The sequence below is a fragment of the Sinocyclocheilus grahami genome, unplaced genomic scaffold (genome assembly GCF_001515645.1).
Source record: "Sinocyclocheilus grahami isolate Dianchi unplaced genomic scaffold, SAMN03320097.WGS_v1.1 scaffold79.1, whole genome shotgun sequence".
Taxonomy (NCBI): domain Eukaryota; kingdom Metazoa; phylum Chordata; class Actinopteri; order Cypriniformes; family Cyprinidae; genus Sinocyclocheilus; species Sinocyclocheilus grahami.
Genome location: NW_015505258.1, coordinates 1,542,158 through 1,614,246, shown reverse-complemented (window position 1 = coordinate 1,614,246; position 72,089 = coordinate 1,542,158). Strand labels below are relative to the sequence as shown.

General features: G+C 37.4%; 2 protein-coding genes across 3 annotated transcripts in view; both read left to right on the top strand.

The window, feature by feature from the left end:
* spint2 (serine peptidase inhibitor, Kunitz type, 2) overlaps positions 1–5,523 on the top strand; it is a 7,635-nt gene extending 2,112 nt beyond the window's left edge. Inside the window, exons 3-9 of the mRNA XM_016273573.1 lie at positions 3,102–3,170; positions 3,620–3,661; positions 3,787–3,942; positions 4,020–4,082; positions 4,218–4,388; positions 4,479–4,517; positions 5,046–5,523. Coding sequence (XP_016129059.1) covers positions 3,102–3,170; positions 3,620–3,661; positions 3,787–3,942; positions 4,020–4,082; positions 4,218–4,388; positions 4,479–4,517; positions 5,046–5,218 — 713 coding nt within the window. The 3' untranslated portion in view covers positions 5,219–5,523. The remainder of the gene's footprint in view (positions 1–3,101; positions 3,171–3,619; positions 3,662–3,786; positions 3,943–4,019; positions 4,083–4,217; positions 4,389–4,478; positions 4,518–5,045) is intronic.
* A 19,203-nt stretch (positions 5,524–24,726) lies between these two features.
* On the top strand, positions 24,727–71,359 carry LOC107586265 (uncharacterized). 2 transcript variants are annotated; one of them, XM_016273543.1, is made up of 20 exons: positions 24,727–25,228; positions 38,688–38,765; positions 43,852–44,258; positions 52,215–52,315; positions 59,958–60,024; positions 61,204–61,250; positions 62,718–62,868; positions 63,057–63,188; positions 63,294–63,476; positions 63,613–63,705; positions 63,852–63,938; positions 64,093–64,126; positions 64,222–64,314; positions 64,406–64,504; positions 64,752–64,790; positions 65,015–65,025; positions 65,209–65,451; positions 65,644–67,168; positions 67,261–68,335; positions 68,474–71,359. In XM_016273543.1, exons 2-20 carry the CDS (start codon positions 38,717–38,719, stop codon positions 70,356–70,358), a joined length of 6,321 nt encoding a protein of 2,106 aa, XP_016129029.1. In that variant the 5' UTR covers positions 24,727–25,228; positions 38,688–38,716; the 3' UTR covers positions 70,359–71,359. The 2 variants fall into 2 exon arrangements, with proteins under 2 accessions (XP_016129029.1, XP_016129030.1); XM_016273544.1 differs by lacking the exons at positions 24,727–25,228; positions 38,688–38,765 and adding an exon at positions 40,989–41,193.
* The last annotated feature ends 730 nt before the right edge of the window (positions 71,360–72,089 follow it).

Genomic DNA, 72,089 nt, shown 5'->3' with positions numbered 1-72,089 from the left:
TGAGATATTGACCTACTGATCTGTTTTTATAGCAATAGTTCAAAAGTTTGGGGTTGGTAGGGTTTATTTAATGATTGTGAGGTTTCCTACGCTCACCAAGGCTGCATTTATTTGATTAAAAATACAATTAAAAAAAGCAATATTGTGAAATATTATTACAATGTAAAATACTGGATTTCTATTTGAATATATTTTAAAATTTAATTTATTCCTTTTAATACAAAGCTGAATTTTCAGCATCATTACTCCAGTCTTCAGTGGCACATGATCCTTCAGAAATCATTCTAATTTGCTGCTCAAGAAACGTTTATTATTATCAATGTTGAAAACAGTTGTGCTTATTAATATTTTTGTGCAAACCGTGATTGGTTATTTCCAGGATTCTTTGATGAATAGAAAGTTGATTTGAAATGGGAAACCTTTACTGTTGAACTTTTGATCAATTTAATGTCCTTTCTTTTCTTTTCTTTATTATGTAATAGGTTCATTGACCCTAATCCCAAATGCAATGGTGATGGATATACTTTGAGATATTGACCTACTGATCTGTTTTTATAGCAATAGTTCAAAAGTTTGGGGTTGGTAGGGTTTATTTAATGATTGTGAGGTTTCCTACGCTCACCAAGGCTGCATTTATTTGATTAAAAATACAATAAAAAAAGCAATATTGTGAAATATTATTACAATGTAAAATACTGGATTTCTATTTGAATATATTTTAAAATGTAATTTATTCCTTTTAATACAAAGCTGAATTTTCAGCATCATTACTCCAGTCTTCAGTGGCACATGATCCTTCAGAAATCATTCTAATTTGCTGCTCAAGAAACGTTTATTATTATCAATGTTGAAAACAGTTGTGCTTATTAATATTTTTGTGCAAACCGTGATTGGTTATTTCCAGGATTCTTTGATGAATAGAAAGTTGATTTGAAATGGGAAACCTTTACTGTTGAACTTTTGATCAATTTAATGTCCTTTCTTTTCTTTTAATTAATTTACTTGATATTTACTGATTTGGACCTCCTGCTTTAGAGCTACGCTTTTGTGTCAAGCCCTTTTCATTGTTTGGCCATCACAGCGGAGTCGTCTGTACATGTGAAGTGAGTCTACTGAAGTGCAGTGACAAAAACAGGGCATTAGATGACTGACAAAAGGAATCTTCTGTAAGGTGTGGTATTAAGTTGAGTAATTTTATTAGATTTGTTGCAGCACACAGCTGATGATTTGTATAATATGACTCAAAGGATCGTCATACTTTACTTTCATGATTGGAGCACTATATTTATGCACCACACAGTGTGTCAGCACAGCAGCCTTGTTAGGATGTAGTATGCAAGAAATGTGGCAAAATAAAGGCAAATCAAACATCCTGGATTTGAGGCCAGCTGCCATTTGCATCTTAGTTAATGCTTTCATTGGGCATGCAGAGGAAATGCAGATAAATGTAGTGTACTAAAAGAAAAACATTGTTTTATTGAGGATTTTGGGTTTAAATCTCAAAGCACATGCATACTGGTATTGTGAGGCCCATTGCAATCACTGTAAAAGTCACTTGGAAAGGTTTTTAGAGCATATCAGTCTATGATCTGACATGTCTGTGATGATGAAAACAGAGGTTTAGAGAAAGAGACCAAAATATGAGCTTTGGAAAACCATACAACTTTTATTACAGCCTTTCTCCAGTGAAAGTGGGCACAAATCCAGTACCCACATTGTAGTTCGTGGTTGGCTGTGTGCTCAGTATGGTCAGTGTGTTGGTTCACATCCTGCTATATTTGAATGGTGTCGAGTTGATTTCCACTTAGAGTTCGTTCGTAGTAGAGTTCAGCCAGGTAACTTGACATGCGGCCTGTTTTATTACATTACTCTCAGCAAATTCTCAAAGCTAAGCGTATAGTTGTTTTAATTGTATGGGCTGAAATCAAAACTACTTCAGTCAAAGTCAATTAGGTCTTCTTTTCTACAGCTTGGACAACTTCAGTGAGTTTCAGTGGGTTTATGCTGAATGTCTTAACAAATTGGTTTCAACTTACTCTGGGTTGTTGAATAACCGGTTTGGTGACCTCTATACAGATGGATTACCTGTCCTCGACAAAGGCATGACAAACACATTAGCTGTCACTCTTTTTCTTTTACCTCTTTCCTCTTAAGCATTGCATTTAAACATGTGATAGATTTAGACTGAGAAGGAAAGAGGAAAGGGATTTTCAGTTTTCTTTAAGGAGTCATTGTGCTTTGTTCCTGCTGTATCCGAATGACCCTTTGTGATCCGTGGAATTACCAGTTTTATGAGATGAGATGATGTTTAATTGGAAAAAGATGCCATCTGCTTCCAATAGAAACGCTTCGGCAAAATCCTATCATTGTCATCAGGAAATCATACGAAGGATTTTATTTACAACACTCCGGACTGTTTTGTGTTATGCAACGTAATTGTGTGTGTGCCGGTGTGTTTGTGTGAGGGTGTGTTACAAATTGTGCAACCGTGTCCATGAGACTTGCACTAAAAAATTTTTTTTTTATAGAACATTCCTGTTCATTTTCCTTAGAAAAGAAAAGTTTAGTTTGGTATTTTCTTACTGAATTACTGACCCCAGATTTTGAATGGTAGTGTAAGATAAGTAAAAAAAAATTTTAAAGTCATTAATACTTTTATTGCATTCAACTGATCAAAAGTGACATGACTTCTGAGCTTTCTATTCTTCAAATAATTCCTGAAAAAAAGTATTATCAATTCCACACACACACGAAAACTATTAAGCAGCACAACTATTTTTAACATTGATAACAAGAAATGTTTCTTAGGCACCAAATTAGAATATTAAAATGATTTAAAAGGATCATGTGACACTGAAGACTGGAGTAATGACTGGTGAAAATGTAATATAATATATTAAATAAAGTATATTGTAGTAATATTTCATAATTACTGTTTGTACTGTATTTCTTATCAAATAAATGTAGGCTTGGTTTTAAAACATTTAAAAACAAACACAAGGAGTACCAACTTTGAAATGGTAGTGTATGTCTCTTGTTCAGAAATATATAGTTGTATACACACACAGTTTAGTCATTTAAAGTGTCTCTGCTCTCTTCAGTTGCTGTGCCCGAGGATTCTCATTCCGTCTCTCAGCGCAGCAGAATGTCTCAACCTGAAAACAACATTGGTAATCAAATCTGTCTGTTATCAAGATGTCCCAGTGAGACCGGTTATGGCTCAGCTGAAGAGTGATGCTTAACTGACTGAATATTTTGTAAATAGTAAATCATCAGAGCTCTCAACAATCATGCTCAACTAATAATATTGAATAAAATGATCAAATTGGCACTGCTCAATTCTGATAATTGGTAATAATAAGAAATGTTTCTTGAGCAAATCAGCATATTAGAATGATTTCTGAAGAACCATGTGACGCTGAAAACTGAAGTAAGTATTAAAAGTTTGTCTAGGGGTCCAGGACACGTTTACATGGTCGTCTTGAACTAAGCATACTAAGCTTTTACACCGGAGATTGTATTGACATCTTACACTTAAGTATTTTGTCTTTAGTAGTATCCATTTGACCAGGTTCTTGTGACCGATAACAAACAATATTCTGTATCTCTCTCTCCTCAGATGTTGAACCTCTTCCTGAAATGACATCAGAGGAATTCAAGGGTATTTTAGCATTATTTTTCTACTATTTAAATTAAATAGGTTTAACTGGTTTTACATTGTCCACAACTTTAAGCAGAGTACAGTTATACACTATTGGTTCTAATGGCTTCTTCCCATCGTGTCAGCAAAGTGTCTGGCTCCCGCACAGACCGGACTCTGCAGAGCCTCTATTAGACGCTATTACTACAACGATGGCATTTGTCAACCGTTCACCTTTGGAGGCTGTGGTGGAAACGAGAATAATTATAAAACTGAAGAATCATGCATGACCACCTGCACAGGTACTATTGTGTGACCGTTCATTTCCAGATTGCTATAAATCATTATGTAATGATAACTCTGTGTGCTTGCATCGCAGTGAAGGTCATTCCCAGCAGCACGAAGGACCCTGTCGATCCCAATTCTCCTAAGAGCTTTGAAGGTAAAAGGCTAAGAATCTGTGTCAGATTCTATATCAGCTGTTACGAATTTCTGTATTTCAAACATTGCCAGTAATGGAATAGTGTAATGTTTATACAAAATAACCAAAATTTCTTTATCCTGTAACTTAATACAGAAACCTGTGCTGCGCCATCCGACTCTGGCCCGTGCCGTGCAGCCTTCCAGAAGTTTTACTATGAGCCCAGCACTCAGTCTTGTAAGCGCTTCATCTATGGAGGCTGCCAGGGAAACCTAAACCGCTACAGCAGTGAGGAAGAGTGCATGGCAACTTGCTCCGGGAAAGACGGTAAGAGGACAACAGGAATTCTCCTTCCGGTTTTAAGTATGTGTCTTTGTTTTGCTGGTAGCTTATGTTGTTGTATGTCTTTTTCTATAGGCCGTTTTGATGGACGTACACGTAGCCGCTGGACTCCAGGTAAGGCATTGTTAAATACATATGTTTTTTTACTCATTTTCGACATGAGAATACCCAAGGAAGCTGACATGGTGTTAAAGCACCAAACAAACATCCAACCAGTTATAAAATGGATTTTAAGTTCTTTTAATTTATATACCCACACTTGTTTCCAAAAGTTCAAAAGTTTGGGGTCAGTTAAAATTTGTTAAAGAAATTAGCATAGCAAGAACACATTAAACTGATCAAAAGTGATCGTAAAGATATTTATTTACAAATGATTTTTATTTTAAATAAATGCCGTTCTTTTGAACTTTTTATTCATCAAAGAATCCAGAAAATAAATGCATCATGTTTTGCACAAAAATATTAAGCCGCTCAACTGTTTTCAACACTGATAATAATAATAAGAAATGTTTCTTGAGCAGCTGATTTCCGAAAGATCATGTGACAGTATTACTGTTTTTACTGTATTTTTGATCAAATAAATGCAGCCTTGGTGAGACTTTTATTACAAAATTGAACATGTCTTGTGTCTCTCACTCGCAGCCTTCTTCCTAGTGGCCACCCTGGCCATCATGTCTGCCCTACTTCTGGTAGGTTTGATCCTGATCGCAGTGCGCAGAAACTCCCAAACGAGTCTCTTCATATTGGACGATAAGGAGGAGTTACTGCCTACAGAGGAGCAGGTGTCCTATGAGAAGCTGCCCAAAGAAGTTTAGTGTCTGGTACGAAGATCCATCTCATGACACTCCAACATTGAGCTGAATTAAAACTACTAAGTTACATTAAAGTTCCAAGTTAAGAATAAAGTTTTTGTTTCATTATTGTTTAAATGAGATATTCTACACCATTTTTTAACTGTAAAAGTGGGATATGTTGCACTATGATTTGGTGAGTTGGTTGAAATACTCCTATTACCTTCTTTGTCATCTGTCACTTTTTATGGTTATAATCCTACATAGAGGTAAATCAGCTTTCAGGGATGTATTTATTGTCGCAAGCAACAATAACGTCACTTGTATGTATACATTTATAAATTAGAATTGATTTTTAAAGGCTTATAACACTCATGGCACATTTTTAGTGAGAATGATTCGATGTCATCAACATTGAGCTGAATTAAAACTACTAAGTTACATTAAAGTTCCAAGTTAAGAATAAAGTTTTTGTTTCATTATTGTTTAAATGAGATATTCTACACCATTTTTTAACTGTAAAAGTGGGATATGTTGCACTATGATTTGGTGAGTTGGTTGAAATACTCCTATTACCTTCTTTGTCATCTGTCACTTTTTATGGTTATAATCCTACATAGAGGTAAATCAGCTTTCAGGGATGTATTTATTGTCGCAAGCAACAATAACGTCACTTGTATGTATACATTTATAAATTAGAATTGATTGAATTGATTTTTAAAGGCTTATAACACTCATGGCACATTTTTAGTGAGAATGATTCGATGTCATTAATAAGACGTTAAGTCATTAAATCATTGCTACAATCCATAGCCTTGTTCTTTGATTGTAAGCATATAAAAATGCAGTAGATATGAGAAAATACAATATACCATAACAGAAAATGTTTTATATGAACCTATATTATCCTGTAGTATGGATAGACTTTTGATGACTCTTTGCCCACTAATGAATGTCCTGTAACTGTGACCTATAACTGTTTAATTCATATCAGCCTATACTTTTTTTTTTTTTTTTAAAAAGCATTGTTATTTTGAAATCTTCAAGAATAAAGGAAATTTATTCAGTTCGGTTTCTTTCCAAGTACTGATTTGTTGATGTGTAAGCTTGCCAAGAAGCACTAGGGCAGATCGGTGCTAGTCACACGAGGAAGTTGTCAGTATATTTATTTAGATCCAACATTGCCTGTTGGTTTCAAACACCATCTTTGTCAGAAAGTAGGATCATTTTGGGTTTAACCCTTCAAGCTAAAATTCCAGTGTCATTATAGCTCTTGGGTATCTAAGTGAACACATTTAAACCATTAGAGCAAGAGTTAACTATATAATGAAGGTAGATTATATCCAGACGGTCACGACCAAGGGATTTTTCATGAATGTCAGGGGCAGGTTGTCATGTGTGTTATATGTTGTAATGTATTACATGTTTTTTGCATGTTACCTTTTCCGTCTCATCTGTTTCCTGAATTTTATTTTTTTTAGTTAAAATATTAAATGAATCATTTCTGAAGCATCATACTGAAAATTTGGCTTTGTTATCACAATAAATAATATTTTAAAATGTATTAAAATGGAAAACGGTCATTTTAAATGATATTTCTCATAGATTTGCTGGGCAATAACCGTGTGAATGTTAATGAAATTTAAAACTTTTAAAATATGTTCCTAATCAGAAATGGACTTTCAATAAATCAATTTTTTGAAAGTCTATTTCTGATTAGGTAAATATTTTAGGTACTGTTAGAACAAAAAATAGCCCTTAGTTGTCATTCAAATTCACATCTGAATAGCCACTAGGGGGCGATGGTGGATTTGATGGTGGCACAAGTTTTTACGAATACAAGGAAATGCAAAGTTAGTTCTCTATTATTTTGGTTTTGTTTTAATTAATATCACATGTACCACACTCCAATAATGAAAGTGTGTTTTAGATTCTCAAGTCTTTTACTCTGAATGAAAACTGTAAATAAAGAGTCACAGACATGAGACACTTGTGAGAAAAGGAATAAAACCCCCTTAGTATCTAGTAAAACAAAATATGTTTTAAAAATCCATTTTTAACTAAGAATGTGTTTAAATTACCGTTCTATCATGTTTCTAAACAGTTGTTGCTGTATGGGGTAAGGGCACAGTGAACCCCATTTATAATTTGTTAAGAGCAAGTCTCACACACCGAGCAGCATTTGGAATGTAGGTTCTGTCTTTGTCTCAGTAAGCGTAGAGCTCTGAAATTAGGTCATAAAGACCGAGCGATTAGCTCATTGCCCAGTCATGTAAAATCACCCCCTCCACTCACACAGAACAGGCAAAAAAGGAAGGCAGGAGAGCATTACAAAAAGTTTGCCTAACATGGCCAGCTTACTACAAAGTCTTTGTGTGGAGCATTACAAGTTTACCAGGAACAAACTGACTAGGCACACTGAAACACATTCACAGTGAAAGAAATAACTCAAAAGGTCTTCATGGAGGTGTTTTAGAAAACCTAAGAAAGTGGTAGGAATGAGGGGGTCGTGGCTCACACTTAGATCATGAAAGTGCAGTGTGGGAAACGCAGCATGTTTACAGAGCCCCATCCGTCTACTGCGGGGCTCCAGGATGTTGTAAGGGCCCTTTGTGTTTGAGTGTGTATCTGAGCCTTGGCCTATGTAACCCCTGCATGTTGTCAGTGCCCGTGGTCATCTGGTTTCTATCCTGCGTAAGTGTAATTGTGCTTATTTAGTGTGACACCCCTCCTTTCTCCTCCACTCCCTCCTCACCTATCATCACACCAGCTGCCCGACTAACTGCAGCGATGCTCGGCATTCCATGAATGTGAGAGCGCCAAGCCTCCAAATGCACCCAAACACACAATCATCTTGAGTCAAGTTATTGAGTTTTGAAAAGACATTTCTAAACAGATTGCAAAATCTGTCAAACTTTTGTCCGCAAGGAAATGTTAAAAGGTGGAGGGACGTTTTTATCCTAGAGAGCATCTGATTGTGTAACCAACAGAAGAGCAATACAACAACACATCATGAAGAAGAACACAAACTTCAAAGCTGCTAGTTTGAAAATATATCATCTACTCATCTTTCCCGTCAAACCAGGAGCTTTAAAGTTTGTGTTCTTCTTCATGCTGTGTTGTATTGCTCTTCTGTTGTTCACAAGTCTTCAAGTGATACAAATTCGCAGGTCAAAGTTCACAAAACTTGAACTTTGGAATGCAGCGAAATTCTAATGCCCTCAAGTTTCCATTCTCCCACATTTGCATGTGATTTATTTTCTTAAATTGGATCATGGAACTTCGACCTCTCTATTGCCATCTGTGTTTTAAACATAAAATTACATGTTTTTTTTTATTTTGGCACAAAGTGTATATACTGTATATATAAATAACAAATCTTTTTAGTTGACGTATAAAAGCAGTTATCTGGTTTTCTCACCTGTGGTGAGTTAGTTGTTCGAATGTGTTGTTTACCCTAGTAAAACTCACAAGCCCTTTCACCGCTGCATCAGTTCCTCCACTGCAGCCCTCTGCACCTCTGAGGCCTGTCACCACGTCTCTAGTGCCTGACAACAGACTACACTGAAAAACACCAGAAGACCAACACAAACCACATCTGACTCAAAACAGAGGTAGAGAGAGAATGACACAGGAGAAAGACACTGAGAAGACATGTCATGGATCTGGAAAGACGGGGTTAAGATAAATGACATAGGAGAAGAAGAAAGAGTGCAGTGAGAAAGCCACTGCTGATGATGTCATGGCTTTGGCTCTCTAGAGCGTGGAGAGGGCCGGGCCTGAGTGCAGTGCTGGGGGGTGGGGGCCGTGGATTGGGTCCTGGCGGAAAGGGGGACTGTAATTTGAGTGACCCCCATCTCAAATTGAAAGCAGTTGTGAATTCTCTCGAGGGTAAAGTTTAACAATCCAGACTCAGTTCATGGTTCCCACGACACAGTCCGACCTCCCTCCTCACTCCATCCCGATGTCCATTCTTTCTCTCGTTCCTTTCTAAAGTCACTAGTCTCCGTGCCTATAAATGGGAAGTCTGGTGGCAGTTTCGAGGAACGGTCTGCACTGAAAAAGGCAATAAGGACTCACGGCATCCATGCTTATTAAAAGAAATCTGGAGATTATAAAATGCCTCTGAAATGGAAAATAGTTGAGGCAGATAATTTAAGAGACGGTTGGGTGGCTAGACCGCACCCACCTTGTTTTTCTTCTACTTTATTTATCATTCTATGGTAGTCTTTATATTTCTTAGGAAGACAAACGCCTTTCTATTTCAGCATCTGGGTCAACAATATGGCACTTATTTATTTTTTGTCGCGATTTAATCATTTAACCAAATGTACCTTAAAAATGCAATTCTCATGCAACGATTTAAATGTTTTTGATTTATGAATTTAAATTTATGTTGATATTTCTCAAGGGACATAAAGTCAAATGTCCTGAAATCATAATAATGGAAAAAAAGCCTAATTAAGAGAAGGAAATTAGTCAAGTCAAGTGAGCTTGTCATTCCACCAGATATGGAGACATACAATGGAATAAAATGTTGTGCCTCACAGGACCACGGTGCTACACATGTTAACATGAACAAATGTGGGCATACATACATAAGACATGAAGGTATCTAAACATATAACCTATATAGATCTACACATACATAGCCTATATAAACAGTAAAAAAAACTATATAAACCTACACATAGGTTTGTGCTTAATGCTTTACATAAGTACTTTAGATGAACCTAAATGCTTTACTTAAGTACTTTAGATAAAACTTAGACATACTTGGATTTACATGGTACAAACATAGTGCTGTGGTACATATTAGAATGCAATAGACATTCAGGGCAAAAACACTGCAAACAGGGAGAGTGCAAGATTAAAGAGAAAACATTTTTTTAAGTGTCCATGCAGTGCATATATATATAATTTTTCTAAAGAAACACTGCCAAACAGCGACACCAGCAGGTAAAGTTACAGTGGGAGTCAGTGACTCTCTTGCCTCCCCCGAGCCCATTGAGTTTTAATAGACACCCTGAAGCATGCGGTGGGTTTAGTGGGGGGTAATTGAGAATGAATGGGGAAAAGTCACGTGAGAGATGGCAATGCCTCCATCGCGATATGATTGAATATGACTGGTTATGATGGGCTGTGATTGATTCATGCGATAAATCCCACCTCTTGTGTTTGTGTGCACTCTGTGTTCGCGAATCAGTCTGTCTGAATGAACAATATAATGGCGTTAATGGGAAGGCTAATTAAACAAAGTAAGTAAACAACTCACACACTTAGATATAATCACTTTGTAACGTCAAAGACTTGGAATGGCCTGAAAACATGATCTGTGGGAGTTTTTAGTGATTAATCAGCTTGGTTAAATTTAAAGTATAATCTCCGTGTCTATGACCAGTATTAATGGAACTTTGATGACTGATGATAAAAAAAAAATCAAAAATAGTTCATTATTAAAATAATATCTAAACATAAGTCCACAAATAAAATATATTGTTTAAATTGTTACTGCCTTAAGTTATTATTTTGGAATAAATGTAAAATGCTTAAAAACACTTGATGATATTCATACTTGGCTTTGATAAATAGAATATTGATTACATTGTTAATGTAAAAATATAAAATAGAATTGAATTGTTTTTTTTCTCTTTTTCTGATAAGTAATGTTTATAAATATATAAATCTTTATATAATTATATATCAAAGTCAGAAAATAAATCGATATCAACGATATTGATCAATATCAATGAAATAAGTCTCTTAAAATATCAGATACAGCGCAGTTGCACTATGGGCGTCCCGAGTTCGAACCCCAATTCTTGGACCTTTCCCGATCCACCCCTCTCCCACTTTGCTTCCTTTCATTACACTATTCTAAAGGCAAAACACCAAAAATAAATCTTTAAAAAAATCCCACACACACTTTTTACTTTTGAAAATATATTTAAAAATTGTTTTGAAATTAAAACTCACAAATCATGGTGTGAGTCAAATATGTATAACCTTTTACTTAAAGGTTGCGCCACATGATATTTTGAGAGTCATTAAATTTGAACTTTTCTTAAAAATGGCATAAATGTTTTTCAAAACCATAAGAAATGTGTTTTTAAACTATACTAAACTAGATTTTCTGTAAGGGGTGCAGATGTGGTGGTGTTTTAGCTCCGAGGTTCACAACGCAAGTCTGATAAGAGAAATTAGAGGTCTAATGTCATTTGAGTTTCCCAATCCGTCCACCCGCTTATTATGAATGTTGTTGTTTCAGCAAAGTGCTGGCAAGCTTAAATCATCCAATCAATTACGTTCTTGATTAACCGAGACAGTCTGGGCTACAGCACACCTGACCCATGCAAGAGAAGAGGATTTATTTGGAAAACACTGGCATATCATCTAATCGATGCCTGAAGATTCTCCTTTTGGAAAACGATGATGTTGTTGTAGGTAAAAATATGGCATTCAACCATAATTTCTATAATCTTTTTGGCAGTACAACTGATTGCTGAATGTAAGCCTTGCCCAAGTAAACACAACCGCACACGGAACTGATGGGAGCCTCAGCATTGTCTCAGATGACACATTGCCAGCATAAAACTAACTGTTGGCTAAATGCTTCCAGACTGCAGCTGTAAGGTTTTTTCTCGGTTGTTTCTATTGTTACGATCTCAGTCCAAAATACCAGTTAGGTAAAATGTGTGCGGTAGCCTTTATGACGGCCAAGTATGTGTGTGGCAGACTTTATAAGCAATGAATCGTATTTACGGTTCAATAAGAATTACAGGCTTGTTCCATACAAAAATGAGTGATCTTATGCAGAAGGGAGAGGCTTCGGTTTGATGTCAGACATGAGGAAAGTTGTTTAAGGTCATCAGTTTGAGTCTGAACCTCACTTTCTCTCTCCTTCCCTCTCTACATAAGCACCATTGTGTATTTGCACGATAAAATCAGGAGGAAGGAATGTTTGGGGCTGATTCAAAAATGTAAATAGCATTTTAATTTACAAAGATGTCTTATATGTTGACTTGGAGAAACAAGCTTTGTGTGTCTAGAACATTGATTTGTTGCGTAAGAAACATGTTTAAGACTGATAAGCTGTAAAACCTCGTTATGTGTGAAATATCTTGACAGCTTCACACGCTGTAGCTCTGAAGGGAGTAAATTAATGCTTTGTTATTTAATGGCACTAATTGCGAGTTGTGGTGCGATTTATTTTCCTGCAGTCCTGTGCGTGCTCACCTTTATGCTGGGTGGATTGTTCTGTTTTATTAGTCAGGCTGTGTCCCCAGCTATTTGGATTCAAGCCCTCAGAGACACCGTCTGGGCCTGTAATATCACACAAGGAGCATGATGAAGTGTTTTGGTGTGACTCAATGACACACAGAAGGTCAAAGTCTCTTGGAAGCATTTATCATCTGAACTTTGAAAATTGCACTGCTGCTGATAGTCTCAACTGGAATGTCTTTGGAGTTAAACCCGATCAGCAATCGTTCCCATGTTTGGTGATTGAGGCTCTCTTGGGAAAGAGGTCACGACTGGTATGACCGGACCTCGGTCAGTCTTCAGAAAGAACATATCTATTCATTTTAGGTTAGTGTTTGTGACAGTGTTATGTACTCTTTGTAATATTTATTAATATTTTAATTACACTGTAAAAAATTATTTTCAAAATTGGTAATAAAGCAAAGATAGAGTGCGTTATTGATATTGGTTAATGGTCACATGACATGCAGGTTAAACAAATAAACCATTTAAATTTTTTAGTAAGTGTTTAATTTTGTTTGATGTTGTTTTACAATTATTTATTTTAATTCTACATTTTTTATGATTTATTAGCTTTTCATTAAACTCACAAACACCAGTTTTATTTTTTTTATTTTTTTTTGCAAAACCTTGATATAATGTCATGTTTAATGCACTTCATGCTGTTAATTACAAAAAAATTTAATATATTATTTTACTATTAGTATTTGTATATCAATTACAAGATTGTCCTTTTTAAATCAATGTGATAAACGAGTTAGGTCAAAAGTAATCTAAAAGTAGTCTGATTATATTGCCTAAAATGTGTAATGTAATGGATTACGTTACTAACATTGTTTTAAAATGTAATTTGGAATCAGTAACAGACTACAATTTGTGAGTAATCTACCCAGCTCTGGATGTATTTAACTATTTTATAGTACGTGGGTAGCACAGACTTCAATGAGAAATGCCATTTGACATTGTTTCCGAGATGGCGGTGGATATCATGCTCAGCAATGAGCTAAAAGAAATGTTAAAGAAACATAAAAACTTTCACTTTCCACTCTGCTCAAATTTTAATGTTGAGTGACAGAAAGTGAGAGTACATTTCTGTTATGTTGCATATTTTGAAGTGTTTTCGCTTTCAAGATCTGGATCCAAATGATGATGTACTCTGTAAGAAACTCTTTCCGGTAATATGCCAATATGATCTAAGAAAGAAAACGGTTGCCTGCCAAACAATCAAAACATAGTTCTCATACAGTCAGATATTCTCCCACAGAGTCTTCCTGTACAGTTAAAGTACTTGTTAGAGGATATGACATCATTCAATGAGAATACTTCTCTGAGAATATTTCGGATGTAGAGTCATCTAATTTACAAAGGATCAGGCTTTTTAGTGGGTTGCATATCAGACACCAAAAATAGCTACTTGAGCCAAGTCTGGTAAAGAGTATGCTGTAGAAATGTCTGCTTATGAATGAACGTCTTGAGGGTGGAGATCTGGATTGAACAACACAGAAGATAATTGGCACAGGTCTTGTTGAGCTCTGGGTGGCCATTGACTGTAGGCTTCCCCACAGCTGCCCTTAAAAAAGAAGGTTTTCGGGTGGACAAATAGAAGATGTAAAATATTAGAGCCCACCAAAAATGCCAGTTATATCCTTTTGAACATTGGGCTAAATGTTTTAAAGCAATAGTCCAGGTTCACCTCAAATCAACATTTGTGGTATAATGTAATTTCCACCTCTTATTTATTTAGTTTTTTTAAAAGCAAACATCTGGGTTACAGTAAAAGCATTTACAATGGAAGTTAATGCGGTCAGATCTTTTTTTTAATTTAATTTTTGCCTTTAATTTGAAAGGACAGGAAGCAAAGTAAGAGAGGGATGGGATCAGGAAAGGTCCAAGAGACAGGACTCGAACTCAGGATGCCCAAAGTGCAACAGAGCTGTACGTCGACGAGCTGCCCATGAGGCTATCAGTGCTAACAAATGGGGTCAGATCTGTAAATGTTAAAATACTTACTGTTTCTATATTACAGCCAAAAATGTTAAACAATGTGTGATACCATGTGTGAAAATGTGTACTAACGTTTTCTGTGTAAAGTAATAACCAATTTAACGACTTTGTTGCAATGACAACATAAAGGCTAATACACAAGTTTTAACAATATAATTAAAGGGATAGTTGACCCAAAAATAAAAATTCTGTCATTAATTACTTACCCTCATGTGGTTCCAAACACATAACATCTTCATTCATCTTCGGAACACAAATTAAGATATTTTTGATGAAATCTGAGAGCTTTCTGATCCTCCATAGACAGCAACGCAACTACCACACTCAAACGTAGTAAGGACATCGTTAAAATAGTCCATGTGACATCAGTGGTTCTATCTTAATTTTATGAAGCCACGAGAATAATTTTTGTGCGCAAAGAAAACGAATGACTTTATTCAACAATTTCTTCTCTTCCATGTAAGTCTTTGCCGCACATTCACGAGAGTACCACAACACGTTTCGGTTTTCATCAAAAATATGTTAATTTGTGCTCCGAAGATAAATGAAGGTCTTACGGGTTTGGAACGAGATGAGGGTGAGTAATTAATGACCCAATTTTCATTTTTGGGTGAACCATCCTTTTAATGTAAGTGCTTTTATAAAATTATATGCTTCACATTTTTCTAATGCTTCAAAAATTGGCCCCGTTCACTTCTATTTAAAGCCAAAGTATTTAAGAAAAGGATGTTTAGCATTTGATAGCATGCATGAAACCAGGTGCAGGCCACATGCACAAAATGTTATTCTGTCCAGCAGTGTCCACGCTATTTTTCTCCGGAAGTTATGAGCAATGAAAATGCCTTCGTACTCTTGGATCTCTTGACTATCCCACCTAAATGCTTATCAGTGCTGGCTTCTGTTATTTTTGCCATCTTTCGGTAGTTTGTTGTTACTCCATCTCATGAGAGAGATTCGAATCAGAGGGCAAAAAGTGCGCTTTCATCATGACACTGTTGACGGGCAGAGCTATCGACTGGGCAGCAGCCGTTTGGGACTCGGATTCATGCCTGAGGAATTCAATGACGTTCTTCATTCAACAACTCTGTGAAGTGTTTGAATATCCTTACGGCGGAAAGGACGTTTCGACACCGCTCATCAATCTGACACAAGGTAATCGTTCCGCTGCTGAGTTTGCCATTGAATTCAGAACGCTCGCTGCCCAGAGTGAATGGAATGATGTCGCTTTAAAAGCTATCTTTCACAAAAGTCTCAACGGCGATCTTCAGGCAGAACTTGCATGCAAGTGTGAGGAGTCCTCCTTCTCCGATTTTGTAACACTCGCCATTAGGATTGATAACCTCATGAGACAAGCTCCTAAAAGGAGAAGTGGAAAAGGTGGGCTCTCGCAACCAGTGTGGAAAGCCCTGAGACACACAAGAAAGTTAATATTCCCCATTGTTATCAAGATCTCTCTGATGTATTCAGCAAGGTGAAAGCCACACAACTTCCTCCACATAGACCTGGGGACTGTGCCATCGATCTCCTGCCTAACACACAACCCTCCCAAGAGTAAAGTATATCCACTTTCCAGAAATGAAAGTCAAGCCATGGAAGAGTATGTGGCTGAAGCCTTGAAATCCGGTTTTATCCGACCATTAACCTCCCCAGCAGCTGCAGGATTCTTCGTGGAGAAGAAAGATGGTGGACTAAGACCGTGTATTGATTATAGAGGACTGAATAATATTACTGTTAAGTTTCGCTATCCCCTTTCTTTAGTGCCATCAGCACTAGAACAACTCGGAGAAGCCAAAATCTACACCAAGCTCGATCTTCGAAGTGCATATAATCTCATCAGAATCAAAGAAGGGGATGAATGGAAAACAGCTTTTCTCACCACTAGGGGGCACTATGAATATCAGGCAATGCCGTATGGGCTTGCCAACTCTCCCGCTGTATTCCAATCTTTCATAAATGAAATCTTCAAGGACCTCCTGAATAAATTTGTGGTTGCATACATCGACTATATCCTCGTATTTTCCAAGACAGAACATGAGCACATTTCCCATGTTAGAACAGTCCTTTCTCGGCTCTTAGAGAATGAAATATGTCAAGGCAGAAAAGTGTGAGTTCCATGTTAATCAAACTTCATTCCTGGGTTACCACATCAGCTCACAGGGCGTCAAGATGAACGACCTCAAAGTTCAGGCAGTCACTGAATGGCCCCAACCTAGAACCGTCAAGGATCTGCAGAGATTTCTGGGCTTTGTCAATTTCTACAGGAGGTTTATCCGAAATTATAGTATGGTTGCCTCTCCTCTCACCTCCCTCCTCAAGAATAAACTGGTTTGGACTTCGGAAGCTAACAATGCGTTCAACGCATTGAAGGAACGATTCACAACAGTCCCTATCCTAAAACATCCTGATCCGAACGAACCCTTCATACTAGAGGTGGATGCCTCAGACTGTGGCATAGGTGCTATACTCTATCCGCCAAGCGTCTTAACCCCCGGCAAGCCCGTTGGGCATTATTCTTCACACGCTTCAACTTTACTGTAACTTATCGGCCTGACAGCAAGAATGGAAAAGCAGACACTCTGTTTCCCGACAATATGACCTCTCCACAGAGCATCTCATCACCGGTCCCATTCTACCCAGCTGGATCATCCTAGCCCCAGTCTCCTGGGATATCATGGAAGAACTAAGAGAAGCACAACAACAAGACCCCTCACCCGCAAACACACCCCCAGGAAAGCATTATGTACCTCAAGCTTTAAGACTTCGAATCATGCAATGGGTTCACACTTCTCTCTGCTCCAGTCATCCTGGTATCTCTCGAACTCTCCAACTAGTACAGAACTCTTTCTGTTGGAGTAACACGGCACGAGACATCACCAACTATGTCAAGTCCTGTCAGATCTGTGCGCAGTCAAAAACCCCAAAGGAATTACCATCAGGTCTACTCAAGCCATTACCGATTCCTCAACGACCATGGTCTCATCTATCTATCAACTTCATCACTGACCTCCCACCATCCAATAATAACACCACTATACTGGTAGCAATCAGTTGGATATCAACGTCAGTTTAACTTCAGGCTATCACCCACAAGCCAACGGACAAGTCGAATGACTCAACCAGGAAATGGGAAGGTATCTCCGAAGCTACTGCAGCCGTAAATGGCACAGATGGTCTGAGTTCTTGCCATGGGCGGAATACGCCCAAAACTCTGACTCACTCGGCCATGAAGCCCCAGAACCACCCCCACCACTGGACTTTGATGGAACTCCTGAGGAGAGGTCATGGGTAGCCGCCCGGGACATTCTGGATCCATCACTCATTGAGGAGTTTCATCATGCCAGACCCGACCAACCAGCACCGAGACCACGGGGACGTCCACATCGAGCTCCAGGAGTCACTCCTAGAGGGGGGAGGGGGTTCTGTAACGCCAAGCCAGCAGAGGGAGCCTGTGGCGTGGTGGTAACATGCTGAAAGCAGGCGCTAAATGACTGTTGCCAGTCATTGTGGTTTAATGGCGTCTCAGGCTAATCAACAGCTCCAGGTCAGAGCCAGTGACCAGGCTGCTGAAATTAGAGAAATATGAGCCTGTGTTTTCTAGTCACGCTCCCCCACTTTAGCTCCTCTCCATGCCAGTGGCAATGCGGATAGAGAAGCCGGGCCCAATATCTGTTTTTTATATCTAGGTCATTGGGATGTGTGTGGCTTTGGATGGGAGCACAGCCTAATCTGGCTTTCTCTAGTAAAATGCTTTCAGCTGTGTGAGCTTTTTTGCCCCTTTACGCCTGGATCTTGCACACTAACACACTGGATCATTAGATAGCGACTCCCTGCGCTTTCACCATCCAACCTGATGCTTTTTCCGTCGATGGTGACTGTCTCTTGAATTTAGGTCTGTGTTGTTTTCAATCCAAGAATTCAGAGGAGACAGATGGGAACAGCTTCCTGGCATTTAATCTCTCCATGTTAGAGGCCTGTGAAATATATCTAACAACCCCAAGTAGAGCATCGCTGTTTAGGCCATCGTCAGAGTGGGGGAAGCTATATTATAAAACTACTGTTTGGCATTCAGCCAGTGACTTCTGCTGAAATGCTGAATTCCTTTAGTGCGTCTGCTGTTTATTTGTCAAAGGTTTTTCATGCTTTCTCTCAAAAACACCTTCGGTTTTTAGTTTCCTGTTTTAGAATAGAGTTCCCTGGTGGCCTTAGGGGACCTTTGTCATGGGACCTGGTTGAAACCATTATCCTTTAATATATTATGTAAGGTAAAGTGTATAGGGGATACTGAGGCTATTAGTAATATTTATTTTACTTCAGTGTATATTTTTCTGGCCAAAGTTCTGTAGAAATATTGCTCATGTTGTTCCAAACTTATGACTTCCCTTTTTCTGCGGAATACAAAATATATCTTAAGAAATGTTTTAGGGTTCTTTTTTCTCCGTACCATATGAATCAGTATTCTCCAAACACATACAGAGTCAGACAGATTTGAAACATGAGGGGGAGTAAATGATGACAAAATGTTCATTTTTATGAACTATACCTTGACTACACAACTTATTGAACATTATTTTGCACAAAAAAATACAGGTTATCTAACACATGGATGTGTGACCTTTGGTGACAACATGCCCCTGTAGCTTGGTAGGATGTAACAATGGGAAGCTGCTGATTTAAGAACAATATCATTTTTGAAATAAATAAGCCATCTGCAACAACATATCTGTATTATAGCATATAATTGGTTTTGAGCAAAATGTACGCGGTTAAGCAGAGGTGGAAAGAGTACGAAAATATTCTACTCAAGTAAAAGTACCATTACATTAATGAAATTTTACTTAAGTACAAGTAAAAGTACCAGTCTAAAAAATCTACTCAAGTAAAAGTAAAAAGTAGCTCATTTAAAATGTACTCAGAGTAAAAATTACTTAGTTACATTTTAACAGTGGGAGGGAGGCAAAAATGGGATAGGCCAAGGGTGTCAAACTCAGTTCCTGGAGGGCCACAGCCCTGCACAGTTTAGATATAACCCTAATTAAACACATCTAATCATTTAGGCTTATTTGAAAACTACATGGTATGTGTGTTGGAGCAGGGTTGGAAGTAAACTCTGCAGGGCTGCGGCCCTCCAGAAACTGAGTTTGAGGGAAGCTATATTATAAAACTACTGTTTGGCATTCAGCCAGTGACTTCTGCTGAAATGCTGAATTCCTTTAGTGTGTCTGCTGTTTATTTGTCAAAGGTTTTTCATGCTTTCTCTCAAAAACACCTTCGGTTTTTAGTTTCCTGTTTTAGAATAGAGTTCCCTGGTGGCCTTAGGGGACCTTTGTCATGGGACCTGGTTGAAACCATTATCCTTTAATATATTATGTAAGGTAAAGTGTATAGGGGATACTGAGGCTATTAGTAATATTTATTTTACTTCAGTGTATATTTTTCTGGCCAAAGTTCTGTAGAAATATTGCTCATGTTGTTCCAAACTTATGACTTCCCTTTTTCTGCGGAATACAAAATATATCTTAAGAAATGTTTTAGGGTTCTTTTTTCTCCGTACCATATGAATCAGTATTCTCCAAACACATACAGAGTCAGACAGATTTGAAACATGAGGATGATGACATGATGACAAAATGTTCATTTTTATGAACTATACCTTGACTACACAACTTATTGAACATTATTTTGCACAAAGGTTATCTAGTTATCTAACACATGGATGTGTGACCTTTGGTGACAACATGCCCCTGTAGCTTGGTAGGATGTAACAATGGGAAGCTGCTGATTTAAGAACAATATCATTTTTGAAATAAATAAGCCATCTGCAACAACATATCTGTATTATAGCATATAATTGGTTTTGAGCAAAATGTACGCGGTTAAGCAGAGGTGGAAAGAGTACGAAAATATTCTACTCAAGTAAAAGTACCATTACATTAATGAAATTTTACTTAAGTACAAGTAAAAGTACCAGTCTAAAAAATCTACTCAAGTAAAAGTAAAAAGTAGCTCATTTAAAATGTACTCAGAGTAAAAATTACTTAGTTACATTTTAACAGTGGGAGGGAGGCAAAAATGGGATAGGCCAAGGGTGTCAAACTCAGTTCCTGGAGGGCCACAGCCCTGCACAGTTTAGATATAACCCTAATTAAACACATCTAATCATTTAGGCTTATTTGAAAACTACATGGTATGTGTGTTGGAGCAGGGTTGGAAGTAAACTCTGCAGGGCTGCGGCCCTCCAGAAACTGAGTTTGACACCACTGGGTATAGGCCTATAAATCTCAAACTAGTTGTTTTTAATTAAAGGAATCAGTTATTTAGAATAATAAGACATTTGGGCTGTTACCATGCAAATTAAATCAGTATCAACAAAATTCATCTTTTCGATGCAAAGGAAACGCAGAAGCTTCATCGGAAGTGGCATTTAGATGTATTTACAGACTGTTTAATGCAGGACATGAATGCATTTAACCTGCAGTTACAAATGCAAAAAGAATGTTTTGATATACAAGACATAAAATGTTGAATACTCATTTGATATTATATTATATATGATATGATATATATATGATATTATAATAAAAAAAAAATCAAAAGATACTTTAAATGTGAAATTAAAACGGCCAGTAGGTGTCAGCAAGTCACTGTTAATAAGTGAGTCATTGCGATTGAACCGGATCATTTAAACGGTTGATTCATTCAGGAACGAAACAGCATCATGTTGCTCAGAGACGCAAAACTGTGCTGTGGCTGTGTTTGGAATTATTTTTGTTGTAGAAATAGAGCAAAAACAGGCAAAATGGTGTCTAAAACGCAAGTCTCCTAATTAACTTCTTGTTTATTGAAATGTTGTAAAAAAAAAAAAAATCTACATGTAATCATGCTGATTTTTGGAGGAAAAAATGGCATTCTCTGTGTGATATTGATTTACTATATGAAATGATATAAATATATAATTTTTCTGCCCCTATATCTTGAATTTTGGGATCATTCTAAATGCATTTTAACAGACTGAATCACGCAGTGAAAGAACGCACTCTAAATGCGCGTGCACTAGTCTAATCTACTAGACTTCACGGCACTCTGTAGGAGTGTTTTGTTAGATTTTTGGCAAAATACTGATAATGTCAAATCGCACATCGCTAAAACAACAATTACAATATTATCGCAGACTATATATATCGCACACTCCGCACCACTGTCTTTTTGGCTAATTTGTGTAAAACCTCTTGCTAAACTGTCAAAGCTGAATTTTAACCACCAATGCAACGATGCAAGTATTTACCTTACCTATACATGCTTGCAAAGGGTTGATGTCGAGATTTTATAAGCTGCTAGTTTGGTCTCCCAAGGCAAACACAGCTTACACTGCATAATAGAGCATAAATATGGCCAGGGGTTCACTTCATTTCCTTCGAGTTCAACTTCAGCAGAATATGACGGGGTTTCGTTTTCAGCTGTGTCTGCACCACTAACGCCTGTTTTGTCCGTCTGCATCTTGTGATTTTAGCCCAGTTTGCTCTCCTGCCCATTATTTACTGTAGTAGTTTCAGGGAGCGATATATTTTTTTTTACTCCGTAATTAATGTGTTTTAAAATGTAGTGAAGTACAATACTTCAAACAAAATATACTTAAGTAAAAGTAAAATGAGCCTACAGATTAAAAAAATTACTTTAAGTTCACTTTTAGTATAGTTGCAGTACAAGCTAAAAATGGATGTAAACTAGTTGTGTACTCAAAGTTTACTACTGTTATACTTAAAGTATACTTAAAAGTATACTTTTATATACTAGAAAGTGGGCCAATTTAGTCCCAAGGAGTATTGAAATAGTACATTTACAAGTATACTACTAGTACACTGGTATTTGTGTACTTACAGCATAAAGTATACTTAAAAAAATACTTGAACTTTACTTAAGTATACTTAATAAAATAAACTTGAAGTATAGGCTACTACTTTTTGGTAAGGGATGCCATGTGGTTTTATTGTGTTCGTAATTACAACAATGTTTTTGGAAACCAACATAGACAAACACTGCTAAAGAAAACAATATTTTATGCAATTGGACTTTTGGATTCAAAACCTTATAGTTACTGACACAGCTCTTATGACAATGTAGCCTACTTTTCATCACTATTAGATTACTTGCATATGGATGGAATACACAGTGTCCTGTTTTAGATAATAGACTGGATAGTTGTGAATCTTCCTCAGTAATGGTGTCTCTGCCTATGACTGGGAGTAATTCCACTACATCTCAACAATGACATTCTTCTGTTATTGCACAGCCTGTTTACACCAAGACAATTAAACTACAACTGAAGACAAGAATTCCTAACATTGTGTTAAAAAAAAGCCTCATTCAAACAATGCTCATGGCATTTTTCCTTATCTGTGCAAAATAAACCCATTCCCCATGTGGAAGGTCACACACCTTGAAGCTCTTCACATCCAACAGTTTGTTTGTCTAGAAGTAAAATGTAATCTTGGAATGTCTTGGTTCTCTATCTATTCCTTTCAGTCTTCACTCTTGTAAATATTTTGTGCGCAGTTTACCTTCCTTACAAATTAAATTAGTCAGTTTGCGTTTTTGTGGTTATCTTATCAATTTAACTGAATTAAATTTCATTAATGAGGGCCTTTTCATTATCTAATCATTCCTTTTATTACAGCTGATAACATTGTATAACATGAGTGTCAAAAAAGTTAATTTTAGATTGTTTGAAAAGGATTTCTTAAAAAAAAAAACATGCTTTGGGTATATTGGATAAATGGTTCTAAACAAACTGAAGCCCATTTTTGTTCTCAATAAATTTTTATCTTTACATCTAGTTTCTTCCAAAATATTTGCTTGATTAAAGGGTGAGGTGATCAAACCGTTATGGTGATGATTTAAGACTTTACTTGCGCTGACATGCCTAAGTTTTGCTCATAAATGTAACCTAGCTTGATTATTCAAGCTAAATGCATGGCGTGTTGGAGTCATTTCAGTTTCGAGGAAGTTATTTTGATGACATCTTGCTATACAGGCTTTGTCATTTTATGAGAAACCACACCAATATACTATATAAGGAAGGGACATTTTAACTGAAATTTTGAGCTGTGTTCTCAGGACAAGAGTCACATTTTTAATGGGGCAATTTGTCACATGTGTTTTAAAGGTTGTAAATTCATTCAAAACAATGGTTTGATATATTTGCATTTTACCTTATGTACTTTTGACTGTTTAATACTGCAAGTTGTTTTATTTTTATTAGTGCTTTTATTGTGTACATAATATATGCGTGTGTACTTTGTATGTTTATTATATATATATATATAAATACACACACATGCATGTATATATTTAAGAAAAATATATAAAAACACAAATATTTTTCTTAAATATATACACATGCATGTATATATTTAAGAAAAATATTAGTGTTTTTATATATTAAAAATATTTATATATAATATTATAAAAATATTTTCCAAAATATATACTGTATGTGTGTGTCTTTATAGTACATAATGAATATACACAATACACACACATATATTATATAAACAAAAACTTTTATTTTGGATATGATTAATCGCGATTAATCGTTTCCCGGCCCTAATTTTTATTTAATGTTTTATATGGTTTTTCATGTGACAACTTACCCCAGTGTGAAAAGATGTCTAAAGGTAAGATGAAATTGATGTAGGCTAAAAAATAAAAATAATAATACAACTGTTAAATGGACTACATTTGTATTCCAGGAAAACAATATTTATTTATTTTTATTTAATTTAGATACTTTCGGTATGTCTCTAAATAAACCCATCCTGAGAAATATGCATTGAGTAAAAAGTGTGACAACTAGCCCCGGTCTCCCCTACAGTATTGGGGTCTCTACAACGTAAAGAAAAACAACAAATGCAATCACAACAGATTTGACATCTGAGGATGTTGGCACTGTGCCTTAAAACAACTTCATTACCTCTCCGGCTAATTTAACGCGTTTTAATAGCTCTACAAAGTTGATAAACTACCGCTGTTCACAGAGTCTCCCTCCTAACATAAACGGAGCTCTGCTGATCTCTGCACTCATCCGTCGTAACTGTACTCTTTTGGGGTGACTGATCATATTCCCTGAAGCAAAATGATGAATGAGGACAGCAGCAGTAAAGGAGTTAACGCTGACAGGAAGTTCAAGGAGTCCGTGTCCACGGGGGGCACACGTCAATACTCCTCTCTCTCTCTCTCTCTCTCTCTCTCTCTCTCTCTCTCTCTTACTTTCAAGGCACATGTAGCCTCCAAACTCACTTCACTCTTTCTCCACTAGCGTTTTCTTAACATGTTTAAATGAATGCATTTCCTACTCCGTCTAAATGTAGTGTGAGTGTGGATAACGGAGACTAAGAAACCAAAAGGAAGATGTTCCATTCCTAACGTTGAGTTTTTGACGCTAGCGTTTCTTTCAGCGTTCGCACGCACGGAGCGTCTGTAGTGAGTGACGCGCGACTGTTACTCATATATCGGACAGTAAATGCAGTGAGGATGACAACTGGAAGTGTTGGAAACTGAACACTGGAGAATCCAGCATTGCTTAGTACATTACAATATGGGAAGCCAAGCGTCCAGACGCGCTGTTTAGTCAAAGCAAGCAGGACTACTCACTGATGCGCACGAGCTGGGAAAACTGTTGATCCTTTTCATCAAAAGTGGGATATTAGGATTGGAAACGGAGTACGTACATTGGCTGCGTTACTTTTGATGTCTCCGATCAGCACAGCTGTAAAGGTAGGCTGTGTGTTACCGCTTGTCATACTTTTCAATGTGATTTTCTCAGGATCAGAGATAAGCGAACCATCTTAAAGATAGATTGTACAGCATTAACACTTTACACTAGGCCTATATTTAGCTAGTTTTGAAAATAATATTTCTTAGCGTCTAACAACTGGCATATAAATTGATTAGTTAATTAAGCAAAGAGATTTATATAACACACAGTATAGGCTATTCATATGTGTGCAAGCCAAGACGTGTGTGGGTGTTTGTCATCATCATCATCATGTCTTGAACCTGTAAACTCATTCTTGTTTAGTAGCTACAACAAATCCTCCTTTTGTCTAGTAATATTACTTTAGATTTGTTTACTCCCTCCAGATTAATGTCACACAGTTCCTAATTATGTTTTCATAAAAGATGCAGTATGCTTTTATTTCTCTGTAGCCTGCATGAAAAATGGCTTAAATCAACCTAAGATGGTTGGCTGGTCTTAACCGGTCTCCCAGGCTATAAGGTTGTCTGTTGTCTGGCTTTTAGATGGATTTTTTGCACTCTTATCTAGTTAGAGCAGCAAAACCTACTAAAAACACTTGATTGTGAGACCAAATTGGACAAAACCATCTTAAACCAGCAAAGACCAGCAAACCAGTTTGGGCTGGACTAAGGTGATTTTTCAGCAGGGTTCTACTGTAAACTTTGTTACTGGTTTAGGTTGGTTTAAGCTTGTTTTCCAGCCTGGCATGTGTCCAAAACCCCTCTAAAACCATCAAACCAGACTGGTTAACCACCTTAGGCTGATTTGAGATGTTATAGACTCGTTTCTTAAGATATGTGTATTACCTCAGTCTTAGCTCATAAGCAGCAGTGGAAAACCCTTCAACATGGGATTACTTTGAGCATCAGATCTTTTGTCAGACATTTAAAGTCCAAGCTTTCTCAACTTCTCTACAGCCCCCCTCTTGCTCAACAAACACTATTTTCTTTAGCAGCTGGAATGCTGACTATTCGGGGTGGACAAATAAAACTTCCCAATGAATCCCGTCTGGTCTTAATTTACTCACTCGTTAGTTCAGCCGGGAATACAAACTCATTGAAAAGATGCCAGTCGTTACAAGTGGGAATCTGTATGTTAACCCCAAAATATGTCAGTTTCTCAAAAATAAATTTGGCTTCAATTTGGATCAATGAAATCATGTGATTGATTGGACAAAAATGTATGTAATGCATCCCAGGTATTCTGAATGTCATTATAGTGTTGTTTTGTGAGTTTATGCTGATGTGCTTTATGACCTAAACACACCCCACACAGTTTGTCTGCCATTTTGTCTGTCAGTAGATCAGTGGGGTCATGTTTATTTTCCTTTCAAACACACAAGACACATGCATTCTTGACCGGCTTCAAGGCCTACATTTTCTTTAAAAATGTCAACACACATGGATTTGAGCTCTTTAAACTCTCCACAAATGACACTTCATTGTTCTTCCAGCTTATTATGTTATTTTGAAAATTGCAGCATATCTCAGGGCAAAACAATATCTTAAATGTTGCCCATTTGGGTCTTTAGGGGGGAAAAGGGTATTGTTTGGTCATTTTCATCATATCAAAGAGAAGAATAGGCTTCATGAATGGTCATGGAATCTGAACTGAGAGGCAGGAAGTCAGCCAAACCTTCCCTCTGGATGTTTGGACCTTTGAATGTGAAGGTTAACATGCAAAGCTCTGTTTGCTTTGAAAACCAACATCCCCTTTTCACCATCCACTTATTCACTTGGAAAACTGTCTTGCTAATGCCGGCCTGCTGCTTAGTTTACCATGAATTTAGGAGACAGACCCCCTCCTCCTAAGAGCTCAGAGGGAATACGCCAAATCCCCATTTCCTGCACCCCAGCTACAAGAATTTGGGCTGATGAGCTTCCCAGCTCCATGCTCCATGTCCCTTATGGAGAGATGCGGTACAACCTGCATCTGAGGTGTAAAGCGCAGCTCGAATTCTGTGTATCGTCTTTCATAGTGCCAGTATTTTTGTTGCTTTAATGCTTACTTTTAAGTTCTTTATTGGCATTCATGGTTCCATGATATACCTTTAACATCCATAGAACCTTTACACTGCACTAAAGGTTTTGATAAAGGTTTTTTAAATTATTAAAGGGATAGTTCACCCAAAAATGTCAATTCTGTCATTAATTACTCACCCTTATGTCGTTCCAAACCCATAAGACCTTTGTTCTTCTTCAGAACTCAAATTAAGATATTTTTGATGAAATCTGAGAGCTTTCAGACCCTGCATAGACAGCAACGCACATGTAAGGCCCAAAAAAGGTAGTAAGGACATCATTAAAATAATCCATGTGACAACAGTGGTTCAACCTTAATTTTATGAAGCTACGAGAATGCTTTTTGTGTGCAAAGAAAACAAAAATAGATTTGTTTGCAATTTGTAAATAAAAAAGGTCTGCAACTTGGTGATTCTTGGAAGTTTTGTTGTACAACGTAAACGGCACACACTCACACCCCAAACCTTCTTATTAATAAGTTACTTAGTTACTTTAGTTATTTGATTACTTATTACAAACAAATGTTTTTAAAAATAAACAACTGCTTCTGCAAACTGCAAAATTGGCATATGGTTGTGTCTAATTAACATTAAAGAGCAAAACGTCCAAGTATCACCAATTAATATTTCCCACATACCTTTTTTTACTCATGAATTAAAAACCCATAGGAAAATCTTAAGGGAACCCATGGCAAATATTCCTTCCTGAATTTGACTTCACGGCTGCAGCACTCTATTAGAAAATTAGATTATTTTGAGGTTTCATTTTCATCTCGAATGCAAATGTTCTCAGATATTCCCAGATAAGAGCATCTGCCCAGCAGATGTCGAGGTTTTGATGGAGGTAGTAATGCAAACACAGACAGAATCCCCCCCAACTCCGAACTCCGAAGCCCCCAGAATGAACACAAGAGCAGTCCCTCAGCAGCCAAGAGCCTGAACTTTACACCCATCTCCCTCAAACACCGGCATTTCCGACACTGGTGGAGGAGAAAAGAGCTGGAAGTGGTTCAAAGAGTTGATGGGTTTGGGAGGGGACGAGTTTGTTGACGGTGGAGTTTGCGGACTCTGTCCATCTCAAGGAGTCTTGTGTTTGCAGTGGTGACGGAGCGGGTGCGTTTGGGAGGGTTTCCAAGTGCAGGTGTGTGCACACGCACAGCTGTGAATGCCGTCTTCTGTCTGGTGACTCAAAACCGCACTGTCTCTCTGCCCGACTTGGATGCGTCCTCCATGAGTAATTCGTCCCCACCCTCCTACGCTTCTCTACGACTCTTGATTACCCCAGGTTTTTGTTTGCACCCCTGCTGCGTTCTTTCATCCAGGTCAAAGATCACGACTTTTCTGCGTCATTCCTTCTGTCTACACTATGCCCTGCCTGGATCATTATCCATTTGTCTTTTTTTTTTATCTCTTATCGTTGATCACTAGAAACATTCCTGTTTGTAATATATAACTGTTTAACTTCCAGGCTTGGTACACTATGATTGACATAGCGCTTGCTTTTCCTGGCTACTAAAAGGTCCATTAGCCCCCCTTTTCCCACTGTTGATAAATTGATGGGGCTGCATGCTAGTTTGTCACCTTGAACTTTATGGAGAGACACTTATTATTTTATAGACACCATTTGCAGCACAGCTTTCCTTCTATAATTAGTTGCATACACTAAGACAAAGGGAATTTCCCTGGTGGAGCAAGCAAGAACTCAGGGCTACAGGCCCTTTTTTATATCCCCACTCTTCACTACACCCGATGACACTTTTATTGAGCCTCAGGAACTTGGATGCTTCAGCCCTCTCGGCCAAAACTCTTTCCCCTCACTGTATGTTCTCTGGGGAATGATTGCCTTTCTGTGCGATCATGACATATTTCTGAAAAACCATGAAAATGGGTCTTTTGAAATATGTAAACTGCTTTCTATTGGTCATTGTGAGGTCACTGGCCTTGTTTCGTCGTGTGATTGGCAGGGAAAGCTCTGCTTTCGCTGGCCAGTTGATGATGGCCAAATTTGGATGATCTCACATGGACTGCATTACTGACGCACAGCTGTTTTACTGTGCGCTAATGGGTCATTTTAAAATGTAAGCCAATTTCCCAAAGCTTCAAAATTTGTGCATGAAATGTTGAACATTGAGCTCAGTGGGAACAATCTGAAAAAAAACATTGAAGGGACACATTATAAATCTAATCAGATTTGCTGGTGTATATAAATGATTTTACTTTTTTCTGACTAATTGTAACTAGTTGTACTAGAACATTTTTTTTATTTACTAGTTGTAACTGATTGGCTAAGAGGCAGACATTTTTTCTCCTATTTATGTGTTTTATGTGCAATAATTTTTCTAAACTTGAGCACATTTTAATTTATGGATTAAAAATTAATTTTAAACATTTGTTTTTTTGGTGGTGGGTAGCAGGAAGAAAGTCAAATGTTAGGTTGATACAACTGTATTGATATCAAGAAAGTCTCATTGGTAGAATTAAATTAGAAAAATCTTGGGTTTTTTTGCACAATGTTTTAGGGTTAGGGTTATGTTTTATTTTTTTAATTACTTTTTGTTGCCTACAAAGGCAAAACACAGTGATTATGACAACACTGAAAGTGCCAAAAATGGCTTTAAGGTCCTTTTTAAATGAATGGTTTAATTCAATAATTGATTGTTTGAATATCAATTTCACACTAAATTTGAGTATAGCTGAATCATCTGTCACAGATCATAGACATGATTCAAACCATTTTGTCTAAATTTGTAGTTGCTGCATTTTGGCTTTGTCCAGAATCCACTCCCGATGTGACCATTTGGCAAATGCTTGGTCTTAAAATCACTTATTTATGTAACTAGCTACATTTGTTCTGTTGTCACTCAAACAAAACAAAACTCTTGAAATATGATGATTGTCCCCCTACAAAAAATCATGGTTGGGTGTGACTCCTAAAAACAGAAGTGGCATGTCCATGTCTTCCGTTATAATTGTTTTTCCATTTCAAGCCAATTATGATTTGCTCTGAGAAACAGTTGTGCCATTACCATATTTTACAACCCCCACTTAATATTGTCTAAGAAGATACAATATTGAACAAAGGCTTGAAACAAAAGGCTTGAATCTCCTGTGATTGAGGACCACATACAGCGTGGCCTGCTTTATTGCCCCTCCCTCCTTACTGCCCCCTCGCTTTCATGCCCACTGCATTTCCTCACTAGTGTATGTGTAAATACGGGTGACCACCCCAACCGCACATTATCCATTGTGTTTGTGAAGCCTTTGTTGTCTAACCAAACAAGGAAAAGGCTAAAAAAAAATTGTGGTGCTGGCGGTGGGCAGACATGTCGGAAGGGGGGGATGGCAGTGCTGTGGTCCGGCTCCAGAGGGAAAGGTGAAGGTCAGCTGGAAAAGAAACAATAACCTTCAAAACTCTCTGAGTAAGACAATAGAGCAGCAGGGCCAGGACTGACGATAGTCAGGCTTCTGTTTATTTACGTGTTTGGGTGCATCAGCATTGACCTCACTTTGTGAACAGGTCAGCTGTTGAACATCAAAACACATCTTCACCCCTCCACACACTCACATGCACCTCTGTTTATGTGTGTTGGCCAGTTTTAGATAGATGGACGTTGCATTGGGTGTGATTGTGTTTATAGTAGTGGGCTCTGTTTGCAATATGAATTCATCTGTTGATAATTCTTTACAGTTCAGTGTCAAAAGTAATAGTTTTTTATGCTTTAGTTAAAACCAGAAGCTTCGCTTCTGCTTTGTGTTTTTGGTTGCAAAATAACTATGAATAAAATGAATAAGACATGTTCAAGAAACTGTTCAGTGAATAAAAGTTATTTGTTGGCATCTATGGTTCCAAAAATAACCTTTAACTACCATGAAACCTTTCATGCACAAAAGGTTCTTTACAGTGGAAAAAGGTTCTTAACATTATTAAAAAGTTCTTTACACTAAGAAAATTTAACCTTTTAAGAACTGTTCTCTGGGGAACCTAAATGTTTCTTCTATGGCATGGGTTCCTAAACGTTTTTGTCAGCTGAATCCCTTATACTTGAAAATATTTACTTGAAGTACCCCATAAGATTTTAAGCTAATATTTTAAGTACGACACGTTTGCATGTTCATGTAAATATAAAATATTTAATATTTTTCAGTAAGTCTTTTATTTTGTTTAAATGGCTGCATGGCCAAAAAGTTTTTATTTTGGCAGAATAGTGGTAAAATGCTGTAAACTTTCGAAATGTTGGAAATTATACCAGTGTTTATGTGGTTAAATAAAGTGAACCGAATGCACACTGCATTCCCAAATGCATGTTAAACTTGCAGAGATGGAATTTGTGAGATGCAGCATTTAGCCTACTATGAACAGCATTGCACTGAAAACTGTTTATTATAAGCGGCACGTGTAAATGAACACAGTGACACTCTTCACTCTGAAACATGCAATGCAACAGACGATATACTTTTTTAATTAAATAGCATGATGTATTGCAATTTCAGTTTTATTACTATTAATTGTGCAGCCCCATTTGTTTATTTTAATGTGACATTGTATTTAATTAAATATTAGCATTTCATTATTTTTGGCCTTTTGTATCACAATTCAGAATTTTTTCCTCACAATTCTAAATGTACATTTCACAATTCAGATCTTTTTTTTCAATTATGAGTTTACTTCTCGCAATTTAGTTTTTTTTTCCTGCCACGAAATAAAAAATAATTTCTTTATTTCTCTCACAATTCAGACTTTTTTCTTGCAGTTATGAGTTTATAGCTCACAGTTCCATTTTTTGCAATTCTAAGAAAATTGCAAGGAAAAAAAGTGAGATTTGTGAGATGTAAACTAAGAATTTTGAGATATAAACTTCCGCCTCTTTTTTTTTTTTTTTGACTTATTTTCTTTCACAATTCTAAGTTTATACTCACAATTTTCTCAGAATTGAGAGAAAAAACATCTGTGTTGTGAGTAGTGGTCGACCGATATATAGCCATGGCTGATATATCGGCCGATATTTGGCATTTTTCAAATATCTGCATCGGCTGATAAGTTTTTCTGTTTGGCCGATGCGTTCGTGGTGGGACTTTTATTTTGACGGCGCTGAGAACGGCAGCGCCTGAACACACAGTCCTCACATTGCCCCTCTTGTTCGCTGTCGTCGTTAACAGTTCTGTCCACGGACAGAATTCTGTCTAATAATCAGATAGTACTGTTAAACAAAGGAATTAAAATGTATACAAAAAAGTATTATAAGGATTGCTTTTATATTGTTAGTAATAGAAAGGCAAACATTATAATACTTTCTCGTTTGCCGTCAGCATTCAGCAAATACGCATTTACATAATTTAAACAAATCTTTGAATGACTAATGAACATCTAATTTCAAAAACCTTGCAAACTTAGTTGAATCCAGCTGTGAGATCTTATGAAGTGTACATTTGTATCCTGCACGATTGCGTGTACTCTGCGTGACGGTCGGTCCGTGCGAACTGAATACGGACAGGAGGAGAGTTCAGCTTCACTGAGACGCGCGATCGACAAACTTTAAACTCGTGATTTCAAATTATGCTGCGCTTCATGCTTTGTCCAATGTAGGGCTGGACGATATGGCCAAAATTTATATCACGATATATTTCTTCATTTCGGTCGATACGATCTAATTCCGATATCGATATGAACACTATTTATCTGAAATAGAAATCTTTTGTAACATTATAAATGCCTCTATCATCACTTTTGATCAATTTTAAGCATCCTCGCTAAATAAAAGTATTAATTTCTATAATTTCTTTCCCAAAAAAATAATAAAAATTATACTGAATGGAATAGTGTATAATGTTACAAAAGCTTTTTATTTCAGATAAATGCTGATCTTTGGATCTTTCTATTCATCAAAGAATACTGAAAAAAATGTTTACTCAACTGTTTTAAATATTTATAATCAGCAAATCAGCATATTAGAATGATTTCTGAAGGATCATGTAACACTGAAGACTGGAGTAATGATGCTGAAAATTTACCTATGTATGATCACAGGAATAAATTACATTTTAAAATCTATTCAAATAGAAAGCAATTTTAAATAGTAAAAATATTTAAACATTTATTTTTTTTTTGCTGTACTTTGGATCAAATAAATGCAGCCTTGGTGAGCAGAAGAGAATTCTTAAAAAAAACAAAAAAAAAACATAAAAAATCTTAATATTCAAAAATTTTTGACTGGTAGTGTAGGCTAATTATTCTTATAGATTGAAACAAATGTGCTTCAGCCAGAAAAAAGGGTATGAAAAGTGCTCCGAGTCGCTGCAGAAAACAAACAAATTGAACAACAACAAAAACTGGAAATGTTGCTGGAGACGACGTGCTTATTTAAAAAACTGATTCTCTGCCAGCAGGAGGCGCTTTTAGAGTGATAAAACTAGCGGTTTCCCCAGTAATGGCTGTAATCAAAGCAGCTCCGCTCATGAATGCTACTTTATCAGATCAAATGAAAATGCCATCGAAACTTTTCTGAAGACAGTCCGTTCCCTTCAGAGATACATTCATATAAAACACCCGCGCCGTGTTTTGATTTTGAAACGTGCAGTGCTCATGTTTATTCAACGAAGCCAAACGGCACAAATAAATATAATGTAGGCTATATCAAAATATCGGAAATGTTTAAAAATCATATCACCGTTATTGAAAAAAATTATATCGCAATACATATTGATATTGAATTATTGTCCAGCCCTAGCTCAATGTCATATTCATGTCATTTTCACTGTGTGCTGTATGTAAAATGAGTGTTACCTTGGCTTTATTTGAAAAAATGTGATTCCCAATGCACACAAACTTCCCAGAATACTGAGTGCCCTGTTGGTTACAGTGTTTACTTCCTTTTTAATTATATTTTTATTAAATATTTGTTTATTTGTGAAAAATACTTTGTCATTTAAAGTATAAGCATGTTTATTTTACACATTTATTTTTTTTAATCCATTTTCAAATTATTTCAAATTTCTTAAATATTAAATAAAATTATATCGGCTTTATATCGGCCATCGCTTTCTGCTTTCTGAGATATCTGCATCGGCTGTCAAAAAAACTATATCGGTCGACCACTAGTTGTGAGATGAAAAGTTGCAAAAACAAGCTTCCATATGAAAAGTCTGTAACATAGTTTGGTTAAAATTTCTCAATGGTAGTGTAAAAAACAGATTTTTTTACCCTGTCAAAAACAGCTCTTTTCAGATCAAGCCGTTTTTGTAGTATTTTCCTTTAAATGTTAATGAGCTGTGCTGATTAATTAGCACATTATTAGGAAAGGCGATTTGCAAAGATTCATTACAAAACCTTATACTCACTACTTCTGTAGATGAGGCTGGATCATGAATGATTCACGCGAACATAGATGCCTTTATGTAGATCAAAAACTCAGTCACTGACAAAACACAGCAGAACCCTTAAAGGGTTACATGCACTTTTACAAGTTGTTTGAACTGAAATGTGTGTTGGCAGTGTGTGTACACAACCACCCTAAAATGATAAAAATCCACCCAGTGTTTTTTTTAATCTCGTTAAATGTTTTCCCCTTTCTCAAACTGAGCCAATCTCAGATGCCTGTCTGTGTGACGTCACACAGACAGGCATCTGAGATTGGCTCAGTTTGAGAAAGGGGAAAACATTTAACGAGATTAAAAAAAACACTGGGTGGATTTTTATCATTTTAGGGTGGTTGTGTACACACACTGCCAACACACATTTCAGTTCAAACAACTTGTAAAAGTGCATGTAACCCTTTAAGGGTTCTGCTGTGTTTTGTCAGTGACTGAGTTTTTTATATTACAATACAAGAAACCGTGAACTTCTTCACACTAACATATAATTGTCATCCAGCTCTTCTACCCTTTAGACACGCAAAAGAAAACTCCCTAAAACACACACATGTGCAGGCAAGAACAGGCACACAGCTGTCCAGCTGTGCTCTCATGTAATAGGACTCTGTCAGCGGGTAGTTTTGTCTCTATGACTGACAGACTGCGGAGCATGAGGATGCACCTGGAATGATGCCACAAGAGATGCAACTGTAATGAAAATTACAGGGTGGAAAAAGGCCTCCTGCTTGACATTTTTCATTATGACAAAGTTGCAATTTTGCTTGAGGAGCACGTCAGGGTGTTTGGAAGACGTATGGAGACTGGCTGCTCTGCATTAGGGAGAGTAGAGTCTCGCTAACCTCATTCTAAACTCTGCGCTGGCTAACCAGATGTTGGCTCTCATCCACTCGGCCTCAAAAATACTTGCTGTCCCCCCAATCCCTCCGACGGAAACATTTATTCGCTATTAGAATCTGTTGTCAGAAAGCAAGTCAATTTTTTTTTTACCACAATTCCATTTCTGGAATTCGGGAATTTCACAGCAAACAAGCTCTGGAGCCAAAAAAGTACATGGGGTTTTAACCGCAAAGGCTTGTAGTGTTCTACAACCTTCATTCTCGTAGTTACAGGAAGTGAGATTCCTTTAATGAGGCAGAGCTGGAAATGGGCCCTAAAGGACCCGGGGGACTGCGGTGAGAAACACACTGAAGGACAGTGCATGGAAAAGTGCCAGGGTAATTTTTAATTTAGTCTGGTTACGAGACATCCAAAACAGATCATTACGCTTGGCTCGGAGCATTTCGCTGCAACTGAAGTATGGACACAAACAGAGCTGCCTAAATAACAGGAGCTCTATCACGCACTAAAACTTTAGATCAGCGGTTGTCGATTAGTGGATCATGGCCCAAAATTTGGTTGCACGTCTATTCTGACAGGAGGGACAAAACAATGCTTAATGTGAATGATAAAATGCAACTAGCCGTATAATGGTTAGGGATGCGCAATATATCTGTATCATATCAGTTAATTATAAGACAATTTTGCAGATTTTTGTTAATTTACCTGTATCATTCCATATTGGATATTCAAATGTAACAATGTAGTCATCAATTTGAGTATGATTACACAGTTGAATCAACAATGTAATCACACTGTACTTTTTACTTGCCTGAATGATTTTTTTTAAAATTTGTTTTATTTGAAAAATATTTGCGTACTGTACATTTTAATGTTGTGATACCTGATTTCAATTATCTGTAACTTTAGAAAGATTTTCTATCGCATTTTTTAAATTTTTTCATTCTTTAAGCATCATTTCAATATATTTGGTTTAGACTCATTTACAGTTGTTGAGTATCATGTAATCATACTGTACATATCAATGTTGTGATGCCTGAATTCAGTTGTATCATTTAAAAAGACTGATTTTAGTGTTATTTGTATTTTATTTTCTTTATAATATTTTTCTGTCTTGTTTTAAGGATTATTTTATATTTAACAAACTTATTTAGAAAGAAAATGTCTATTTATATATATATAAATTATAAAAAAAAAATTATGGATATTTTAGTTGCGTGAGACTTTAGTCTTTGCAACTTCAGGGATCTTATCTATTCACAATCAGCTTGTAACACTCCAAAGAGAAAGGAAAACTTGAAATCGCATCATATGACCCCTTTAAAGGGATATTTCACCCAAAAATGAAGATCTGTCATTAATTACTCTCCATCATTCCAAACCCGTAAGACCTTCGTTCATCTTCGGAACACAAATTAAGATATTTTTGATGAAATCCAAGAGCTTTCTGATCCTCCATAGACAGCAACGTAACTGACACGTTCAAGGCCCAGAAAGGTAGGAAGGACATCATTAAAATAGTCCATGTGATATCAGTGGTTCAACCGTAATTTTATAAAGAATAGAAAACAAAAATAATGACTTTATTCAGCAATTTCTTCTCTTCTGTGTCAGTACTTTCGTGAATGCGTGTCAAAGACTGACACTGAAGAGAAGAAATTGTTGAATAAAGTTGTTATTTTTGTTTTCACAAAAAGTATTCGCGTAGCTTCATAGCATTACGATTGAACCACTGATGTCACACGGACTATTTTAATGTTGTCCTTCCTACCTTTCTGGGTCTTGAACATGGTAGTTGCATTGCTGTATATGGAGGGTCAGAAATCTCTCGGATTTCATGAAAAATATTATAATTTGTGGTGCAAAGATGAACAAAGGTCTTATGGGTTTGGAACGACACGAGGGTGAGTAATTAATAACAGAATTTTCATTTTTGGGTGAACTATCCCTTTAAGTGAGAACCCTTGTTTTAGATTAAACCTCTTTATTGAACTTCATAAATCAAAGCGTAGAAAAAGAGCAGTGTCAATTTTATTGTAAGACATCAGAGCAGAACGAGTATGGAGAACTTCTCCCTTATGCTGTGAACTGTTTCTGTCTCTTTCTGAGTTATGGAGGGTGGCTGGATAGTTCACGCGTTCCCTCAGATGTTGAGCTCTCCTGCTGGTGTTGTCCTTTGAGTGACGGGCAGCAGGGAGCCTGCGGAGTGAAGGCTGGGGCAGGTGACATGGGAGACGGCTTGTCGGGATATGATAAACATTAACACATCATAGAGGAGCCCTGTCTATTCCGATTGTTTCATTTTCCTGAAGTTCCAGCACCAATTGCGCTGACAGGACACATGCTCAACATTTGGGAAAGAGAGCTGCGGATTTTTGTGTTTGTGCCAACCATTACATATGTTTCATTTTTCTCTTCTTTTGTAAGAGCGAGAGAGAAAGTGTGAGACGAAACCCTTCAAAGCAAGGCTGCGAGCTACAACCCCCACTCTTTCTCAAACAGCATCGATTGAGTTTCAGCTCTTTAATTGCTTTGGCTTGGACCTTTGGTATTTTTTTCCTCTAGTTTTTTTTTTATTGTCTTCCTCTTTTCGTGAAAGAAGCGGAAGGCACTTTCGCACTGATAAAGAAAGAGCCGGTTAGCTGTGTTTTTTCTCAGTCTAAACTAATGGGAGTGTACACTACATTTGTTGAGTGGTTATATTGTTTCTGACTTGTGTCTGAGTTGACTGTGTAGGACATGCTTCTGTCCTAGAGATGTGTCACTTGTGTATATACTTTCTTTATTTCTTTATTTCTGTGCTTCTGTTTCTTACTGTGAGGTGCTGCTCTCGCTGAGCTTTTTATTTTTTTTATTTTTAATATTTTATTTTATGTTTCCAAGCAGACATTCTTGCCGAAAAGTGACAGTGCTACCCAATGAGCTGTTTTGTTTTATTTTATTTTATCTTAATATTTTTTTTATTTTATGATATTTTACAAACAGACTTTCTTGCTGTGAGGTGGCCATGATTGCCAATTATTAAATTAAATTAAATTAAATTATATTTTTTATTATTTTATTTTCCAAGCAGACATTCTTGCTGCTCAGTGACAGTGTTATTTTACTGCCATTATTTTTTATTACACTTTTTGAATACATTTGCCATGTAACAATTCTTATAGATGAACTAAAACTGTTTTGTTGTTTAACACTTTGCATTTGTTTTGCAGGTTTCAACTTCCTGTGATATAATCACACCATGCCTGAGGGAGCGGGCCGCGACAGCCAGAAAAAAAACAGCAACCAAGGTCAGATGCCACTCAGTTAATATCAATGTTTGGAAATCTGATCATAATGATGTGATATCCCAGTGAAAAGTCACTGACAGGAACCGCTCATTCATGGCCTGATTTTGAAGTTCCTTTGTTAACTTCTACTGTAAGTTGTGGTTGAGTTCAAAACCACAAACAAGAGCTTGGGAAAATGACGAAATATATATTTTCTGAGACATTGCACAATTTTCAATGGAGATAAGCCATCAAGCATGCCCAAGATAAGAGTGTCTATCAGGAATGAAATGTTAACAGTTATCAGGTTCAGATTTAGACGGGTGGTCTCCCTCTTGATATTTTTGGACCTCAGCCTCTCCTACTTTACAAAGAATGGTTGCTTACATTAACAATTCAAACAAACTGAACACGACTGTTGGAAATGCGCTGCCAGTCACAATTGTTTAGAGTTGGTCACTGCTCTTTGGATTGGGCTTTCTAAACAATTTGTGATTGAAATAGTTCTGATCATGAAATAGAGACCAAGTGGCACATTTATGTTTAGAAAGAAATTTTAATGTCACATAGAATCTGGAATATGTCAAGTTGCTGTCAATATACTATGCATCCCAAAAGAGCAATGCATATACCTTCAAATATATGTGGCCATTTTCAAATAAAAATGTCATAATACAAACATCTTTAGGCGTTTGACCCAAATCATGTCGTCCAGATCTCAGCTGGCATGTGTTGAGCTCTGAGAACCTTTGGAGGGAACCGCTTGTATTTGGTTTCACCACTTCCTGTGACGGGGCCGTCAGGTGCAGACTGGCACGGCGTACAGGATGTATCTCAACAGACAGATGAGCACTCAGATTCACAGATACAGATAAACATTCACTGCTTGAGCTCAGCTCCATCTTGTACTGTTATTTTGTGTCATTTCTGTTTTGCAGTACCTTTTGAACTCTTTTGAATGTCTGTGTTGGAATTTAAGAATGCATTTCTATAATATCAAACTTTCAGAGATATTCAGGGGTCAAGCTCAGGCACCTAAATGTTATTAATTCTGACTCTACACAATGGCAAGAAAATAGGGTATAACTTAACTAACTTTAAGTAAATTTTTATTTTTTTGGATATTGATTTCTGTTGTTTTCCCAATAAAAATGATGTCTTCATCTGGAGGAGGAGGATGTTATTAAGGAACTCACTTGTGTTAACTTGTGCTTGCTTGTTCAATGGTTTGGGGTATGATTTTTTTTAGAGAAGTCAAAGCTGCATTTATTTGATCAAATATACAGTAAAAATAGTAGTATTTTGAAATATTATTACAATTTAAAATAATAGTTTTTATTTAAATGTATATTTTAAAATGTCATTTATTTCTGTGATGGCTAAACCTGAATTTTCAGCATCATTTCTCCAATCTTCAGTGTCACATGATCATTCAGAAATCATTGTAACATGCTGATTTGCTGCTCAAGAAATTGATCAATGTTGAAAACAATTGTGCTGCTTAATATTTTTTGTGGAAACCGTGATACATTTTTTTTCAGGATTCTTAGAATATAAAGTTCAAAAGAACAGCATTCATTTAAAATATAAATATTTGTAAGATTATAAATGTGTTTGCTGTTACTTTTGATTGATTAAATGCATCTTTGCTAAATAAAATGATAAATTTCCTTCAAGAAAAAAGACCCCAAACCTACTGACTCCAAATATATATAGCAGGAGTGACCTTTGTGATGTCATTTATCATCAGCTTTTCTTTGAAAAAGAACAGAGATATGGAAGGTCAGCATCTTCTCCATAAATTATTTCAGTTTATCTTGCTGATGTTATAGACATAGACATTCCTGTTTTAGACAGTCCTCTCTCAAATGTTACAGGTATGGAGAATGATGTAATCGGTGAATCTTACGAAATCTGTCCAGAGATCATATTTGTTTCTAAAATCAAATCAAATCTTTTTACAATATTTTTTGGAGCCTGTTTTAGGATCATCAAGTTTGCGTTGTGACAATTTCCTCCTCCAGTTTTCATTTTCTTAAAAAAAAAAATCTTTATTTTAAGGTGAAATGTTTTAAACTAATTCAGTGGTTCCTTGTATTGTCTTGTTTCTCAAACACATAAATGCTCTCTTACGGTTTTGCGGTCTGTGCACTAATGCACACCTAGACAGGAAGTCTCTCTATAAGAGAGAAGTGTGCAACAAGCCCAACTCACATTTTTTGTGCACGTTAGATATGGTGCGTGGTTCCTGTTTGCTTTATGACTGATGAGGTCCTTTCAGTCCTTCCTGGAATACGAGTCATTTTCAGAAATAATTTGGATACCTGATGTCATTTGGTAGACGTTGGTAGCCATTTGCTTCTAATTAGTTATGAGTACTAACTAAACTACGGTGAGAAGACTGCATTGGTGGTCATTCCAGCTGATGCAGCAGTGCCTTGCAGATCAGGTATGTGATCTCTTCCTCTTGGCTTTCACTCGTCTGGCCAAACGATCTCCACAGACTGCCGTTATTGATATAACAGGCCTGATTCTCTGTTAGGTGAGCCTTGTTAGGCTCTTTATTGGAGTTAGAATGGCTAAATAAAAGTGTGTAGAAGATTTATGATGAAAATACCACAATTACTGGAACTCATAATAAGTACGTATAACTGACTAATAATTTATCGCAATTACGGACACAAAGATCAAATTAAGGTGTTTTTTTACATTGTTATTTACATAAGTGGATCGATGTCATTATGAAAATATAGGAAATTAGCCCTAATGTATTATTTCAGATTTCTAAAACAGCTGCACAATTCATCAAGTCAATCCATTTTCCATTAAGAATCATATAATTATGAAGAAAAGTATATATGTGTTGGCTCACGCACATGTTCATCAGTCTTATCTAGAGATGGTTAGGTTTTCTTGGACATCCTGACTGATTTATCCTCTCTAATTCGTGCTTGGAGGCTCTTTAAACTTAATGTTTGGGATAACGAAATCCATAGGGATGAGGTTTTGGGTGAAGAACTCCCCTGCTGATGGTTCTTCCATGCCACATGAAAGCTTCTGACTTCATGCCCAAGTAGTGACGGAGAACGCTGTCTGCTTTTGTTCTAGAGGATGCGCTGGGTTTACGTTGTCACACTTCATGCATCTGTCTGGCTGAATTTATGCTGCGCTTTGAACATTCTCCTGAATGCTTTTGCACCAGTACTTGAGATCTTGAGATAGGCATCAAACGAAAAGCAAAAGATGGTCATATTGGTGATGTATGTCGGGCCATGGAGGATTTTACAATCAGATTTTTTCATGTGCGACTGCCGCCATAGTGGTGCTGATCTTGGACTGGGGCCAGCAGAAGATAAACACATGCTTTCATGTACTTTATGAGTGAGTTTAAATCAAATTCAGGCAATCAATATTACCGAAGTGCCTTCAAACTTTGTATGAATTGGAGAACAGGCCACAAGCAGCTCCAGCTAATGGTCAGCTGGAATGCTTGATGGATGATAGGCAGACTTAACGAGGAAGGGAGTGTAGAGAGCAACAGTCGACTGCGTCGCCCTGCCTGCTAGGTCAGAGGAAATGGAGGATTGTTCGTCTCTGCCGGCTTGTGCTCTGTAACTGGGCCACCATTGTGACAAGCACAGCCCAGCATTCAGCCTTAAATAATGGCAATCCTCACAGCACTCTGTACCGGCCTGTGTTCACTTGCCTTGACAACCAGACTGTTGTGTTCAGTTTTGATACGGCTCTTCAGGCAGAACGTTACTGTTTTGTTTTAGATGTTCTGGTCGTCTGAGGGCACGGCTGATTGAATGACTTCTGTGTTTTCAGGTTTAATCGTCCAGCAAATTGCAGTCAGGAAGTTGTGATTTTTGTTTCCTGTCTGTACAGGGCGTGCACTGCACCGTTAGATTGACAGCTTCTGTGGGTTTGCTGCAAGCTAATGTGATGTAGATTTGCACAGTCACACCTTTGAGGCAGGCAGAAAAATATTTGCAAGAAACACTTTGTAAACACTTAGTTTGTCTTTGTACTCGACTGTTGGTTTGTACCTTACCTTGTATAAAAAATTACAAATATATAAAAAATAATAATAAAATAAACGATATATTTATATAATAATATATTATATTGATATATTTTTTATTTCTCAAATATATTTGTATGTGTGTATATATATATATATATACATACAACTAAAACATTTCAAGTAATATTTAAAAAAGAAACAACTATATGGATATATATTTTTTTTTTAAAATAATAAAAATCATAGATTCATAACAACATAACATAACCAAAATAAGGAAACCCAAAAAGGAGAAAAAACGAAAACAAGAGAATACCAGACCAAAGACAAGTAAAGATTATCAAAAAAAGAAAAGAGAGGCAATGTGAAGTATTTGATGAGAAATACGTTTTATTGATAATAATAAATCTAAGTATTAATATATTTATATAATAATATATTATATTGATATATTTTTTATTTCTCAAATATATTTGTATGTGTGTATATATATATATATATACATACAACTAAAACATTTCAAGTAATATTTAAAAAAGAAACAACTATATGGATATATTTTTTAAAAAAAAATAATAAAAATCATAGATTCATAACAACATAACATAACCAAAATAAGGAAACCCAAAAAGGAGAAAAAACGAAAACAAGAGAATACCAGACCAAAGACAAGTAAAGATTATCAAAAAAAGAAAAGAGAGGCAATGTGAAGTATTTGATGAGAAATACGTTTTATTGATAATAATAAATCTAAGTATTAAAATTTTTGATTTTTGCATGCAGACTTTGGAAAGCTGAGCACATCTTTGAGACACTGTTGAGATCTCTTCTGGAATGCATGCAAGATTTACTGGGGGCTTCAAGAAGCAGGAGATTTAAGCCAAAGTCAACATTTGCTCTTGTTTTGGAGAAACAATTGAGATATGAAAGAGATATCATTTGTGATTTTGCATAATAGTTCTTAATGTTGTCTTATTGTCTTCGAGTTTTTTTTTTTTCATTCAGTAACCAAAAGTCCTGTATTATTCAGTGATCACTAGTATCTCCACACTAAATTGTCTCTGTTTCTCTCTGCTGCAGCTGCCAAGCGCCCCTCCTCCGTGTCCTCGCTGAGTGGGATCGTGAGCCGTATGGCCTCCTCAGGGGGCGCATCCCGCGGGAGCTGCACCTCTGTTAACACGGTGTGCTCTGACAGTGACCGCGGAGCCAGTCTCAGCTCCTCTGCTTCGTCCGCCTCACTGCAGGATGGACACTCTTCCTCTTCCTCCTCATCACTCCCCTACGGAGCCGTGCCGACCTACCCCGGGCCACAGCGCAATGGCTCCGACATCAGCCTGGACCTCACCCCTCTCTCCCTGCTGACAGGAGCCGGTCCCCTCCGTGCCTCCACAACACCGCTGCCCAAACTCACTCGTCTGGAGAGGGTGGCGCTGGAGATAGTGGAGACAGAGCAGGCCTACGTGAGGGACCTCAAGAGCATTGTGGAGGTAAGAACCAGACACATGCTGACCTCTTTTCCTACAATGTTTTGTACTGTAACACAAAAACAACGTTGAGCTAATGTTGAAGTAATGGGTTTTTTAAAAATTTGAACCTTGAAGGGATAGTTTACCAAAAATAATTAAAATTCTGTCATTTACTCATTCTAATATTGTTCTAAAACACATATAAACAACTTTTGAAATATCTTGAGGCAAGGTTGGCTCTTTTGACTTGACTGTCCAGATAACCCTAGAAACTCGAAAGCAACCCAGTAAAAACCACTCAGTACACCTAACAACAGCCTAGAAACCCCCCAAAACACAACTGTAAACAGCTACTGTTTCAACATCGTAGAAACAACCCAGAACAACACAACCTAGCGAGCACCTAGTAATATCCTAGAAACCATCAAAAAGCACCACAGCGAACAGTTAGCAAAACCTTAGAAGTCAGCCAGAACAACCTAGCAACAGCTTAGAAACCACCCAAAACCCTTGAGTGAACAGCTACTGTAGCAACACCATAGAAACCCAGGACTCCTTAGCAAGCCCCTAGCAACAGCCTAGAAACCACCCAAAAATCCTGAGTGAACGGCTACTTTAGCAACACCATAGAAACCCAGGACACCTTAGCACGCCCTAGCAACAGTCTAGAAACCATCCAAAACACCACAACAAACAGCTAGCAATACCATAGAAACCTCCTATAGCAACACCCAAGAAACTACCCAGAACAATCTAGCAAATATCTAGCAACAGTCTAGAAATCACCTAAAACACCACAGCGAACAGCTAGCAACACCATAGAAACCAGCCAGAACAACTAGCAACTTCCTAGAGACCACTTAAAACACTCTAGCAACCACATAGCGATCAATGGGAACCAATCACAGCACCCTAGCATGGTGGCGGTAAGGGTTTACATGGGCAAGAACCCCAATTCTAATGTCTTAAGTGTTTTTTTATCAATATGAATATTAAACTTAAATTAGATGACTTTAAAGGGCATCTATTATGCCCCTTTTTACAATATGTAATACAAGTCTCAGGTATCCCCAGAATGTGTCTGTGAAGTTTCAGTTCAAAATACCCCATAGATCATTTATTATATCATTTTGAAAATGCCTGTTTTGATTCTTGAAAGCAGAAACATACTGTTTTTGTGCATGTCTCTTTAAATGCAAATGAGCTGCTGCTCCCCGCCCCCTTTTCCAGAATAGCACTTTGCAAAAAAAAAAACCATCTGTTTGGTTTTGGTTATCATGTCTAACACGTTGAAATCATGCATTTTAGAGCCATATTAGGTTGATTTTCTGATATAGGTTTTTCTGAGCGCACACATCCAAAGCACACGCACAGAAAGCGGCTGTCACGTTGCATGTGAGTACTAAACTAAGTTCTCTTTCATGTCTTATTGCGCTTAAATGGTTAAATACACACAAGTTTGTTAAAAACACAAGTTTCAAAAAGTCGTTTATGTCTGTGAAGGTAAACAGCTGGGAAAGACATCAAATGTTTATATTAGATCTATGTATTAAGTGACAACAGCGTAATATACAGTATCTATAGACATTATTCCTGAACACATAAGTCACGCCTGACTCTTAACCAGAAGGATGCTTTGCATTTCAGGTCTGCAGTGTTTCTAGTATGTTCCGAGCTGATAATCTAATGTTAAACCTATTAAAGGGGTCATATAATGCTACATGCACTTTTACAAGTTGTTTGAACTGAAATGTGTGTTGGCAGTGTGTGTACACAACCACCCTAAAATGATAAAAATTCACCCAGTGGTTTTTTGTTAATCTACTAAAATCTTTACCCCTTTCTCAAATCGAGCCGATCTCAGATACCTGTCTGTGTGATGTCACACAGACAGGCCCCTCCCACGATAGTTTGATTGACAGTAGCGTTTCAGCACAGACTGGACTGGCGTCTTACCTTAGACCCGCCCTGAGTGAGCTGTCATAAGGCCACCATTGTTTCACCGCTGGAGCAGATGTAGACAAGAATGACTCCTAAGCGATTGAGGTCTTCTGGTGTTGGATGTAATAATGAACATAGCAGTCGTTGTTTACTCCCGACATCTGAGCCGCTGAAGACTCAGTGGATTATGTTTGTTTTTGAAGGGAATGCGCCCCCAATCTACATAAATGCGTCTATGTTCGCGCAAATCATTCGTGATCCAGCTTCACCTACAGAAGAAGTGAGTATAAGGTTTTTTTAATGAATATTTGCAAAGCGCCTTAACTAATAATGTGCTAATTAGCAAGTTTCACGATGAATGCGGATAAAATAAACAGTCTCTCTGAGAGCGGCTTGGAAGAGAGGGGCGGGGTCAGCAGAGCTCATTAACATTTAAAGGAAAATGCTACAAAACTGCATGCTCTGACAAGAGCTGTTTTTGACAGGGTAAAAAAGGTGTTTTTTAGACTACCATTGAGAAATTTTAACCAAACTATGATACAGACTTTTCATTAAGACCCTAAAGAATCATATTAGCTTGTGGAAAATGGGCATCCTATGACCCTTTTAAAATGTTTTTTAAAAGCACATTGCTCCATAGCGCCATCTATGACCTGCCTCAAGACCTTTTACCGTTTGCACTGCACTTGATGCACACTGCTTATGATTTATGGGGATTAAAAAAGGAGCAGGTGGATTTTTATCTTTGGTGTGTAGGTGGTTGTGTACACACACTGCCAACACACATTTATGTTCAAACAACATGAAAAAGTGAATTTTGCATAATAGGTGCCCTTAAAAAAAAAATCTCAGAATGACTGCGGAATTGAATACTATTATTTTTAATACAAAGCCACCCAGGTGGTGCTGCATTCTTTTTGAGCTCTAGGATTGCTCAGTCACAGAAGCTCATCCAGATCAGCATTTCTACCATCTCTTCTCCCGCTGCCCACCCTGTATATAATCCAGGACTCATATAACAGACAGCAGAGAAAGCTGAGCCCTTTCCCTGTGCCAGCGGTGATTTAAAATATGATCATTGTGAGATTCTGTTGTGCCATTCATCACACATTCAGGTGGAGCAAAGGAGGTCATGGCACTGGATGAAAGCTGCAATAAATTCAGACTGTCACTTCAAACGCATGCACAGCACTGATCCGGGACAATAAGAAGGCTGTTGCTCAGCATTTCAAACACACGCACACACAATTCAGAGTGTGCTGTAAATATAAGAGACTCTTTGTGGATGCTTTTCAACACATTCATCATATTTCCATGCACAGGTTGCTGGAAGATCAGACCTCTACTGTGACCTCCAATGGTGGTCATGGACGTGCACCAAGACATGTTATGCCCTGTTCACATGGGTAGCGGTTTTATTGGCACTAATTGCCAACTAGTTAACATGTTAATTAACTATTTTTATCACTTTTTTTCAAAAGTGTGTATTACTGTTTGAGTTTGCTTTCTAAAGATCCAAATTTATAGTTTGCAGTTTCATACTATTGACAGCACTTATTATAAATATAAATAAATAAATAAGCTGTTTTCTCTCTTAAATGTTTATGCATCTAACATTCATAGCAAGCAAAATAAAATAAAAAGATATGCATAAATATGTCAACTTAATATAATGTAAATATTAAGTAACAATATAAAATACATTATTTAACATTATTTAATAAATTAGTAACTATAAATGGGATATATAACCAATCAAATTTCAGCATATTTTGGGGTCCATGGCATCATTTATTTAATTTATTATTATTTTTTAAAATCTGGATTAAAACATCACACTGCGATGGTTAAGCTTGATTGGTGCTGTTGCATGGGCCTGGAGAGAGAAGTGAAAGTGGTCTGTCATGAGTGACAGGCTCATTGTGAACAGCTTTTGAACTCATGGGAATATTGCCAGTGCCAGCCATCAACAGGTGTGCGTGAATGTACTGTATAGTATGTGTGCGTTATCCTTTGTATCTGTGACTGATTGATTGCAGAGGCTCATGGGGACATAGGCCGGAGGTTGGGGAATGCCTGAAATGTTACTCCTTTTCCCTTTTGCTGATGGTTTATTTGAAGCTGAGCTTTTCATAAGCCAATAAAAAGAGAAGGCATGCAAGCTTATGCTGCTTTATGAAAAGATTCCTTCAGATCAAATAACCATAAATTGGTTGTCGAAAGACGCGAATCATGCCGAGGAATGCTGCTGTTTTATCAATCTGTGGTCTCAAAATGGAGGCTGAGTGGTGGACGGTTTTGGGGACATAGTGCTGACTCTGGAATATGTGTGTATGATGTCTTACTGGAGTCATGCCGAGCCGGGCTCAGCTAATATTAGTTAGAGCTGTCTGGTTTTGATAGAAAGCGTAACAAAGAATGATGTCAAGCTAGCTGGAAACGAGATGAGCGTGAGCTCACAGTGCACGGCTTTGCTGTGTGTGACTGTTTTGCCTGCTGTTGTGTGGGTTATTATTAGTTTGTGAAGTGTTGTTTGGTGATATTCAGGTGAGCTGGGTTCAGCTCCAGTGTGTGTGTGTTGATGTGGGGAGCGTTTAGGGGAGCAAGAATGAGAGATTCCCCCTTAGTTTCAGCTGCATTTCAGCCAAATAGGACAGGAAATTGGGGGAAGAGGGGGGCTTGGCTGTAGCCTCCCATTCTGGGGCACAAGCAAAGATGGAGAGGGGCTGCTCACGAGAGAGAGGGACCGACTCCTGTTCCAAACTCCAAACTGACCTAGTTTCTCAGACAAAGACTCTGAGAGTGTTCAACTTCTGTTACAATCTCTCTCTCTCTATTGTCTGCCACATTTCCAAACTTCCTCTCGTAGATAATATTTCCTTTCTTTCTTTCTTTGTTTGTTCATCAGTCTGTTTGTCTGTCTTTTTCCTTTTCTTTTTGTCTTTTCTTTTTTCTTTTTATGGCCTTCCTCTATCTCACTTTTTAAGTCTGTCTGTCTATTTGTCTTTTTGTTTTATTTGCCTTTTCTTTCTTTCTCTCTCTTTGTTCATCAGTCTGTCTTTTTCTTTTTGTCTTTTATTATCTTTTCTTTTTTTTCTTTTCTTTGTCTGTCTTCCTGTGTGTTTGTCTGTCCTTGTTTATTTTCTGTCTGTCCTTTCTTTCTTTCTTTGTTTCTGCCCTTCTGTCTCTTTTTTTTTTACTCTGGTCTTTTTTATTTCTATTTTTTTATTTTATTTTCTGTTCTGTCCTTGTTTATTTTCTGTCTGTCCTTTCTTTCTTTCTTTGTTTCTGCCCTTCTGTCTCTTTTTTTTTACTCTGGTCTTTTTTATTTCTATTTTTTTATTTTATTTTCTGTCCTATCTATCTGTCTGTCTGTCTGTCTGTCTGTCTGTCATGTCTCTCTTGAGGCTCTCTCTTTTATGTCTTCTCTTCTCTTCTCTTTCTTAGTGTTTTCTCTCGTTCTGGTCCATATCTCATATGTGAACATTTATGTTTTTCTTTTTGCCAGACTGGCTGTCATAACACACTTCATGTATGCTCTAGTAAGTCATTTCGGTCAGACGGCATCTGCCAAGAAAATGTGCACATAACTTATGGTTCCTTTGTCTGTGGCTGGTCCCGCTTGTCTTGCACACTCTTCTTTCATAACTCACAATGTAATCCTCAGATTTCCCCTCACCTCCTGGATTTTCACTCTTCCCAGAGTAGCTGTATCATCACTCATCTCTTCATCTAGCGCTCCAGTTTTGCCTTCTCATGAGCACTGTTCGTTCAGGGGAATTATCTCCGGTCTACAGCTGAGTGTAAATCACCGTAATTACAGTGTCCGTGTTCCCTTGCCTTGTAAAGGTGCTGAATGTGCCAGTCCCTTATTTTCTGGCTCATTTTGCCCCCACCTCAGCATGTTTGCCTTCCCAGACTCCTTGTGGCTCTGGAAACAAACAGAAGAGAAAAAAAGACCCCACGTTTTACAGTCCAGGACTGTAGAGGCACAGGGAAAGAGCCCCTTATAAATCCAGACCGCTGTCTTACAGGACTCATATGGTTTGTTTATTTGTACCTATTTATTGTAGCAGTTCAGTTTGAGTCTTTTTTTTTTTTTAGTTTGTTTTGCCTGGTGGCCTTCTTTTGTTGGCTCCAGTGTCCGTAGTTTCTCTCAGGAGATTGCCATTCTTGGCACTTTCCCATACTTTAGTCCGTTGCAGTCTGGTGGAATTTGTTTGTCTATCTTGGCTTGTTGGTTTTGGTCCCGGGGCTTGGTTATTAAGGGTTAATGAGGCCAGGCACTGATAAACGGACTTGATAAATAGTGCTGTTTAACTCCGCAAGCCCAACAGCCAGGAACCAGACCACTCCTGAGACCATTTGCCTCTGCTCTATTTTGGTTTTTGGCATCTGTTGGACACAAAATAGGCTGTAAAATATGATTAACTTTCTAATTTAATGCAAAACGCCTTTTACTCATTAAGGCAAGCATGTATCTTCTTAACGGCAGCATTATTATGATTATAGTGTTGGAAAACCCCTTCAAGCTGGAAATCTCACTACCCAAGGTTGTTGGTTTAGTATAAATGATAGCTAATTATTAAGCTATGCAATAGATCTTTTTTTAAGGAGACATTCTGGGTTTAGTACAAGTTAAGCCCAATGGATATTGTGGCATAATGTTGATTATCACAAAAAACAATGTGGACTCTTATTTTCTTTAAGAAGAAAGAAAATTTTGCAGCGTATGTAAATGGAACCCCTTTTTGAGGATTTAAAAGCAAAAATGTGAAGCATTTTATAAAAGCACTAACATTGTAAAGTGTATGTATTATTTGAGCTGTAAGTTGTTCTTGTGATTTTTGCAGTCATTTTAATTTGAAAAATTGGATAATTACCATTAAAAATTGTGGGATTGGTAAGATGTTTTTTTTTAACAAGAAGTCTCTTATGCTCACCATTTAAAAAATAAAATAAATAAAAAATAAACAGTAAAAATAAGTAATATTGTGAAATGTATTACACTTTGAAACAACTATTCTCATTTTCAATATATTTTAAAATGTAATTTATTTCAAACATGAATTTCAACAGCCATTACTTTAGTCTTCAGTGTCACAATTTTTTTTATTTTTTATTTTTTTATTAATTTTTTATTTTATTTACTGTGATGACATTTACTATGATTTTTAGTGATTAAAATCACTTCACTTTTTTTTGTATAAAGTTACACTACTGTTCAAAAGTTTATGGTCAGTAAGCGTAATATTTTTTATATTTTTGTATGAATGATTCTTATGAACAATAGCGTAATGCAGAAAAGGTTAGTTTATTACAGTAAAATCATGTTAACATGCATATCATTTACGTCTTTTGGCAAAACTGTTGAAACCAGAATTATTTTATTGTCTCGTATTGGCTCTTTTCACTTCCATCCTAGGTTTCTCACTGTGAACCAGATCTTCCTTAAACTTTAACCCAGTGGAACAGCTTGCCTTTAACTCAGTATTAACCAACCACTTCAAAACTGAGAAAGTTGGTGACCCCGATTCTCTGTTCCTCAGCAGGTGACCCAAACCTGCCAGTATTTTACGTGGCATGATGATCAGGCAGTTTTCTCATGAGACCAGCTTATGACTTTTTTCGAGGTCAGAGGTGAAAGAGCAGAGAGAGAAAAGATAAATATTGTTAGAGGGGCTCCTTTTAACCACTGTATTAGTTGCATGCTTTGCTTTCCTGCATCGCTTTGTATGTTTACTCTGAAGATCATTGAGGGGCTCAAGTGTGGCGTCCATGGTAATTACATTAGGGGTGAGAGTCACGTCCTGCTGTGTCGGAGCCATTTATAGTCTCTTTATAGTCCATGAGTTATGAATCACCTCAGTGTTTGCAATGGGAAAATGTAATGGAATAGAGGTACTTCACCAATTTCACAGGTCTCACAGGAGTTTTCTGAATCACTAACAAGCAAAGCAAATTCAAGTGTGAAAATGCCTAGTATGATTTCTGTGAGGTCATCCACGCTCAATTTTCTCACTTTCTCGCTCTCAGGACTATCTTGGCTGCATTATTGACTGTGGCGACTTGCCTCTCAAACCCGAGGAGGTCAGCACCCTCTTCTGCAACATTGAGGACATCTATGAGTTTAACAGGTGGGTGTCTTCATTCTTGATGTCTGTCTGAGTGGCAGCGGTGTCTGTTGAATTTGTCTCAAACACAATGACTGGCCTGGGTCCTGGTCTGTCCCACCATGAGGGACAATGTGCAGATGTCTGCCAAGAGCGAGTATACGGCATTTCTGATGCACTCCAGCAGACTGTCCCTGGACTGTTGTAGTTATCTGGAATGCTCTTCAGGAGACGTTTTCTCAGCCGTCATCATAGCTTAAGCTCGTTTTAAAAGACGTGCAACATATGGTTTATTACACTGTGAGTTCATGCATGGTCCACCGAACAATTTAGTCAGTCTTGTTATGTGTCTGTTTCACACTGTTTATTACAAATGACACTCAGTGTTTATTTCAGACTTGTATGCATGGTTTAGCCCAGAGGTTTCTAGTTGGTGGGTCGCTGCTACTTGCCACTCATATATCCTGTTTTTACATAATTCTCTTTCTTGGTTCACCTCCACTCCACATCATCCCTCTAATGACATTAGGCAGTTTCGAAATTGAACATGGCGCCTTACCGCCAGCTCTTGTGGGAAATGATCTTGGCTGTGCTGCAAACAGAAAATCTTAAAAACTCTTGGGTGTCCTCATGACCTTATTTAATATAACTTCCTTTAATAAAATGGCAGGAGTTTTCTTCCCATCGTAGCAGCTTTTGGCCTCTGCTTGAGATTATATTGGCGTGTAATGAGTAGAATGAGTTATTAGTTTTTAGGAATACCATTCTTAAAGGGATAGTTCACTTATAAATAAATGATCTTTCATAATTTACAGTTTGTAGCATCCACAGGCTGTCAAGCTCCAAAAAATGACCAAAAAAATCACCATACAAGCAGTCCATACTGTATGACTACATTACTTTTTTTTAAGTTTGGGGTCGGTAAGCTTATTTATTTGTCTCTAAATGGTTTACATTTTTTTTGTATGTGTTTAAAGTGTCTTATACTCACCAAGGCTGCAATTATTTGATTAAAATTACAGTAAAAACAGTAAAATTGGGAAATATTATCGCAATTTAAAATAACTGTTTTCTTTTTTAATATATTTTAAAATGTAATTTATTCCTGTGATGGCAAAGCTGAAATTTCAGCATCATTACTCCAGTCTTCAGTATCACATGATCAGAAATCGTTCTGATATGCTGATTTGCAGCTTAAAAACATTTCTTATTATTATCAATGTTGAAAACAGTTTTGCTGCTTAATATTTTGGAAACCGTGATAATAAATATTTTTTTTGTTGAATATTTTAATGAGTAGAATGTTCAAAAGAACAGCAACTTTTATTTATAAATCTTTTGTAACATTGTAAATATCTTTACTGTCACTTATGATCAAATAAATGTGTCCCAGTTGAATGAAAGTATTTATTTCTTTGTAAAAAAAAAATGTTTTTAATATAAATCTTTTTAAATATCTTTACTGTCACTTTTGATTTTAATGGACCGTGTTGAATTAAAATATGAATTCCTTTGTATAAAAAAATCTCAAACTTTTGAACAGTCGGGTGTATATTCCATATTTCATCTGAAGCCATATACTATATATTTACATGATTAATAGACTGAAATTTAAGTCACTCTAAAATTAAATCAAATCATTCATTTAACTCGGCATGCAGCCCTCAAATTATATGAGAATGAATAATGGCTGAAATTGGGTTTGTTCATCCCACAAAGCTTCATGTTTATGAAAAACAGGGAGTTGGAAATTATTCAATATTTCTTTGATTGTGTTCAGGGAAAGAATAACAGCATGTGGGTTTGGAACGACAAAGATGGTGAGAAAATGATTACAGAATTTTCATTTCTGAGTGAACTACCCCCTTAAATCAGCTCTCGTGCCTCTGTAGTTGTTAAGACTATATACAATTGAATGATTGAATTTTCCCTCTTTCTTATAGTTTAAGCAGACAAAGGCTCTCTCTTTGTCTGTTCTTACTCTTAAAAGCCCTCTGCTCGTTGCTGTAGAATGTAGCCCCTGTATTCAGACTTGATTCTGTTGAGTCTACTTTCTTGGCACCGGTCAGAGCTTTAGGACACGTACAGATGTCATGTTCCTCTTAGCCAAAGCAGCCGGGCTCCGAGGTAGAGCTCAGGCCCCTGTGGTGAACGAGCCACACATGACCTGTCAGAGAGTGAGGCTGCAGCCAAGCGAGCAGTGCATCCTGGGACAGCAGACAGGACTTATTTTGTTCCCACAGACATCTGTCCAGTTATAGTGAAGCATTGTAAATTGTCCCTTTGCACTGGAATGCTGCATTTGTCTTTTGCAGCGACTGCAACAGAACAGGCTGTTTTTGCTGGCTTGGGAATCTCATCTCTATTTTGCAGTGATGAAAACATTCCACTGCTGACTCATTCTTGTGTTTTGCAATAGTTCTTTTAAAACCTTATTATCAGTTCTTATTGTTCTAGGTTTATTTTAGCATTTGTAATCGCACCCTTATTTTTTTTCCCCCTTTCTGATGGCCTTAAATGGGTGTTAAAACTTCAGGGTCAGCTACATGGCACATTGTACTCAGTGACTCTTCAGAATAGACCTTTTTAAAGCCATACTAAATACATAATAGGTATACACTTTCAAAACTTTGGGGTTCAAAGTTTTTAAGGTGTTTTTTTTTCAAGGAAATAATACTTTTATTCAGCAAGGACACATAAAATTGATCAAAATGACAGTAAAGACATTTATGATGTTCCAAATTTCAGTTTCAAATAAATTTAGTATTTTTGTACTTGAACTTTCTATTCATTAAAATAATCCTGAAAATATTAATCCACAAAAATATTAAGAAGAACTGTTTCGAACACTGATAATAATAAATGTTTTTTGAGCCCAAAATAAGCATATTACAGTGATTTCTGAGGGATAATTTGACCCTGAAGACTGAAGACCGAAGACTGGCTGCTTAAAATTCAGCTTTATCATCACAGTAATAAAAATATATTAAAATAGAAAACAGTTATTTAAATTGTAATACATTTTCACAATATTATATTTTTATCAAACAAAAGCAGCCTTGGTGAGCATTTGCATAATTTGATAAAAATTACAGCTTGATTTCAAATGACAAAAATATTCTGCTCAAAAGTTTTAAAATGTCATATTTTATCTTAAGTTTGTCTTTTAGGTAGTAACCAAGCACACTAACGTAAGAAAAAAAACATTTCATCACAACCATGGGACCGTCAAAATTTTTTTTTAAATGTGTAATACATTTTCATAATAATTACATAATAATGTTTTAAAAATATTTTCATAATATTTTATTTTTAATGATATAAGTATGCATATATTTTTCACTTTTTTTTTTTTTTCACATTTTCATTTTTTTCTATAATGAATTTTCAAAAGGCTTCCAAATATTTTTTAGTGATTTTAATGAAATTTGTTACTTTAAAAAATATTTAACTAATGGGTAATAAAAGATTTCTAAAAATGGGACACCCTATGTAGCAAGTACACAAGTGTGCCATTTCAGTCGGGACCATTGAGATACACTTTTATTTGCCCAGACAGATTTCCTCCATTAAGTGAGACCGCAACAACCTTTATCTCCTTTGTGTGCTCATACGGGATCACGCCTGTCAGTTTACCGTGCATTTACTTCATTTTGGATTCAAATACACCTTAACACTGCAGACAGACACTGTTCATTTCTTAATAAAGACAAATCTGGTTTTCCCTAAAGCACACATCTCACTGTCCTCGTGCCTCCCCAATGTCTCACTGTCTGCTTTGATCTCGTTTGAGAGAAATAATGGGTGTAGATTTGTCCTGAGGATTTGTATATTGCATAAAAAAAGAAGAATGACTGTGTGAATTTCCCCCACCATGATGCTGTCTCCAGCAAAAATAAAAGCTTGACTGCTGTGGGAAATACGAGTTAGATGAAAGGAACCGTAATGTAGCGAACTTCTGTTTGAGTTATATACACCATGTTAATGGATGAATGGTTGGGAGTAGGACAAAAGAAAGGGATGAGACGAGGAGGAGAGTATGAATCGAGACAAGACGACAACTTATGAGTCGAGTCCAAAAAACAGAAAGGGTGAGGTGAAAACTGAATGGGACAAAGGGAATCACATTTTTTTTATATGCAGGGCATCTTGCAGGTAACTCCCTGTTTTTGGTCATATGAAAATAAATTGTTGGACTTATTAATTTTTTTGCTGGTGTTTATTGGAGTTTGTTGTACTACATGGATTACTAGCCAATTCTTACATGGTCAAAAAACCAATCTGGTGTCTTAGTCTTAAATTTCTAATTTTTCCTCAAGTAATACCGCAAACACTTTTGTATGTACTTTATCTGGCAAATTCCACTGCTGACTCATTCTTGTGTTTTGCAATAGTTCTTTTAAAACCTTATTATCAGTTCTTATTGTTCTAGGTTTATTTTAGCATTTGTAATCGCACCCTTATTTTTTTTCCCCCTTTCTGATGGCCTTAAATGGGTGTTAAAACTTCAGGGTCAGCTACATGGCACATTGTACTCAGTGACTCTTCAGAATAGACCTTTTTAAAGCCATACTAAATACATAATAGGTATACACTTTCAAAACTTTGGGGTTCAAAGTTTTTAAGGTGTTTTTTTTTCAAGGAAATAATACTTTTATTCAGCAAGGACACATAAAATTGATCAAAATGACAGTAAAGACATTTATGATGTTCCAAATTTCAGTTTCAAATAAATTTAGTATTTTTGTACTTGAACTTTCTATTCATTAAAATAATCCTGAAAATATTAATCCACAAAAATATTAAGAAGAACTGTTTCGAACACTGATAATAATAAATGTTTTTTGAGCCCAAAATAAGCATATTACAGTGATTTCTGAGGGATAATTTGACCCTGAAGACTGAAGACCGAAGACTGGCTGCTTAAAATTCAGCTTTATCATCACAGTAATAAAAATATATTAAAATAGAAAACAGTTATTTAAATTGTAATACATTTTCACAATATTATATTTTTATCAAACAAAAGCAGCCTTGGTGAGCATTTGCATAATTTGATAAAAATTACAGCTTGATTTCAAATGACAAAAATATTCTGCTCAAAAGTTTTAAAATGTCATATTTTATCTTAAGTTTGTCTTTTAGGTAGTAACCAAGCACACTAACGTAAGAAAAAAAACATTTCATCACAACCATGGGACCGTCAAAATTTTTTTTTAAATGTGTAATACATTTTCATAATAATTACATAATAATGTTTTAAAAATATTTTCATAATATTTTATTTTTAATGATATAAGTATGCATATATTTTTCACTTTTTTTTTTTTTCACATTTTCATTTTTTTCTATAATGAATTTTCAAAAGGCTTCCAAATATTTTTTAGTGATTTTAATGAAATTTGTTACTTTAAAAAATATTTAACTAATGGGTAATAAAAGATTTCTAAAAATGGGACACCCTATGTAGCAAGTACACAAGTGTGCCATTTCAGTCGGGACCATTGAGATACACTTTTATTTGCCCAGACAGATTTCCTCCATTAAGTGAGACCGCAACAACCTTTATCTCCTTTGTGTGCTCATACGGGATCACGCCTGTCAGTTTACCGTGCATTTACTTCATTTTGGATTCAAATACACCTTAACACTGCAGACAGACACTGTTCATTTCTTAATAAAGACAAATCTGGTTTTCCCTAAAGCACACATCTCACTGTCCTCGTGCCTCCCCAATGTCTCACTGTCTGCTTTGATCTCGTTTGAGAGAAATAATGGGTGTAGATTTGTCCTGAGGATTTGTATATTGCATAAAAAAAGAAGAATGACTGTGTGAATTTCCCCCACCATGATGCTGTCTCCAGCAAAAATAAAAGCTTGACTGCTGTGGGAAATACGAGTTAGATGAAAGGAACCGTAATGTAGCGAACTTCTGTTTGAGTTATATACACCATGTTAATGGATGAATGGTTGGGAGTAGGACAAAAGAAAGGGATGAGACGAGGAGGAGAGTATGAATCGAGACAAGACGACAACTTATGAGTCGAGTCCAAAAAACAGAAAGGGTGAGGTGAAAACTGAATGGGACAAAGGGAATCACATTTTTTTTATATGCAGGGCATCTTGCAGGTAACTCTGTTTTTGGTCATATGAAAATAAATTGTTGGACTTATTAATTTTTTTGCTGGTGTTTATTGGAGTTTGTTGTACTACATGGATTACTAGCCAATTCTTACATGGTCAAAAAAACAATCTGGTGTCTTAGTCTTAAATTTCTAATTTTTCCTCAAGTAATACCGCAAACACTTTTGTATGTACTTTATCTGGCAAAGAAGAACCTGGGAAAGTATTTAGCATGCACGTAACACACATATTTCAAGTCTCAAACTATTGGTCCGCCAACACTTTCCTGGGATTTGAGTGAAGGGGCCAAAACCTCACAAGATTTGCCAAGATTTAATTGAATCCAACTTATCTACTACAGTTCGGACTAGAAAGCAGATGCTTGTGACTTTGAATCGATAGTAACATCTTTATTGTTTTACAATTCCAAATGACGGAACTACGTGTTGTTATTATGCCACACCTTTCAAGACAATCAAGTCATCGTTCGGGAACATCCCATCCCTACAGGCACCTCAAACGCCAAGCTCTTTGGACAATCCAAGAAAGCATGCATGAACTCAATTAAATTTCCTTTATAACCACAGTGAAGTCCCCCTACCACAAAGGTCAGCCACTAAATGAATTTCGTCTTCAGAGGGGAAGAGAGGATGATGAAGGCTGGAGTGCTGCGGTTTTCTTCCGAACTTTTCCCCTCAGCCACATGAAGTAAAGTTCATAGTGTTTAGAGAGTGTCACGTTGTTTTCTTTCACGATATAGAAGGAGGGTTTCCCTTGAGACTGACCAGCCTGGCGGTTTGGGAGCCTCTTGGGAGTTTCGCTAATAGACTGAATGAAATACGGCGTGCCTGGTCGAGCCGTCATATAGCTTTCGTTCAACCCTTCCTTCAAAATACAGTCAGGGAATGTCAAACCACTCATCCTCGGTCGAAAAAGTCCCACTGGCCACAAGAGATCATATCAACTTCATAACACTGAGGGAAAATCCATTTGATTCCATCTCGTGTTTGAGTTACAATAGAGATTGTTTCACTAAACCAAGCCCAAGCTTCCTTTATTGCATTCCAGACACTGTTACTAGCCAATATAATTCAAAATCAATGTTTTCCATTGATTTACTACCTGAAATGAGACTTTTCCCCACTAGAAGAATGCACTGCAGAAAGGTTTTCAATTTTGACTGTAGGGATATTGGAGTATGTTTGGAGGAAATCAAGCCAAAATGAGAGGTATCCCATCTGTGTGCATTTAAGCAATGGTTTGGTCTAAATTATAAAAAAGAAATGAATGCTGTTTGGAAACGCAGGCCGGAGTTGGAGCCCGTTCCAGTCAAGAGTGTCCTCTTGAAACTCCAGTCCCAGATGTTTCCTCAGAAAGGGAATAACATAATTTAGACAAAGACATAGTCCAAGTCTCATGTCAGAAACCTGGTTTTCATATGCCACTCGATTAATTTGTCAGCTTACAAATGCTTTTGTGAGAATTTGTGAGCAGGAATACATGTGTCATGCACCAAAACTGACTCGATTCTTGTTTTTTACAGTGAGCTTTTAGAAGATCTGGAACGTAGTCCACATGCAGCAGCCATAGCAGAGTGCTTTGTGGAGAGGGTAAGCACATGACTTAGTAAAATATACATTTCTTCCTGTTCCTTCCACACAATGCACGGATCTCAAGACAAGGAGTTTGTGTTTTAATGCACGTCATTGTAGAAGTGTTGTCTAAGGAAAATCCAGTTTTGTTACTTTTTTTTCATCTTGGGGACCTCGCTTGGCAGTATGGCAGAAGCACACAGATATATTTGGGCCAGAACAACAGATGGACTCAGTGAAACGAAACCTAAACATATCAGCAAACAGCATTGAACTTTTAACACATGCACACGTCAGCTAAGTGCATTTGCAGACACTTTTGGCGTTCTTGTCTCCAAACCACAATGACACAACAATGAGCAGACCAGGCTGGGATGGGAACCAGACAAGGACATCATTGTTTGGAGTGCTAGAGAGGTCGAATGTGCTCACGGCTCTTTCTGCAAAGATTTGTTTCATAGTTTGGAAGAAGGAAATCATTCTTTACCTTTAAATTGCCCGAGGCTGTCTCTATCTCAAGCACCAAGACCCAATGTTTACCTCCTGCTGAAACGGCCACTGTTAGGATCAATTAGGGCTGGCCTAGGAAGCAGAGAGTACATTCGATTAAGCCATTACCGGTGGGTTATTTTGAGGGTTTAGCTCAATTGAACCTTCTCTAATGTGATCTCAAAGTCAGGTTTTTACCATAATCTCTGCAACATCAAAAAAATGAAAACTTGTTCCAAATCAAGCAGTGCCTCTAGACTAGATATCAGGCTCCAAATAGAGCAGAACATAATAGATGTGTTTACATGCTCGTACAGATGTAGCTCAGTGACTGTAACTCTGCATCTGCTGAGCTGCCCATATCTGGTCAGATACGGGAATATTGGCCATTGCCAGAGCAGATGATGGGGTTCACTTGATTGGCTTGTTTTGGTACTGCTTCTGTTTTTGGTACACAAACATTTAGTGGAAAAATCTCCCACATACTGCCAAGTGAATGCCAGTCTAGATTGTGCCGTTTTTAATCGTCTGTTATATTTTTGTCTGGTTTCATAACTCTGAACTCTGTATATTTTTGATGTCCATAGTTAGTAGTGTACTTTTGTTCATAGAATGAAAGCATTATCTTTGAAGTCACTGTAACAATTTATGATTTTCTAAGTCCCCTTAAAAATTTTTTTTTTTTTTTTTTTTTTTTTTTTTTTTTAGAGTGAAGCTTTTGACATTTACACCATATACTGCATGAATTACCCAAAGTAAGTAAAGAATATTTCTATTCCTCTGATATGATCATTAAAGTACCATTCAAAAGTTTGGAGTGTGTGTGTTGAATAAATTAATACTTTTATTCAGAAAACATTCAACAAAAATGACAGTATAGACATTTATAATGTATTTCAATGTATTTCTGGATTCTTTGATAATAATTAGAAATGTTTTTTGAACACCAAATCAGCATATTAGAATGATTTCTAAAGGATCATGTGAAAACTGAAGCCTTAAGTAATGAAGCTGAAAATTCAGCTTTGCCATCACAGGAATAAATTACATTTTGAGATATATTCAAATGGAAATGCAATAATATTTCACAGTACACTCTTAAAAATAAAAGTGCTTCACGATGCCATAGAAGAGCCTTTTCTTGTCTAAATGGTTCCATAAAGAACCTTTAACATCTGAAGAACCTCTGTTTCACAAAAGGTTCTTTGTGGCGAAAGGTTCTTCAGATTATAAAAAGGTAAGAAAGAGATGGTTCTTTAAAGAACCTTTGACAATGGTTCTTTGTGGAACCAAAAATGGTTCTTCTATGGCATCGCTGTGAAGAACCCTTTAAGCACCTTTATTTTTAAGAGTGTATTACTGTTTTCACTTTATTTTTGGTCAAATAAATACAACCTTGTTGAGCATAAGAGACACAAACCAAATTACAATTGAATAAATGTATATTTAAAACTTATTTGAACTGTATATATAGCATTTTGAACTGACAAAATGGTAAAAAAAAAAAAACTTAATTGCCCCGCATGTATCCCTGAAAACTGTTGCATAATGATAAAAGTATGTGGCATTTTTGTGGACAACATAATTAGAATCATGTGATGTAGATGTCAACCACAGTGATGTATAGTCATGTAAGATATTTTTGATGAATGTCATGTGGTTTTAATTAGTCAGTGTTAGCTATATGTCTAGTAGAAAATTAGATATATCAGAGGCAAACATGCCTGGGTGATGACTACTTGGAAATACATTTCAGCCCCTCTCTTAGTATTCCCATGGGCCTCTGGTACAGCAGCAGCAGATGTTCTGCTAGAGCTGATTCTGATCCACCTTTAGAGAATTAGCTGTTGCATATTAATGCAAATAACTCTGCAGTTATTCAGATTCTTAAAAGAATATTTATTATAAAGTATTTTTATTATAAATGTTATAAGGCAGTACACAATATATATGCAACTAATGGTGGTGAAACAAACAAAAAAAAACATTGTATGAAGATGTAAGAAACAGGAGGTTGCACAAAAACAAATATTTCTGAGTTGTATTTAATATTCGGAGACTGAGTGTTTTGTAAGTGCATTTGTAGGTTTACACAGCTACCAGCTGAATGCATTACTGCAGGCTTTAGGATAAGATGAAGTGCTGTCAGGCAAAGCTGCCAAACTGGTCAGTCTCCCAGTAGACCACCCTGCTTAAATGTCTTCCTCCCTGTTTCCGTCCAGCTCAGTAACAGTCCTGCGGGACTGCATGAAGAACGAGAGCCTGGTGCGCTTCTTCCAGGAAAGGCAGGCCACTCTGTGTCACTCATTGCCTCTGGAGACTTACCTGCTAAAACCGGTGCAAAGGATTCTTAAATACCACCTCCTGCTGCAGGTCAGTGGAGTACAATGCCTTAAATCTGATCCTTTTTTTTTTCCAGAGTGATGCGTTTTTTGCTGGAAGATTTTGTAGCTATGGCATCTGCTAGCAGGGGCAAATGGGGCCATGCTAGTAAACTTGAAAACAGACGTGTAACACTTGTCAGACTGTACAGCTGATCTGTTGTCGCCCCCTTGTGGTAGGAACTATCCAAACACTTTGATAAAAGTGATCCTGGGTATGAGGTGGTGGAAGATGCCATTATAACCATGACAGCTGTTGCCTGGTACATCAATGACATGAAGAGGAAACAGGAACATGCAGTCAGACTGCAGGTAATCCCAGCCATCAAATGCTCCCTATGACTTTTTACAGAATCAAATATTCTGTAACTCTGCAATTAATTCTGTTGCAAATGCAAATGTTACTTCTTTTTATAGGAGATTGAGAGCTTGTTGCTGAACTGGACTGGGCCTGATCTCAGTGGTTTTGGAGAGCTGGTACTTGAAGGCTCCTTCCGAGTTCAGCGTGTGAAAAAGGAAAGAGCATTCTTTCTTTTTGACAAAATGCTTCTCATTGCCAAGAAGAGGCTGGATCATTTTATATACAGCACTCACATCTTTGTAAGTCATCATCATTTGTGATCAGATTTCAGTTCTAAATCTACTATATATCTACTGTTGGAGTGTAGCATTTTACTTAAAGGATTTATGATATGCAAAACTCATGTTTTTCTCATTCTCCCTCTCATCTTTGAAGTGCTGTAATCTGCTCTTAGTGGAAAGCATGAAGGATCCCCTCTGTTTTAAGGTGTCTGACCAAACGATCCCAAAACAGCAACACATTGTTCAGGTAAAATATTTAAAATGCACATCAGACAGGCAACTTCATTACTGTCTGGAACACTTTGTAGTTGCATTACTTGTTTTATGTTAAAAGTGATGAAAAAGGCAATGATGGTAAAGAGAATCTAAAAACCTTACTATACTTCTCTGTAGGCTAAAAACCAGGAGGAGAAGCGGCTGTGGCTACATTACCTCAAAAGGATGATAGTGGAAAACCATCCTGCATCCTTACCCCAAAAAGTAAGAGTTTTTTTTATGTCAAACTATGCATCATTGTGTCAAGGATAATGTACAGTCAAAATTGACCAACATTTTGAATTCAGCTAGTTCAGTTATACATAGTTTACAGATGGACACCAGAGCACTAAATATCTATTTATAACATGTTTTCCAGGCAAGACAGGTTCTTGGTGACAACTTCTGTCAATGTAAGTATTATTTGAATTCTTGTCAGTTTCAACTGTCGCTTGCGGCAATGAGTGTGACTGGCTGTGGATTATTCATGTTTTGTGCCATACTTAAGCTCCACAGTTTGATCAGCAGCCAATAAGAAAACAAATGCCTTCTCCACGACTGGACGATGTTCATAACTACCACAGAGGAAGAAGGCAATCAGGTCTGGCATGTAGTGTTCATTAGAATACCTTAAAATGCCAAACCGCACTATTTCAAATACTGATAAAAGTGAACTTCATAACTCCTGACAGAGCCACCAGAGTTCATCTACACCCCTGAGAAAGCCAAGAAAAGCCTTCCACTCCTCCTTGAGGGTAGCCTGCCATACAAGCGTGGGAGGAGACAGTCTGGTGAATATAATCTAATCTCAGATTTATAAAACGGGCATAAAATGATTAAATTCAAAAAAAATTTTGCTTTTTTTTTTTTTTTTTCAGTATATTTCACTATTTTTTATTGTATTTGTTTTATAGGTTTATTATTTATTTATTTAGTGTTGTTTACGTCATATTGATGCTGGCACCAAATTAAAATTCTTGTAAAGTTCTAAAGTTTCTAAAGTTTAAAGTCTAAAATCTAATCTTTATATGCCTCAAGCACCTGCCAAAGATATTGAAGTTGCGTTCCAGCAAAGTGGTGAGTGTAGACTTTAGTTCTTTCACTTTCTATAATTCTGTTATCTTGTTGTTCTTTGATCAGTGATGATATTTCTTGAAAGTGAATGTGAAAAAGTAAACAATTAGAACAGAGATATAGATTTTAAGAATGGAATAGTCTATAAAAAAGGAAAAAAGTTTTTCATTTTTGTTTCTATCTTTCTCTTTCTGATCTGCCATGGCTTCACTGTTCATGGAATCCAGGTTCTTTAAAGGTGTGAGAGGATTTCACTTTCTTACATTAAACATTTATATAACATACAGCCTTAATTCTATCATTTTTGCAACGTAATGCAACCTTGTAGCAATAGGTTTTGTTTATACTTTTGGTATCACAGCTGTGATAAAATGTGTATCTATTGTATATCTATGCTTCTGTCAATTGAATGGGTTTTCAGGCTGGCAGTGAAGGGGAGTTGTGCCCACAGGCTGATAGCATGGGCTCATCAGGCAGTACCAGCACTCTGGCATCCTCTGTCATTGAAGTTGAATCTGGCCGTGATGATCTGGCTTTATGTCAGGACGAGGATGACATGACCCCACTCGCTCCACCACCAACACTGTCCATTACTGAGGAAATCATGCAGTTCATTAATGAGAGCCGTGCTCGACAAGGCATGGCGGAGTTAACATCTGAAGTGGTACATATAGCACATTTTGACACCTAAAACAATATGCCAAGACAGTAATTGCTGTAGTAACTCAACACAATGCTTCATTGCTATTGGTATACACATTGACATCAGTGACTTTGTAGTAATAATGCTGTTAATGTAAGCTTCTAGTTATAAGAAAATGGCATTTTGCTCATTTTTTGTTTTCCACTGTGCCAGTTGACTCCAGAGTCCCCGGAAGTCCAGCCATCAGAGCCACAGCAGCTAGATGAATCCAAACCACTAATAGCTGAGGTGGATGAAAATAAATATCAGACCAATGATACCGAAAGATCAGAACCAGTAGAAATGCTGGTAGATGGGTCAGACAAAGAAGAGGACAGCCATCCATCCTGTGAAGCGAATGTTGCTCCAGCAGAGGAGCATGAGAAATCATCATCACTACTGCACACCTCCAAAGAAGTGAATCAATCAGGAGAGTTGACATTACCAGAGCCCAGTCATAGTGAACCATCAAAACCAGAAATGGTGAAGGTCACAGGTGAAAAGGGGGAAAAAGACACAGAGGACTCTGTTAGTGAAAGTGCAGAACCTCATTTATCTGACAATTTGGACAAAACCACTGATGACATAGCATGTGCGGCTAAGTCAGCTTGTGCTCACATTGCTACTGCATTAAAAGCAACTGACAGCTCTCTTGTCCCCAAAGCAGAACCTGAGCAAAAACTAACCAAAAGTGACAAGCAAATTATTGAGAAGATACGCAGCTATTATGAGGCAGCGGAGGCAGGTGTCGAGGAGGGTCAGACAGCCCGAAGAAACAGCTTCTCTCATATTCCTGCTGGATTAGTGAAAGATTCGGTGTCTCGATTCAATGTTTGTGTTCGCCAAGACAGTCTACTTGAGCCTGAGAGTAGCCGCTCAGACTGTGTTGAAACTGACGCAGCATCTTCATTACTCCCAACATCAGACCAAGTTGACCAGAATCTCAACCATGAGGAATCTGTTGATACAGCCATTTCTCTTGCACATTCAGATGTTATCCAAGAACAAAAAGAATTATTAAACAACAAGACTGCAGATCAAAAGGATGAAGATATTTGTGAGTTCAGTCCCTGTATGGAACTCTGGAAGGAGAAGGAAAGAACTGGCCAAGAATCTCTGAAAGTCCCTTTCTCAATGGAAAAGAGCCGTGGTGAAGATACAGTTGCTTCTGAGGAAAACAAGACATTCCTAAATTGCACAACAACCCAGGTGCATCATAAACTTGATCATTCACAGTGCTATCCAGACACTTCAGACATATCTAATCTGCAGACGAAAGAGACAGCGGATACATCTCTTCAATATAGAAGTAGAACAAGAGCTAGCATGTCCTCTCATGGAAACCTGGATAGCCTTCCCAATCAGATTAAAGTTGGCCGATGGTCTCGTCATGGCAAGGTGGTAACGTGTAGTCATACCCTTTATGAAGGAATGGAAGAGGTACCAGATTTAGGTTTTTTTGATGGTGGACCAGTCAATCAATGCTTGGTAGAAAACTCAGAAAAGATTCTTAATAAAGTGCAAATGCTTGCACGCATGTACACAGCAAAAGCAAGCAGCATGAAAGTACCACTACACCAGAAGAAAACACGAGTGAGTAGGCCAGCATGGTCAGTGGAGGGAAAAGGGAGCACTTCACCCAAGTCTCGGCAAGTACAGCTACACCAGGGGGATATAAGGATCCTAAATCAGCCCACGGGTGAGTTCATAATCCATATATAATTCAATTATGATCTTGTGTGATATTATTCTACTCATTATTTTAAAATGTTGCCTATTGTTTTGTTGCAGAAGAATCTTCAGTATCAACACCTCCTGAACCTTTTGGTCACATAATTTTAAGGGAGAAGTTGTCTACAACATATCACCAAGAAAATGATTGTAATCTCATTGGGCCCCCAGATGAGATCTCTACAAATGTATCTAATTCACTGTATTTTTCATCTGCTGAATCCTCTGCTACTTCAGTTAAAATATTAACAACTGTTGTGGAATCACAGATTTCTGTGATATCAGATCACAGAGAAAGCTCCTTAGAAAAATGTGAGTCTAAACTACATGAAGGAGATCAATCCTTGTCAGCTTGCGCTGGAACTCAAATCCAAGCTGAGCCAGAAGTGCCATCCAAACTAGCCGGATTTCCATTGGACGAGCATGCTGACAATGTACTACAGTCTGTTCCGGAGAATCATTTATATGCTGTGGACAAATCCACTGCAATAAATAGGACTGAAGAAGGACCGATATTGCAAGAGGAGAACCTGGTTTTTGTGAGCAATTCTGTTCCAGTTAGTGAACTTTTTACTGACCCAGTAATCATTAAACATTTAGAAGAAGAGACTCACAGTGTAGAGGAGAAAAGGGGCTTAACTGTACAGCACTGTAAAAGCATATTGTCCATAGATGATAAACAAGATGAAATACATACAGGACATATGAATTCCAAGCAGGACCGAGCTGATATTGAAACCACTAGCATGAAGGAAATAACACCTGTAGTGTCCACTGTTAGCGAAGTTGGAGCATGTCCCCCATTACAGCCAGCACCCTGTGTTCTAAACACTGTAGTTGTCTCTGAAGGATCAGAGCTTTCGTACCCTGTAGCCCAGGAGGTTACAACAAGCCCTACACAACTGATGCCTCTGCTTGGTTCATGTGGCAAGTGTAGTCCACTGGATGTTAAATCCAAAGAAGACCTAAGCAATAATTCAAAGACTTTGAGCCCACCCTGTACACCCCTTGTAGGTGGACCTCCTTTGGATGAGCTTCCAAGGTTTACTAGCCAAAGACCTTCCAATCTACCCTCCGCCACAGGAAAGAGAAGTCCCTTCACCAATTGGAATCCATCATCTCCAGCCACTCAGAGGTAGTCTGCTAAGCATGTCACAAACCAAGCTGTAGTAATAGGGTGTATCCAATTGATATTTAAGTTATGAGTTGTAGTTTATATTACAGCAGTGTAAGTATTTGATTTCATTTTAATCTATCTTATCTTGCCTTTTAGAGTGCCACATACTTCATTGCAGACTGAGGAACAGATTCAGGATGCTTCAGCTTCTGGCCTTTCTACTCACAGACCATCTTTTTCTCAGGCTCCTAATGATAAGCCTTCAGACATTCCTTTTGGTTGTGGACGTCCATTAGATGCAAAGCCACCATCTGCCTTTAGCCCAAACCTGCGAATGCGGTCACCCTCTCCAATTAGAAGTGCCCAGAACTCCAGATTGTCCTCAACGGACTCAGCTCTTACAAAGTCTCTTGCTGCCTCTTGTATCAGTCAGACAATTTCCCAAACCATGGCCAAGAGAGGTGCACATCTTCAGACTGCTTCCCCATCTGTAAGCTCTTCTCCTCTGCCCACATCTTCTGTAAGGTTAAGGTCACCATCACCCAAACCCATCACCTTCGACTCAAGTGCAGAGTCAGGTTTTAGGAATACATCCAGCACCGGGGTAGGGAGTCAACCCCTAAGGTCTTGTCCATCCCCAGTCAGATCGAACAGTCTTCGATCTAGTCCAGCAACAGTTCAGACCCCTCCTCCTTACCGTAGTCAACGCTCAATATCCCCTGCACCTCCAGTTAGCCTCCATTCAGCTCCATCTCCTAACAGCATAAACACTGCAGCTCTTGAACAGCCTTCTTACACCAGTTTAAATGGTAATAATAACAATAACAACAGTTTAAGTAATAACGGCTGGGCCACTAACCATAAAAAAGCACCACCCTCAAATACGGGTGAACTCCCTCATTTCCATGATCCTCAAAGAACAACCTTGCACAATAGGGTTGCTCGTCCCTTTCCATCCTCTGAGCCTAGCTCCCGTGTTCACTCCCCTTCTATTTGCCCATCTCCAGTCACCCGAATCTGCTCCCCTCCACCTGCTCCAATCCACTCCAGTCATCTGGTAACAAAGCCACCAAATCCCAGAGCCCCCAGGCAAGGTGGCTTTTTTATCCCTCTATCTTTGGAGATCTCAAGATCAACATCAGCTTGTTCATTATCCCCTTGTGAGAGCCCCAGAATCACCTCTCCACCCCCTATTGGCATTCCTGCAAGTGTATGGGGTTTTGCTAATCCGCAGCCAAGGAATCCCTCATTAACAAATGCATATTCTCCAACAAAAGTGGAAACAAACTCTACTCAAAGAGGCACCAGAATCATCTCTCCTACCCCAATGGGAACGTCTTCATATTCAGCAACCAACTCTCAGAGCCAGAGGAGGCTACGAGGAGCCAGTTTGCCCTTTGTTGCTCTAGGGGATAGACCACCCAGTCCAACTAGACACGAATGCAGGTCTTGGGCAGAAAGTGGACGATGGTCAGTGGGTTCAGAATTGGGGTTAATAAGTCCTCATGGGGGTTCATACAGTGGCAGCCCATCTTCTATCAGCCCTGGCCCTCTTTCACCCGTTAGACTAACAACTGAAAGGACCACTCTTAGCGGAAAACATTTCACAAGCATCGCCTGGCCGGATGTACATGATATGTTGACTAAATACAACACAGAGCCCTGTACTGAAACTGTTGCTTTGTCCTGCACCGAGACAGAGCAAGATGACATAGAGGCTGCAGAATCGACTTGTCGGAGCACCCTGATCTGTCCCTATGTCGCTCCAGCTAACCCAAATTTGAAAGAGAGTCCCATTCAGTGCCCAATCGAAGGCAAAACAGAAGAAAGTATTCCTAATCAAGGGTCCAAAACAACATTAAAAACCAGTTATGCCACCACTGTCAACTTACAGATTGCCGGGAGTGGGAGGATAGCGACTTTTAGCAATGCACAAGTCAGCCTGACTCAGACACTGTCCCCTGTAGCAGACAGCCAGAGCAGGAGAAGGGTCAGCATCAATAGCTGCAACTTCTCAATGCAGAACTGCAAAAGGCTTTGAGTGGTGTGCTCCTGGGGTCTGGTATGGTGCCTCGTTCTTCAAAGACACGTTATCTGGCACTTTAGCGTGTAGCAGAGGTGTCAGCTTAGAGATCCATGTCCACTCCACACAGACAAAAAAAAATCATGGACTATAAAATACGGGTCTCAGCCAGTTTATGCTATGGTCAGTGATTTTTTTAAATTTTTTATCCTCAACCCTACTTTCTGGCCAGGATACCAGTAAAACATCAGTAAAAAACTGCTTTGCTATATTTGGCAGTGTTTATTTTATTGCTTTTAAGACTGTCATATGCAAATGTATTATATGTAATAGAACTAAAGCCTGTGTCATTAAAGGCTTTCAGTTGGCTGTGATATATAAAGGAACTTATTTATGAAGTAGTTGTTTTCTGGCACTTAACTCTTGTTTCTTTGTTTTGCACATTTTTCTCTAATGTGGTCCAGACGTGTCTGGAAAACAGTGTGTTTCAGACAAAACATTCTCGTGTATGTTAAAATAAATTTTTATTGCCAGTGTTCTATATGGATTTGGTTAATAATACATTTGAAAACAAGGGGACATGAATCGCTGCTTTGATTGTTAATACAAACATCAAAACATCTGATCTGATATTTTGCGTTGATGAAAATGTTTGCTGTACACAATGAAAAAGCATTCCATCACACCCAAGAAAAGTATTCTGGTGTGGACTAAGACAAGGTAATGCTGATCAAATGGACTCTTGATTTTGTTTTAATTTTTAGTGTATTTTTAATGTAATACATTGTTGATTTCTAAAGGAGATTGTCACAATCAATGAATGCTTAAGCCAACTGAACCTATATCTCAGATTTGTTTACCTAAGGCCTTTATGCTTCACACCCTGCCTGCTAGAGATGGTGCAAAGAAAACAAATGTTCACACCTGCTCTCTGTACTTCCTGTCAAAAAAAAAAATCCACGATTTTCACACTGTATGGAAAATGTGTTCTGTTATTTGTACCCAAATAAAACCAGCATAGTGTCATTCTGATTGAGCCATTGTATTACTTTTGCTGTGATATCATTGTAGATTTTGTATGGGTGTGTCTAAAAGGAGGGGCCTGAAGAAGAAAAAAGCATAGGGCCTGAAGAAAAAGAATGTCACATTTTTCTAAATGCTAGGTAAAAGGAAGTCTATCAGTATACTACAGCAAATATGCTGCCAAAAATCATTTGCCTGAAGGGGCGATTGAATCGTTGGCTTTTGATAATAATGTATTATTTACTCATTCGGATAACTGAACGATTTAACTGAATTGCTTTAAAACTGGAGGCAAGATAAAGTGCTTTTGATAAATTGCATTAATATGAAGGCTAAATGTTTGCTGAATAATATTGTAGGCAGTGATGTTGTACTTCTGGGCTCATAGATTTTTGTGAAGAACAGCTGGGATATTTTTGTGCTTTGTTTAGTCTTTTGTTGACCTTTAGTTTACACCCAGTTGTAACTGGTATACTTTCTTGCACTCATTCGATGATGCATTTCAGAAAGCTTCTAACATTAGTGTCAGCACCATTTGAAGATTGTGTTGTGTAATTCGTTTTTATTATCTACATACAGGCCTGTGCGTTTCTGAGTGAGAAAGCACAGATGTCATATTTATCACACTGTTATGATAAAATTAATATAATTTGCAAAAAATTGCAAAAAGTGCTTTTTCCGTATTTAATTAACGAGTGTACGATTAAAAGAGTAGCAGCTATGTAA

Excerpts from the sequence above, each read along its gene's own strand:
- LOC107586265 (XM_016273543.1), top strand. The coding sequence starts at position 38,717 with ATGCCTGAGGGAGCGGGCCGCGACAGCCAGAAAAAAAACAGCAACCAA. Across the intron at positions 64,127-64,221 it reads TGGTGACAACTTCTGTCAAT|CTCCACAGTTTGATCAGCAG; the intron begins GTAAGTATTATT and ends GCCATACTTAAG. Across the intron at positions 65,452-65,643 it reads CGGAGTTAACATCTGAAGTG|TTGACTCCAGAGTCCCCGGA; the intron begins GTACATATAGCA and ends CCACTGTGCCAG.